This window comes from Trichosurus vulpecula, chromosome 3 (assembly GCF_011100635.1).
Source record: "Trichosurus vulpecula isolate mTriVul1 chromosome 3, mTriVul1.pri, whole genome shotgun sequence".
NCBI lineage: Eukaryota > Metazoa > Chordata > Mammalia > Diprotodontia > Phalangeridae > Trichosurus > Trichosurus vulpecula.
The window spans coordinates 445,322,610-445,394,698 of record NC_050575.1 but is presented as its reverse complement, the minus strand read 5'-3'; the positions used below and the strand labels follow the sequence as shown (position 1 = coordinate 445,394,698).

Sequence of the window (72,089 nt, the reverse complement as noted above, 5' to 3'; positions counted from 1 at the left end):
AGGAATCCTGAAAGATAGTTTCCATAGCATCGATTTTGGGGAGTTCTGGGAAGATATGAGGGAGAAAATCATGGAACCAGTCTGGAGTCAGAGAATTTGATCTTGTGCACCTTCTTCATAGAAGGATGGGCTCATTGCATAGTTTCCATTGTTTAGAAATCAGAGACAGCTGATGGTGCTGTGGAGAGAGCCCTGGGCCTGGAGTCAGGAAAGCCTGGGTTTAAATACACTCTTAGGCAGAGTACATGAAACTGCAAATCTGCTATGCACAACTTGTTTTCCTTTCAAATATACAGTAAAATTATCATGTAAAGTTCTTTTTTCTCTCTTCTCATTCCCCTTCCACCTAGGAGATGGCTACCATTAGACATAAATAGATGTTTGTGTTTGTATGTATATGTATATATTATATATGCATATATGTAAAATTATTCTATGCATACTTCATTTATCAGTTCTTAGGATGCAGATACCATCTTTCTTCATATGTCCTTCATATTTACTTTGGGTATTTGTAATAGATAAAGTAACATGTTCTCTCAAAGTAGTTCTTAGAACAATATTGCTCTTACTGTATACAATATTCTCTTGGTTCTGCTTATTTTTTGGTCTTTATTGTATCATGGAAGTCTTTCTATGTTTTTCAAAATTAGATAGCTCATCATTTCTTATAGCACAGTAGTATACCATCTCAAACACATACCACAAGTTTTTCAGCTATTCCTTAATTGATGGGCATCCCCACAATTTCCAGTTCTTTACCACCAGAAAGAGCTGTTATAAACATTTTACAACATATAGGTTCTTTTCCTTTATCTCTAATCATCTTTGGAGATGGAAGTCAAAGGGTGTAGGTAGTTTAATAAGTCTTTGAGCATAAGTTCAGATTGCTCACCACAATTGTTGGATCATTTTACAATTGCACCAATGATGGAAGTGTCCCTGTTTTTTCACATGCCCTCAACATTTTTAATTTATAGAAAAAATAAGCATTTCCATCACACATTATAATACAAAAGGTGATTGTACATGAAACACGTTACTTTCCCCTTCTATTGTTTTAGCCAATCTGGGAGGTATAAAATGCTATCTCAAGGTTGTTTTAATTGACATTTCTATAATCAATAATGATTTAGAGCATTTTTATATGACTATAATTTGTTTTGATTTCTTCATTGGAAAACTGCTTGTTTATATCCTTTGACCATTCATCAATTGGGGAATGATTCATATCCTTAAAGATTTGACAAATTTTTAAAATATATTTTAGATATGAGACGTTTATCTAATAAATTGTCTATAAAAATCCCCCCCAATTTTCTGCTTTCCTTCTCATCTTGGGTATATTTTATTTATTCTAATCTTTTTAAATTTAATATAACTGAAATTATCCACTTTTTAATCTGACTTTGCTGTCTATTCCTTGTTTATTCTTAAAGTGTTCATCTATCCATAAGTCTGGCAAGGTATATGTTCAGCTTTTTGATATGTTACTCATAGTTCAGCATCTTTTTTTAAATTATATTTTTGTAATGTTGCATGTTATGTTCTGTTGGGTCTCCTTATTTTATACTGTGTCAGTTAATTCAAAATCTTCCAGTGCTCCTTAGAATTCCTCATATTTGTCATTGTTAAGTACATAAATAATTGTGATTCATGTACCATTTTTTTCTGGTTATCCTTTACTGCTGAGAATCCAATTTGTTTCCAGTTCTCTGCTGCCCCACAGACTGCTCTTATGAATGTTTTTGTGCAAAAACTCAGTTGTGGCCTTGGCCTTGTACAGAAAGGGAATGGCAACATAGTACAGTGAGAATAGCCTTGGATTTGAAGCCAGGATGACCTGGTCTGAAAGTGCACATCCACCATTTATTCTACTTTTGATTTTAAGCAAGTCACTTTCTGTAAGCCTCACTTTTCTAATGGGTAAAATGAGAAAATTGGACTCTGAAGTCTCTTACAGCTCTAAATATATGAACTGAAAAGTAATGGTCCTTTAACACCCTTTTCAGCAGGAAAATATTATTGATACACTGTTACAGACAGGAGATTGTAGTCCCCCATGCTCTCCTTTGCTCTTATGGTTCTAGGAGCATTGAACACACTCATGTTCATTTCAGAGGAGCAAATTTTAAGAAGCACAGTGACTGGATGAAAAAAAGGAAAGTAGCTGCCTTAGTTGTGAAGCGATCAGGCTGATTGGTCAAAGGGACTGGGCTTGTTTACATTGGAAGAGAAGACTTAGGACCACAGGATAGCTATCTTCAACTATTTCATTTTCATCGTCCATTTCAGCAAATAGAAAGGGAATCAGCCATATTGCTCCTTCAGCTCAGAGGGCAGAAGTAGGAACCAGGGGTACACATTAAAAAAAGCACAAACCCCCCATATTTCAAATTGATGTCATTGGAACCATTTACAACAATAAGCATTTTTGAACACGTACAAAGTGCCAAAGGATGGCAATAATGACTCCTGCCCTCAAAGAGCTTACAATCTAATAAGAGGGGAATTCTTTTCAAAAAAATTTTATTCATTTATTAATTTATAGAATGAACAAAGCATTTCTAAACAACATAATAAAAAGATGGTTACATATGAAATTGCAAATCTGTTATGTACAACTTCCTGTTCCTTTTAAATATATAATAAAGTTATGTAAATTTCTTTTTATATGTACAAAAATATTTATAGCAGCTTTTTGTGGTGGCAGAGAATTAGAAATTGAGGGGATGCCTGTCCATCGGGGAATGACTGAACAAGTTGTGGTATGTGAATGTAATGAAATACTATTTTGCTATAAGAAATGGTAAGCAGGTGGATTTCAGAAAAACCTAGAAATACTTACAGGAACTGATGCTGCATGAAATGAGGAGAAACAGGTTCAAGGTCTGTAAACAAGAGACCCAAACCCAAGTAAAGATTTAACAATAAAATCTTAAATGACAAGTAAGTCAAAAAACAAATCATAGATACCATAATCATGTGAAAGAACATGATAACATGAAACAACATATCAGATTTTCTGGGATGCAGCTCAAGAAGTCCTCAGAGGGTGGCGGTTGGGTGGAATTGTAGCCCTACAAATATACATTGACAAAATAGAAAAAGGGAGGATTAATGTTTCAATATGCACTTAAAATTAGAAAGACACCAAATAAACCAACCTAAAATTAACCCCGAAGAGGAGATACAAAAAATTAGATGAGAAAGAAACTGGAAACAAAAAAAAAACAAATAGAAATTATAAATCTAAAAGCTGGGTCTTTGAAAAAACTAACAAAATTGAGAAACCTTTAGCTAATCTGATTAAAAAGGAGAGGGCAGAAAAATCAAATCAATAAAATAGCCAATGAGGAAGGTGAAGTCACAGCAAAACCAGAAGAAATAAAAATAATAGTAAAAAGAATATATTATGCATAATTATGTGCTAACAAAACTAAGAACACTGAATAAATAGAGGAATTGCTTCAATCACATAAAATGGGCAAACTGTCATAAGACCAGAAAGAGAACTTAAATAATCCAATCTCATAAAAAGAATCAGAGCTAACTGTAAAAGAACTACCAAGGTGGGGGAGGGGGGGCAGAGAAACAAACTCTTGGTCCTGAGAATGCTATCAAATTTTTAAGGAACAATTAGTACCCCTACTTCACAAATTATTCTCAAAAATTAAGAATTACTGTACCAAAATCTTTCATGAGACAAATAGAGTTCTGATACCTAAATAACTGAAGAACAACCACAAGCCAATATTTTTAATGAATATTGATTCAAAAATTTTAAACAAATCCCATCAAAGAAACTAGTTATTTATCCAAGAAATCATTCATTATGACTGAGTTGGATTTATACCAGGGATGCAAGGATAGTACAATATTTAAAAAAAGGATAAATATAATTAATTGTATTGAAAACAAAAACAACCAACACCATGTAAACTATCTCAACAGATGCAGAAAAAGCCTTTGACAAAATATGAGACTCATTTATACTTCAAAAAAACAACAACCTCAAAGTATAGGCAGAAGGACTTTTGTTTTAATATCATAAAATGTATCCATCTAAATCCAAAAGCAAGTATCCTATGAAGTAGGGATACACTAGAAACTTTTCCTGTAAATGTAGGAGTAAATCAAGCATGCCCACTTTCTTCTCTATTATTTGATATAGTTCTGGCAATTCTAGCAACAGAAATAAGAGAAAGAAAGTAAAAGCATAAAGCTAGATAAAACAGAGATAAAGCTATCCCTATTTGGAGATGATGTGATGGTGTACTTGGAAAATCCTAGAGAATCAACAAAGAAACTAAGACAAGAGCTTCTGCAAAATTTCAGGCTACAAAATAAACTCTCAAAACTTTGCAACATTTCTCTATAATAACAGAATCCAAGAAGTGATAATAGAAAGGGAAATCCCATTCCAAATAACGACAAAATGCATTAAGTATTTGGATTGATTTACCGAAGCACACAGAAGACTTGTATAGGTGCATTTACACAATGCTTCCTAAAGAAATTAAGAACAACTTAAATAGCTAGAAGAATATTCAGTACTAATGGCTTGGTTGTGTCAATATAATAAAAATGATAAGAAATACTTTTGATACTATATCAATCAAATTACCAAGGGGAAGCTTTCTAGAACTTGATAAAATAAGAACAAAATTCATTTGGAAAAAAAATCTAGAATATTAAGAGAAGTGATGAAAAGAAGTAGGGACAAAGGGGAATAGCACTTCCAGAGCTCAAACTGTTTTACAAAGCAACAATCATCAAAACCATCTGGTATTGGTTAAAAAGTAGAAAAATAGATCAATGGGACAAGTCTAGACTAGGGAGAAGCAGAAACAATGGAACTTAATTACTTTGATAATATAAATTACCTAGGAAAGAACTCTTTATTTGATAAAAAGCTGCTGGCAAAACTGGAGAGCAATCCGGCAGAAATTAGGCTTAGACCAACACCTTCTACCCTATTCCACATTACATTCTACATGGATATGTGATCTTTATATTAAACATCGGGTTGTAAAAAAAAATAAAAGAGAAACAGATGATACACCTCTCATAGGGATGGATAGGAGATATATTCTTAACCAAATGAGCTATAGCAGCAATTACAAAAGAAAACATAGATAAGAAAGAAAAAAAGAAAGGCTTCTGCACAGACAAAATTAATTTACCTAGGATAAGAGGGAAGCGGCTGAATGAGAAAAAAGAATCTTGATATCAAATTCTCTGACAAGGGTTTGGTATTCAAGAGAAAATTATTAATAAATATATATGCTGATATATACATAAACATATGCACACACATTCTGTTTTGTTCCAGAGGGCCAAAATAGAAGCAATGGGAAGTTGCAAAGAGAAAAACTTAGACTTGATGTAAGGAAAATGTCCCAATACTTACAGGTAAAATGAAATGAACTGCCATTGTAATGTGGTAGTGTGTTTCTAAGCAGAAACTGAATGACTACTTAATCAAACTTTTTGGAGAATTAGATTGTTTTCTGGTAAGGGTTGGATTAGATGGCCACTGAGGTCTCTTCCAACTCTGGAATTCTGTGAATACACTAACTTATTCTCGGTAAATATATGGGCAGCTAGGTGGCATGGTGGATAGAGTGCCAGGCCTACAGTCAGGAAAACTCATCTTTCTGAATTCAAATCTGGGCTCAGACACTTACTAGCTGTATGGCCTTGAACAAGTCACTTAACCATTTGCCTCAATTTCCTCATCTGTAGAAAGAGTTGGAAAACGAAACGGCAAACTATTCCAGTATCTTTGCCAAGAAAACCCCAAAAGGGGTCACAAAGAATCAGACACAATTGAAAGTGACTAAACAACAAAATTCTTGGTAAAAAGGTAATGGGTAAAGGGTGTACAATGTTGCATACCTGTATCAGTAAGGCAATAAACACAAATCAACGATAATCGTGAATATGCCTATGTAGTTCTGTATCGCAAAGTATGACTCTCCATAAAGAAGGTAGAAGAAGAATAACATTTATTCAGACACCAGAGAACCATATCCCATAACCAAATGTTCAGCTCCCACACCTAGTTAGCCCACTTTATCATAACAGCAAGGAACTTAAACACAATATCACAACACGGAGCTTCACCATCCCAAAACCTCTCCAACCCCCTGCTGGGGTCTTCCCCAAGACAAACTCTCAGTACGGCTAAGTCAGTCTGTTTAGTTCTAACTATCACGAGAGCGGCCATTAGCAGCCATTAGCAGCCATAACTGCTCTCTCTCTCTCTCTCTCTCTCTCTCTCTCTCTCTCTCTCTCTCTCTCTCTCTCTCTCTTTGCATTCCTGTGACACAACTTCCTTTTCCTGTCAGGAAGGTCCTCCCACATGTGACTTAGGCTTCCTGTGATGTAACCAGGTCACATGGCATATAATGGGTGGGAAAGGTCTTCAAATCTAAATTGCTACTACTTTTGGCCCCAAGATCTTTCTTATCCCTTTCATAGGGCAATGGGAATTCTGGGATAACTGGTGTCAACAGAATTTTACACAGCAATTTAACAGGGATAACACATGATAAGTATATAAAACAATGTCATCATTCCCCCCTTGAATGAATGGGGCTCAAAATCTTGGGGTAGGGTGCTAAGGTCTCATCCTCCAAAGCTTCTTCCTGATGAAATTGGATATAGAGTTGTCCCTGCCCCAAAAGATTAAGAGTCCTATTTGAGAGGTCAGTTGTTTAATAAGCAGGCATCTGGAACTTAGTTGACACCAGGTCCAGGGATGACACATCACAGTCATGGACAGGTCCAGAGATGACACATCACAGTCACGGACAGGTCCAGGGGTGACATCCAAACGCATCAGAGAGTGACATCTGGCTTAAGTGATCAGGCATCTGCAGATGGATGGTACTAAGCCTGAAGGAAACAAATCTCACAAATTTAATAGACAAAAATCCCAAAAGAAACAAAGAGACTATCATAGCCTCATTCACAATAGAATACATGAGTCAAGGGTACAATTTCATAATCATTTTCTCCTGGGTAGACTACTGTTACAGTATTGTCTTTCCCATGTGCTATAATTTCTGCAGCCTTTGGAGCATCATCCGGCTTCCACTTTACCCATACTTTAGCTCCCAATTTTATTCTACCAGTAGAACCAAATCCTTCCTTTCCTCTGATAGTTGTTTTGGAATGAGAGTCAGTTTTCACAAGGGGTATTGTTTCACAAGGAATAATAATCAATTGAACTATTCCATTATTTTTACACAACTATATAGGTTCTTCACCTAAATTCTGGAGTATCGCAATGATTTCTTCTTGATAACTTGAATCCATCACTCCAGCCAATTCACATATTCCCTGAGCTGCTAATTCTGGTTTAGGTAGTATCTGTCCAAAATGATTCTTAGGGATTCTCGTACATACCACAGTAGAGACTTTTCTTATCTCTCTTCTATTCAACCAAAAGTCCGCTAAACAATGTAAATCATATACTGCCAAGCCAGGTATTCCTCAGAAACTCAATATTTTGGATCTTATTTGTTTGCTGTTTTCTAATTTGCAGAATCAGGGTCATCATTCTGGCTAGAGGTATACTTCCTCCTAATGGTCTATTGTTCAAATTACATAAAGCAGTGAACAAATTATTCTTCCAACGTTGATACAAATTATTAGAACTTAACTTTCTTAACTGTTCTTTCAACAATGCATTCATTCTTACTATTAACCCAGATGCTTATGGATAATATGGAATATGATATATCGACTCTATATTGTTCAATACACAACATCTCTTCATCTCATTACCTTTGAATCTGCATTAGGATTCCATAATGTAGATTTATAATATCTAGAGTTTTACAAGTATTTTTCTGGGTTGCATTCTTATAAGAACAAGCCACTAGTACACCTGAATAGGTGTCAACAAAAGTACATATAAATTTACATCCTTTATCTTGGGGTAGTGGGTCCAATATAATCTATCTGCCAAATCTGGGCCAGGACTTTTCTTCTTGCTATTTCTCCAGTTATTACCTGAGAAACAGTTCATTGCTTTTCCAATTGACATATGACCTTCCTCTGTTACTTGCTTTAACAATGGATAAGAAATACTAATACCTCAATATTGTGCCCACTGATATGTGGCCTGGACCCCTAAATGTCGAGCTGTTTGGTGGACCCATTTTTCTAGTACTGGATCATCAGTTGATGTGAGAGTAGGGACAATACGTTCTGTTGCTAGTGGATCAGCGTGTGCATTTTACTCACGCTTTGGCGTGGTGAGGGGCACATGAGTGTCTACATGAAAAACTGACAAATTAGTAACCAAAGACATGTCCCATATATTTTTTCCATAGTTCTTTGCCCCAAACTTGTTTGCCATGAATTTCCCAATTTTGATTTTTCCACATTGGCATCCACGTAGCTAACCCATTAGCTACTGCCCACGAATCAGTGAATATATGACACTGTCTTCCTTTCTCTGTTTTAAAAGCCTGATGTATTGCCATAAGTTCAGCATATTGACTACTTCCACCTATCCCATTACTTTCCAAAGATCTCTTAGCACATGGGTGATAGACTAATGCTTTCCAATGGTTTTTAACGTCCCAAATATTTTGCTGTCCCATTAGGAATCATGTGTTTTTCTTCTGTTTTTTCAGTCAGTCCAGCATATTTGTCATTTCATTTTACCAAGGATTGTACCAGCTGTTGCCTTGGTTCAGAGGGTTTGTCTTTTCCATCAATGTCGATGCTTGCTATAGATTAATATAGAGCAGAAACTCAACTTTTGCCTGTTTTCTATCTATTCTGAATATACCATTTCCATTTAATTATGCTGGTCTAATGCACATGTCCAATTCTGTGAGATGTTGGGGTACTCATTACCCAAGTCATAATTGGGATTTCAGGCCTTAGTATCACTTCATGGCCCAGAGTCAGTTGTTCAGTTTCTACCAAAGCCCAATATGCAGCTAACAACTGCTTTTCAAAAGGTGTATATTGTAATCCAGATGAAAGTAGTTTTCTTGACCAAAATCCTAAGGGTACAGTTCAGCTTTGTTGTTTCTCCCATAAACTCCAATTCGCATAGGCATCCTGTACAGTCACTTATAATTCCACCAGTCCACTTTTCATATACCATAAATCCAGAGTCAATTGTATAGCAGCTTTAGCTTCTGCAAAAGCTTTACTCTGTTCAAGTTCCCAATCAAATTCATATTTTTTCCTGGTAACTTTATATAAGGGTTTCAAAATCTGTCCAAGATGTGGAATGTGTTGCCTCCAATATCCAAACAGTCCTATGAACTTTTGTGCCTCATTCTTATTGGTGGGGATAGGAAAATCCTGAGTCTTTTGTCAAGCTTGTGGGAGAATTTCTTGCAGTCCTTTATTCCATTGTATACTCAAAAACTTTACAGTTTGAGCTGGTCCTTGAATCTTTGCAGGATTAATTCCCCATCCTTTAATTTTCGTATGCTCAGTTAAAAGTATCAAACTCTTCTCCACTTCTTTTACATTTTCTCCCTATATCAAAATATCATCTATGTAGTGGGTAAGCTATACACCAGGTAACTTCAGTTCCTCAAAATGTTCAGCCACAATCCTATGACAAAGAGTTGGGCTATGCAGATATCCTTGTGGCAATTGGGTAAAAGCATATTGTCAGCCCTACCACGTGAAAGCAAACTGGTCCCGTTGTTTGAGTCTATTGGGATTGTAAAGAAAGCATTGGCCAAATCAATAACTGCGTACCAAGTCCCATCATATTTCTGGATCCTTTCTATTAAGGTAACAGTATCTGAAACAGCAGCATACAAGGGAGGAGTCACTTTATTCAATTGTCTACAATCTACTGTCATTCTCCACATTCCATTTGACTTTTGTACTGGCCATACAGTATTATTCCATCGAGTGGTTGTAGGGAGCAACACTCCCACTTCAACATATTCCTTTATAGTATAGGCAATTTCATCTTGCCCACCTGGCACACAATACTGCTTCAAAGTAATTACTTTAGAAGGTTCAGGTAAAGTGATTGGGTCCCTCTTTACTTTTCACGCCAAAACTGTGTTAAGTCTTATCTTCCTTACTGCAAATTGATATCTCCCCTCAGGGAAACTCAGAGTCATGCCTTTCAATATATCTATTCCAATGATGTAATCAGGAATGGGTACAATGACCATGGTATATTCTTTCTTAGACAATTGCCCAATTTTCATCATCAGTTTGACTTATTTGGCTGATATTTCAGCCTCTCCTGCTCCTGTGATGGTAATAGGAGTTCCATTCTTAAATCTGTCAGGGTTTCCATAAATCAAGCTGGCCTCTACCCCAGTGTCAATCAATGCCCCAGTTATAGTATTTGATCCATTCTTCCAACATATAATCAGATTAATATGGGTTCTGTAATCATATCTGTGTGTTTCTTTAATCTGAGCTGGGGCTCAGCCTATCCCCTAGTCTCCTTGAAGGTGTGACTCACATGGATACAAGCATTCAAGATCTGTAGGATTTGTAGGGGCAGTTCTTACTTCTCTATTCCATTTGCTATTTAGCCCCTTATCTCAGTGCATTTTATATAGCTCATCAGTTGGAATACCATCTATTCTTCTAAAATCTACCCCTGCTTTCAATAAAGCATTAAACATTTCTCTTCTTGTCATTCTATTCCAACGTTGAATGTGCTGGCTATGTACCCTTCTTTCCTGAGGAAATTTATTATTTCCCTAGTCTCCTAAGTCACTGTGGTAACAATTTGGCTAGCAGCTGTTGTGAGGTATAGGACCCAACAAGACCAGCAACAAGAGCTGCCAGCATGGGTTCTTTTGATCTACTTTACTAAGGAAAGTAACGCTAAGGGGTTAACAATCTCACTTTAATCCAACATATAAATATCATTCACTCAGTTAAGGAGAAAAAGCCAGCAACCTGAACTTCAGGGCAAATACAAACAAATTACAAACATAAACAACATAAACAGACCAAATCATAATTCATAGTTACTAGGAAAGCATCAACATCTGGGTTTACAAGCTGGGAAGCTCTTAAAACAGCTGCCCAGAGTCCCACACCACGCTTCCAATGACTGAGAGCCCCAAGGGAAAATGCCAACCTCTGGGTTTATATATCTTGTTCAGGGTCAAAGGGCATCACAATGTGCAACTCAAACCCATGTGACCTAAAAGTGTTACAAACATGCTACTCAAACACACATGGCCTAAAAGCCTCTGGTATCACAAACATGTCACTCAAACCCATGCAAATCAGGCTTTCCCTTGAGGTGGGGAGGTCATCAAAGACTCCTAATTTAATCAAAGAAACAAAGGGCAGACTCATCAAGGGCACTTGATTAAATTAGTGCTTCAAAAGAGAAAACAGTAAGAAAAAAAAAGTCCCACCTTAATTAATATTATAGTCAGCAGAGTCAGTATTATATGTTTATAAGTGGGGGGTGCTATTCAGCATTCCCTAACATAATAGCAATCTTCATTACCTCCTCCTTTAACTTTCTCAAATAGTCCCTAATTGAATACCAAGGTTTATCTGCAGTAGGCCACATAGAATCAGCAGGGTATTCTGTATTACAATCTGTTACAGCCAAAGCCAAGAAATTGGTTGTTTGGTTACCTCTTTGCAAATTACAATCCCTAAAAACTTGCTGTACAAAAGAATTCTGACTAATACGAATCTCATACAATCCACACTATCTACAGACACTCCTGCGGCCCCTTCATCACTGATTTTCACCATCCAAGATATTAACGATTCTCCTATTCTCTGGGTGAAGCTACTCAAGTTATCTGTGATTTCCTGCTATGTAAAATCTTCCAAAACCTCCCTGAACATAGTATTATGATCCTGTGTTTCTTGCCTCCTTCACTGTGTGGGGAGTACTTCTAGTTGGGAAGTCTGGTGTGATACTGTAACATTGTGGCTCAGGAACATCATACAACGTATCTTCTCATGCCTCATCTTCTGACAATGTATCCTCCTGTCTAGAGTCTCTCCCCCTGTTACCGTGGTAACCAGACCAGCTGCTAGACTCAACCTAGGCTGAACTGAGGTGCCCTCTTGACCTCCTTGGCTCCCTCTGACTTCTAGCTGAATTTACAGCAGAATTAGTAGATTCCTGTTGGTCTACAGCCTGAGATTCTGCATCTTGCTGTGATATAGGAGAAGCACTCTCACTTGAATTAGCAGACATTTCAGTAACTGTCTGAGTCTGAGTTCTCTCATAATAGTCTGTCCCTGCTTTCATCTATAATATGATATGCTGTGAGTAAAATCCAGCCTCCTCTAAAGATCACTCTTGAGATCGCCATTCCTGGCTCAACAGTAACTTCTCTCAGACATTGCTCCAAATCTCTAGGTCTCACCCCTGCAGCTTCTCTTTCCAGTTCTCGCACAAACCAGTGCCTTTAGACCATTCCCTTCCTAGGGAGCAAAAAGTTACATCCTCCCATTCTGGGATAACCATTTCTTCCTCTAAAACCCTTCTGCCTCTAAATAGACATCTTATACCTTGTGATCCCATCCTATTTGATGCCAAATAATGTTTCAGTAAGGCAATAAACACAACATCAATGAAAATTATGAATATGCCTATGTAGTTCTGTATCACAAAGTATGAGAGACTCTACATAAAGAAGGTAGAAGTATAACATTTATTCAGAAACCAGAGAACCATATCCCATAACCAAATGTTCAGCTCCAACAACCAGTTAGCCCACTTTATCATAACAGCAAGGAACTTAAAACACAATATCACAACATGGAGTCTCACTATCCCAAAACTTCTCCAACACCCTCCTGGGGCCTTCTCAAAGACAAACTCACAGTACAGTTAAGTCAGCCTGTTCAGCTCTAACTATCATAATGGAGGCCATTAGCAGCCATTAGCAGTCATAACTGCTCTCTCTCTCTCTCTCTCTCTCTCTCTCTCTCTCTTCATTTTCTGTGACATAACTTCCTTTTCCTGTCAGAAAGCTCCTCCCAACACATGTAATTTAGGTTTCCTGTGACATAAGCAGGTTACATGGCCTATTAATGGGTGGGAAAGATCTTCAAATCTAAATTGCTACTACTATACTCTAGCCACCTAAAGGTTTAATGAAGATTTCTGTTGTGATTAAGGGAAAGTTTGGGGGGCGGGGAGCAGTTTCCTTCCATGTGGGAAAAGGAATACTGGAAATGAATTTGCATAACAAGCAAAATGCATTAATAATGGTTTTTTTTTTTAAAAAATGAAAATTAGGCAAATGACATGCATGCACAATTCAGTATAATAATCAAACAAATCTTACCACAAAGTTCATGTAACCAGAATTAAGATGTATAAACAAGCTGCTGGTACAGAGTGAAAATAGTTTGAGGTTCGCCCCGGGGGTGCAGAGATGGTACAGTTTTCAGGCTGCTTCCAGGGCTACAGCTGCAGTTGCTTCTGGCCCCAGGCCAGTTGGGAGGAAGTAAGCAGAGGATTAGAGCAGGAGTGCAAAGCCTGCTTTGCCCTGCCTGAATCTGGGCCACAATCTTGGTTGGCGGTTCTTGGGGAAGAATGAGCGCTGGTGTGGCAGAGCTTGCCATGGAGAAGTAGCTCTGAAAATAGCAGCACAGCTTCTTTGGTTTTTAGGGATTTGGGCAGTTTTCACTTATGGTTTTCTTCTACATCTTCTTGTAGTTCTTGTGGAAAATCCACTTTTTCATGGAAATCCACATTTTTCTTTGTCTCTCTACCTGCAGGAATTGTTCAGCTTGATTTGCAATGAGTGTGTGTATGCGTGTGTGTGTGTGTGTGTGTGTGTGTGTGTGTGTGTGTGTGTGTGTGTGTTTCTTTAATCTACTACCCTCTCCAGTTTTAGTTCCAGAATTGGAGCTTTGTTCCAAGGCCAGTTTCTTGCTCCTATGCTGTGCTTTTGTGTGGGGTGGTCAGCCCTACTTGCTGTTGCCCTAGGTCCCCTGAATCCTTGTGCTGCCCCTCCAGAGCTTCAATGCTTCTTAACTTTGAGGTTCAGAGCACAAGTTTTTTGGGGTCTTCTGTAGCATCTCAGGATAGAGTTAAGTACTCTGAGCCCATCCTCTCTGCCTAATTACCTTGTATTTAACTACTTTGTATTTATTTGCATGTATGTTCTTTCTATTTATATAAGTACTTTTCTTCTAAGCTCCTTGCCAGTACGAATTATTTCATTTATTATACTGGTATTCCCAAATAGGAGGAGCTTAATAAATGCTTACTGCTTGAATGAGTTTGTCATTTATCTCAGAGGCAATAGAGAACCCTCAAAGCTTCTTGGAGTGTCATGGACATACACAGCTAGTGAGCAGGAAAGCCAGAATTTAAACCCAAACACTGGCTACAAATCCCATCCTCTCTCCACTAAGATAGGCATGCAATAAAAGTGGCAAGAAAAAGCAGTTCTGTAGGAAGGAAAGAGAAGGCAGGTGAGGGGAAATGAGTGAATCTTGCTCTCATCAGATTTGACCTGAGGAGGGAATACCATACGCACTCAATTGGGTATCTTACCCCACAGGAAAGAAGGAGGAAGAAGATAAAAAAGGGGGGATGATAGAAGGGAGGGCAGATGGGGGAGGAGGTAATTAAAAACAAACACTTTCGAAAAGGGATAGGGTCAAGGGAGAAAATTCAATAAAGGGGGATAGGTTAGGAAGGAGCAAAACATAGCTAGTCTTTCATAACATGAGTATTGTGGAAGGGTTTTACATAATGATACACATGTGACCTGTGTTGAATTGCTTGACTTCTTAGGGAGGGTGGGTGGGAAGGGAAGAGGGCAGAGAATTTGGAACTCAAAGTTTTAAAAACAGATGTTCAAAAACAACCAAAAAAAGTTTTTGCATGCAACTAGAAAATAAGATACACAGGCAATGGAGCATAGAAATTTATCTTGCCCTAGAAGAAAGGAAAGGAAAAGGAGATGGGAGGGGAGTGGGGTGACAGAAGGGAGGGCTGACTGGGGAACAGGGCAACCAGAATATATGCCATCTTGGAGTGGGGGAGGGGGTAGAAATGGGGAGAAAATTAGTAATTCAAACTCTTGTGAAAATCAATGCTGAAAACTAAATATATTAAATAAATTAAATTAAAAGATAAAAAAAAGAAAAATACAGCTTCCAGGAATACACTGATGATAGTCCTGGTATACTCTGCTCTCAGATGACACGGATGCAATAGTTTAGGGAAGACATTAATAAAGTAGGGAATGTCCATAGGAAGGTAGTTAGGATGGTGAGTCTATGCCATATGAATATCAGCTGAAATAACTGGAGACATTAAATAAGGAGAAGACTGAGAAGGGGCATAATAAATGTTTTCAAGTAGTTGGAACAAAAAAAGAGATAGGCATTAAAGGGGAAAGAAGGGACAAACTGTTGGGAGGCAGCCAATATTATCAAGGAGGGGGTGAGATGGACTGGAAAAATGGAGGAACAAAGCAACAGAAAAGAAAGTTGCCCTGCCCCCTCCACCCCCCCAGGCTTTAACCAAAACACAAATCCCTCACCTGGCAATGGGCTCATGGGGAGTCAGAAATCGGAATAGGTATTCTCACATTTCCTAAGTAAGGAGAGACTATGGGACACTTGAGAAAGGGAACAGAGGAAAGCTCTTCTCCCAAACTCAGCTGACTTGCTTTAAGATGAGGCATCATGGGGGGTATAGAACTAGTGGCTTTTACCTGGTAAACAGCAGGCTTTCTCAGGCAAGAAGAGCTCATAGGTATTAAATATTCCTGCATTGGAGATCACAATGGGAGAAAAGGTGTTTACCAGCCTGCAGTCCTTCTTCACCCTGATATTTACAAAACAGAGAAGACTAGATCTGGAGAGTGTAGATGCCTTTGGAGAAGGGAGAGGAAGGCTTCAGGACTTTCCAGGAGCTCTTTGGTTCTAGAGCAGAAGAGTCTAACCCACACTGTTTCTCCTAGGCCTTCTTTCTTTCCCATAGCAAAGGGCCCACCCTGTTCTCTTTTAGGCAGGTTGGATCTCTGACAAACTTGTGGAGTAGGTAAAGTTTCTGAGTTCCAGCTTACATGTTCAGCAGCTACCTTAACTTTCCTCTAGGGATCTAAGTGCTAAGGTGCCTCCTTAATTTCCAATTCTTCATTCCCATTAGTATAAGAAGTAAAAATGACTAGCTTACAGCTTTTAGTATTAGCCTTTCCCTAGGGACCAATTTGCACATTAATAGGTCTCAAAACTTTAAAGGAAGACCTAAAGCTCCAGCAGCAGCACTTTAAGCAAACTGGAAGATTTGGGAAGATTGGGGGAAATGAGGACTTCCCAGTATGGAACCCCTAGCTTGTGTGCTGGTATTGATAGTGTTGTGTGACTACCAAGTCTACAGACTCAGGAGACCTGCCCTAGTCTTAACCAGCAGTGGCCAACCACAAGTCCTACCACTGAGTCTGGAATCATGCCGTTTGCTCTTCCTACGAGGGCTGGCCTATGCCTGGGCAGGGCAGCCAGCTAGCTCCAACTTGGCACATCTGAAAGGTGCCCCCAGGATGTCACCCTGCCCCATAATCTCCCCAACAGCCCCATCAACCATGCCACATATGCACCACTGGAAGTAAATTCTTTGCCTTTAAAGTCGACAAGGACATTTGAGGGGGAGCATTAAGAGTTCATTTAATTAACTATTAAAACATTGGTGTGAGGTACCTTGAATCTTTCCCAAAGAACAGTTGAAGAGTTTTTGCTTTGAGGGATATATAAGGAAGAGAGAAAGACATGCTGAATACAGGACACTTTTTTTTGTATGTCCAGCATTTGGCAGGAAGCCTGGCACCTAGTAAGTGCTAAATCAAATGCTTTTTAACTACTGACTGTCCACACACCCAGAAAGGTAGGCCTAGAACAGGGGGCACCTACATAAGGCATGGCACAATTAGAGACACTTTGTCCAGCTGGGTATTAAAAGGACAGCTATCAGATAGGAGTGCAGGAAGGTATACTTTTTCACAATTTTACTTGAAGCTAATCCTGTTCCATTCTGATTAAGACCTTGCTTAGAAACTTACTGCCTTCCCATAGACACTGAAGAAGATGACGTGTTAGGGAGCCACACCCACCCATCCCCACCCACTGCCCCCACCCCTTCCAGTCTGGTTCACACTCCCCCCACCCCTTCAGTGGCCATATCCTAGTTTGTAAAGGATTTCCAGGTCTTTTGTCCTCATCCTTGATTCTTCCAACACTGCCAGAGCTGCCTCCCTGACACACCCCTCCCTTGCTGCACTCTGCTGACACTCTTCTCCCTCCATAGCCTTTCCCCTCTGGCACTGCCTCCCTTTCCTCCTCCCACTCCTAACTATGGACAAGTTCCCAGGGTTCCAGCCTCACCCTCTATCTTTTTCCCTCCTTGGTGAAGTCATCTACTTCTAATGTTTCAACCATCATTTCCAGGAAAATTACTTCTTAATCAGTATGTCTAGCCCCCATCCCTCTTGAGCTCAAGATCTTGTTTACTTGTTAGAAATGCAGCTGATGTTTATATAGCATTTTGCACCCAACATCCATTATCATGGATGATTTTCACAGTAATCCCACAAAGTATAAAAAGTACTAATGGCCCTGTTTACAAATGAGGGAACAGAGGGTCAGAGAAGTTAGAAAACTTTCCTAGAGTCATGTAAAGAAATGGGGGTAGTAGTTTTGTTTCCACAGACTTAAAAGTATTCCTCTTCCTCCCCCTACACAGCTTTAGCACAAATCAGGCCTCTGGACAGTCAGATGAAAGGTTAGATGCATGCTTAAACGAGCCATTTGAGGAGGGCATGACTTAGGCACTCAGGGGTTTGTATCTGGCCAATGAAAAGATTCGATGTGGGGGTCAATAAAAAGACTGACATCCATCTGAGCCCTTTGTACTTTCTCCTTTACTCTGTTCAGGGGATGTACCCATTTATTCAAGAAGAATAAATGTAAACTATAATTAAAACATTCCTGACTTCCTAACAAGTATTGTTTATTCCTAGACAATGTAAGTATGTTTCTAACAGTTGGTAGCTCATCCAGGATCAATATAGCATCAGAAGAAAGAGATATTTCATGCAGAGAATGGGTGGCACCCCCATTGTTTTGCAGTAGGCCCTAGTATCTGCAGGTGAAAAGTTTTTTCTTCAGACTGCTAATTTACCAGGAGTATTTTTCTGGAATCCTTGGGAACCCAGGAATGTGAGTGTTTCCACAATCTGGCTAGCAGCTTCTGTGGGGGTGTAAGATCCACCCACAGTCAGCACCCAGAAAGCTGCCAACAGCACAGGTTCTTTTGATCTGCTTAACTAAGGAAAGCAAGGTGAAGGGGTTGACAAGTTTACTTTAATCCAGCACACAAACGGCACTCACTTAGTTCAGGGGAAAAAGCCAGAACCCTGAACTTCAGAACAAAATACAAACAAATTACAAACATCAACAGACAGACCCGATACAAAATACAATTCATAGTTACCAACATCTAGGTTCAGCCTGGGAGCTCAGAACAAGGACTGGCCCAGAGTCACAAGCGCCACCGCTGCTGCAGCAAAGAGCTCCAAGGAACAGACAGCCAGCCCCTGGTTTTTATATCTTTTTCAGCGTCAGGGGTGAGTCACACATGCGACTCACCCATGTGACCTAAAATCATCACAAAGAGGTGACTTGAACCCACGTGGTCTAAGAGCCTCTGCTGTCCTAGACATGTAAACTAGGCCCTCCCTGGAGTTAGCCCCACCTTAGTTGCCAATCCATACCCACTAAGGTTTTGCACCTAATAGGGGTTTGGGCCTGGGGCTTAGCACCTAGTAGGGATTACTCAAAGAAAACAAAGGCCATTTTGCTTACCAACACAGTGAGTAAAGGTGCAAAAGTGAAGGAAAATGGCCATAGACAGCACAAGTCAGATGACTGAGCAAGGTGGGGGAGTCCTGCTTTGTCATGTCTGAATTCGCTCCAAGTTGAGAAATAAGATTTGCTTGGAATGGGGAAAAGAGGTCTTAAAATATTTGACCTAGGTCAGGAGAATGGATTTCTCCTAGTGCTTTGAAGAAAAGCACTGGTGGGTTGACCCAGGGAAAAGGATTTGGAAGTTTGGTAGGTGGTTAAAAAAAAAATCTCTCTTGGGTAGAGGTAGATTGATTTGCATTTCAAAACCTTTCACTGCTTCACAGAAAGGAGGTTTGGGGGAGCGGGGCGGGCAATACACAGCCTAGAGAGGAGATGTGAAGCATGAAATGTGTTATTTTTAATTTAATGCTTGGGATGGGTCTGAATTTGAATTCTAAATTGTGTGCAAAGTATTGTCTAATGTCTTGTCTGTGTATTTAAGAAAAGTTTTGTTTTGTATTCATGTGGAAGTTTTTAACTCTAGGAATTGAGATGTTAAAAAGGTGTTAATTAGCAAAAGAAAGGCCCCTGGAAGGCTGTGGAGATAGAAAACAGGTTGGGAGACTGAAATGGGCTCCTTTAGTATGCAAATTCAGTCATTATACTTTAAGTTTTCAGCTGGAAAAGAAGCTGGGTGAGTATAATATGTATTTTTTATTTACTTGAAATGTTTGAGGTAGTTTGGGTCAAGATTAGGAAAGAGGTTGGAGTGAGAATACAGAGGGTAAAATGTTTCAGTAAAGACTGGGAAAGAAAGAGAGATAGAAACTGGAGGTAAGGAGTGACTGTGAAACTACAGCTAAGTCCACGTGGTTTTGGGTCCATGTGCTCTTAGCCACCACCTCCCCCACCCTCCACATTGGAAGACTGTGGGGGGGTCAATCAGGAGCTGGGGCTGAAAGAAGCCTGTAGCCTGACTGGAAAATAAGGCTGATTAGTTAAGTAATAAAAGGCCTTATTGAATCTGAGTATTGACCATAGTAAAGATATTGATTTGTGTAATTCTTAGACTCTAGAAATTGAGAAAAATCCTTTCTCGAATTATCTGAGGCAGACAAAGGGAAAGGAAACTAAAATACTTTAGCTTGGTATAAAGAATTGGTGTGTATGAAGATGAGAGGAGTGGGGGAAAGCACCAAACCCATGTGCTCTTAAGAGCTACTCCCTCCTCATCTTTCTTTGGAGGACTAGAGGACTTCTTAAAGAGTCCAAAGCTTTTTATTTTTCTTGGAAGGGAAGTGACTACACCTCCCTCAGATTCCTTAGGCATTTTATTTTGGCTAAGCTAATCTAATTCAAATCATTTTATAAATTCTCTGAAGAATATGAGTAAGGAATTGGAATGCTTCAGGTGAGGTTTGGTGAAAGCTGACCAGTGAGGGTCAGGGCAGGAATTTAAAAAATCTTTTTTTCTCTAAATTCACTCATGGCTAGGCAAATATACCTAATATCTGGGCCAGAGGCAACAGTTAGCAAAGAAGAGCTGTACAGCGCTAAATAAATAAAAGGTATTTAAGGTATTGATGTATTAATATATATGTTATTATGTTAATGTATTAATATGTTATATATGTATATATATATTAGTGTATTACTATATAAATACAAGAAGTAATAGGATCAATAATTTCTGTATGTGGTAATCTGAAAATGTAATTGAAGTCATCTTATTTCTAAATTGTATTTTTAGAGTTTTCTTAGGCTGTGAAATTTGAGAGACCCTTGTGAGGTCTAAATTTTGTTTTATATATATATATATATATATATATATATATATATATAAAATCATATGTATATATATAATATAGGTATATATGTGAACTGATTTTTTAAAGGGTGTGATAAAAGTGTGATAGTTTGAAACTGTTGTATTTGGTTATGAACAAGTAATATTACTTTTAATCTCCACATGTTGGTAATGAGATGAGTGACTTCCTGTGTCAGGAGACTTAAAAATGCATTCACCTAATTTGGTGAGTAGCTTTAAGCTTTAAACACATAAAAATGTTCAAGACATTATTACATTTGTATGGTTTAAATGTTGTTAAGAATTGTACTATCAAAAAATGATGGATGGGTTAAAAAGCTGTTATTCAGTTCAAATCATTTTGCTATCACTTCATAGTATTTGTGAGATTGTGAACTAAGACTGTGAGATCTCCTCTTGTAATTTTTATGCACAAGAGGTTTTGTGAATAGAAAGTTTGGGAACTTTGTGATATCTAGAAATTCTGTAATAACAAGGAATTTAGTTGTTGTAATACTTTGGGAATTTATGAAAAAGCAATTTTTCTTATAATATACATGTTAGGCTAAGAACTGTGCAAAAAATACACATGTATAATGAAGAGTGAATAAATTAGGATAGACTTCCAAACTCTGTCTCTGTGCAAAAGGTTTAGGTGTGGTAGAATTCCTATTGAGCAAAATGACAATCCTTGGGAAAATATAGGGGTGTGATTTTCAAGCCTGTATCATCTAAAGATATATTTATATATGTTGTGGACTAATTTGTGATGGCACTGTGAGAATTTGTGAATGAATCCCAATGTTTAAAGGGTTATTTTTGCTTTAAGGGGGAGAGAGACATGCATCATTTTAGAGCTGTCCAACTGAATTTCTTCATGAAAATTTAGTGACTATTCCTCTTAATATCAGAATATAATTTATTATTAAATTAATGTACTGAGTTGTAAAGCACTAGAGACCTTTGCTGTCTTGATCTGAATTTGGAGCTATTCCATGGCCTCTAAGCAAGGGTTAAAACTAGTGTTTGAACTTATATGTAAAAGAGTTGATTGCTGAAGTATCTCTCTCTCCCAGACAGAGTACAACTAGAAAGGGGTAAATAAGCTTGATAAACAAAGATGTGTATCTATTCAGTAGTGAGATCAAAGTCAGGAACCTCTTTTGTTTAAGGCAGATAAGGAGGTTTGGGGACAAATCGGGGTTATGCAAGTCCCTCCTGTCCCAACATAGTTGTTATGTTGAGAGAGAGTGAGGAAGTATTTTTTTTGAAGACAGAAAAATTATGTAACTCGATTTGGTAATTAATAGCTTAACTGGATTTATTTGCTATTTAAGACTTTATGGGACTGCAATTTATATATGATATTGTCCCTCTTTTTCTTTTATAGCAAATTTATATTATCAAGAAGTTCTGTAAGCATGATGCTAAATCTATTAGGTAATAGATGGATATTGGAACATCTCTGAGTTACTATAATGGGATGCAAGAATGAAAAGCTCATGTTTTGGTAAATAGATATTAAATTTTGATTTTTGCACAAAATTGTATAAGATAGGGGTAAAAGTAAAATTATTTCTCCTTTATTAAGGTACCTCTCTGATAATTTTAAAAGGTAGATGAGCTCATTTTCTGTTAACAAAATCAAGGATTCTTGGCATAAATTCTTAGCAACTCCGTGTGAAGTCTCAAATTTTATAGGTCTCTGGATGGGAGCATGGACAGAAGATAAGGCAGGAGACAGGAAATTCTCAGGTTGAAAAAAGTTGGGACTGCTTTGAAAAGCCAGTCTCTTCCCCCACTTCCCCTCCTCTCCTTTGGTCTAGATAAGAAGAGAGAGCTCTATCTATCCCCATTGGTAGAAGGGAAGGAAGGGGGAGGGGCAGCATTTACTAGAATTTAAGTTTTACTGAAAGAGGGAGAACAGAAGGGGTCAGAAGCCAGTGGACCTCCAAACCTGGCTTTTTAAAGTCAGCAGAAAGTGATGAGGTTTTAGGATAAGATTAGATTTTGAGGTGTGGATCCTGGTAGTGAAACTTGCCATCTGATATAAAAGAACCAGCCCTCTGGGGGAGATGATATGATGCTGCTGTTTTTATGGCATGTCTCTGTGATCAAAAATAAGTAGTTAGTGATAAAAGGAAAGGTATCTGTCAAAATCTGTTACTATTGTTAAGTGAGGTTGTGGTACCTAAAGACCTAGAAGGTTTTATGGGGAGAAATGGAAAATTGGATTAATGCAAATATGTGAAATCTTGCTGTTTTTAATTAAATGATTGGGTAAATTGGTACTCTTGTATAGTCATATGAAGGATAATATTCTTTCTAAATATTAATGGAAATAATTAGACAAGGGGAAAATTAAGCTTGTGAAATAAAGATACAAATGTAAGGCTGAATCATAATCCCATAGATTAAGGCTGGGATTTAAAGTTACTTTGCATCTATGTGGAATAAGGTCCTTAAACGTTTTAAGGTGATGTAAGAGCAATTGGGTATTAAGACAAATGGTATAATCACTGGAATTAAATCAGAGACATTTCCAGCTTGGGGAAAAGAATTCCAGTATAAGTCTCCTAAAGAGAGTTAAGTTGTAGAATATTTTTGCCTTGATGGGATAAGTTAAATGTGGCTATTTGGATTTGAACTCATTCCATTGTCTAAAATGTGAAGATAGAGTTAGTATTTGAACCTATCATATTTATATGGTTCAATTCTTAAAGAATTCTTAAAGAATTCTTTCAGATCAGGCATAGTTAGAGGAGAATAGAAAAGCCTGGGAAACTGATGCAAATGTGTTAGAGCAATAACTTATGATCTTAATGGGAAGATTTTATGAACAAGGGAGGAAATGCATGCAAACTATTTAGGGCTCACTTAAGTGATGTGAGATTATAGTCATATCTTATACTGATTATTGGAACTTGCTATTTAAAGACTTAACGGGGCTGTTAACTGACTGTTTTTCTGAGTCTTACTCCAGGTGTGAATATCAAGGAAGGCTACCTGAGCCACTGATCCATGATGCCAGCAGCCCTGTAAAGGGAAGTATGAATTGCAGGTATGATTTCATGGGAGGGTTGTGAGAGCAACTTCTGCATATGCTGAGGTGAGACTCTCTTGACTGATTTTTTTTAAGTATATTCTTTTTTTTTTTTTTTGCTTTTTGGCAGGGCAATTGGGGTTAAGTGACTTGCCCAAGGTCACACAGCTAGTACATGTGTCAAGTGTCTGAGGCCGGATTTGAACTCGGGTCCTCCTGACTCCAGGGTCGGTGCTCTACTCACTGTACCACCTAGCTGCCCCTCTTGACTGATTTTTTAACTGAAACCTGGCAGATTTAAAGCCTGTCTCAATGCAGCTTGCAGTTTGACATAACTTCTGCCTGGAGTTGACAGGAAGCTGGGGAAATATCATCCCCTTACTATAAGTCCCTAATCTCTTGGTGGCAAATTTCTATAATCAGAAGGTTGTGTAAGTACTGTAACAAATCTATTAAAATAATTGATTATGGAACATCTTAGGTTACTATAGGACTGGGACTAGTGCTCCTGTGTGTGGTCCTGTATAAGTTAGGGTAGTTTATAAGGGCCCTGTATAGGGTCATATATAAGTTAGCCTTTTAATTCTTGGTAATGGTATGGAGACAATTAGGTCAAGGGCTTGTGAGAATATTATTTGGTACTTGGTTAATATCATGCTTGTCTAAAGCTTTGTTACAATTAGTAATGTTAAAAGAAGAATGGCTTGTGGTTTATTTTGTAAATGCTATCAAAGAAACATGGCATGACTAAAAGGTTAAGATTTTATATGTACTGTGTTAAAAATTGATTATTTAATGTATTTATATATGTACTGGAGCCTGTTGTTAATTCCTTAGTGAAATCTCATCATCCTGGTGAGGAAATTAATAATGGATTAATGTAAAATGTAAGAAACTGGGTTCTGATGTGAATTTCTTAAATATGACAATTGGCCAAGGTTCCAATTTTGAATTTGTAAAAATGATCAGGATATAAGGATTAGAAATGGTAACTTAAAATTGTGCTAAGGTAACTTTTGTAGGTGAATGGAAAGAAAGCTAGTTCCTACAAGAAGACAAGAAGAAGGTGCTGAGATGCTGTGCTGGAGATGGCTGTAACAAATACCAAGGACAAGAGGACTTCATTGATGATGTTCCCTGCCAGACAGCTGTATGGGAAGACACTTTTGAATCTTAAAGGGACAATTGCATTATTGTTTTCTTTTGGGTCTCTGTGTTTTTATTTATAAAGGGGACTGCCCCCTTTGATTTGTCAATGCATTGATCAACCTTTACCCCTTCCCATATTTACTTAAAGGAGTGATGGTTAAGGGGGAAAATTCAGATGAGAAAGAGTAAGGGAGTATTAAAGATGTGGAAACAAAAATTTGAATAAAAGAAGAGGAGAAAATTGTAAGAAAGAGGGGAGCAGTTTTGTTTCCACAGAGTTAAAAGTATTCCTCTTCCTCCCTCCCCTCTGCCCCAGATTTAGCAGAAACCAGGCCTCTGGTCAGTCAGGTGAAAGGTTAGACCCATACTTAAACGAGCCATTTGAGGAGGGTATGACTTAGGCAGTCAGGGGTTTGTATCTGGCCAATGAAGAGCCTGGTGGGAGATTCGATGTGGGGGGTTGATAAAAGGAATGACATCCATCTGAGTCCTTTGTACTTTCTCCTGTACTCTGTTCAGGGGATGTACTCATTTATTCAGGACGAATAAATGTAAATTATAATTAAAATGTTCCTGGCTTCCCAACAAGTATTGTTTATTCCTAGACAATGTAAGTATGTTTCTAACAAATCACATCAAGAGTGTCAGGCAGGATTCAAACCATGTTTTCTTAACACCCAAGTTCAATGTTCTTTCCGCTACACCAAAACATGCATTATAGGACTTGGAGCTGAAAGCCACCTTTGTACTTGGAGTCCACAGACTTGTATTCCTTTCTGTTTTGGTAACTAGATTTCATTGTGTTTCCTTTGTAGGCCTTTGTTTTTACTAATTTTAATAATTTAACTAAAAAAAAACTTTGTTTTTACTAATCTAAAACATCACTTTGAGGGGAGGATTCTGGGAAGATAGCAGAGTAGGTCAGAAAATTCCAAGCTCTCAAGATTTTTCCCCACAAAAGAGATAAAATAGCACCTCAGGGTGAACAAAGTGCTGGTCAAAATAAATAAGAATAGGAGCACAACAGGGATCTTCCTGGGACAACTAGAGAAGGTCAGAAGAAAAGTCGCAGGACAAGGTTTGGTCCCAGTGAAGAGTAGATAGCTCTAGGCGAGGGTCTGCTTTAACATCAAGAGGCAAGCTGCTTAAACAACAAGCCACAAGCCCTGCCTGGGGTTATTGGGTTTGAGAGGCTGCCTCTGCCCCAGCCACAGGAATTTTTGCCCCCAGGATAGTGAGGAGAGTTGAGTGTCTGAGCCCAGGAAGGTCGAGGAAACCTCTGCTGACAAGGAACTCCAGACCCAGTTGTGCTAAAAAGAGCAGCAGGACTGATAAGGAACCAGCACATGCCTAGTGAGTGCAGAAGCAGTGGAGCAGAAAGCCACTGGCTCTGGGCATTTACAGGTGGTTAGAGGTTTGGCTTTGGTTCAAGGCTAGAGGGGAGAACTGAATATCTGAGGGAAGACGCACCATTCCCCCATACCCAGGGCTAGAGGTGATTACAAAAATTAAACTATTGCCACTAAAAATGAACAGGCAAAGGAGAAAGAATCCAACCACAGAAAACTATTATGGGAATAGAGAAGACTGGGGTTCATATTCAAAGGAGGATACTGAATAATATAAAGAAGACCCCAGACTCAATTCTGAAATTGGCATCTCAAGCATTTTATTCAAGAGGCTGAAGGGTTTCCCCTTTTGGTTCTCGAGAAGTGGGCACAGATCCTCAGAAAGGAAAAGTGCATCTTACAGAAGCAGAAATGGAGCTTTTATGGGATTAGCACCCCCCTAGCAAACTCCCTCCCCTCTTGGTCAGGATTGGTCCCCGGTTACATCATTCCCTGTACGCCAGGTTAGTTATTATATTGCTGACCAAGGTTTGTGAGTCTCCCCCTTTCTGTATATTGCTGAGTGGACGGAGTTAATATTAGTTATTAAACAGTTGCTAAATTGTTGTTGACCAAGGTTTCTGAGCTCCCCTTTCCATAAATTGCTGAGGGGCCAGATTCTTTTTAAGGTCTGTTTCTGATCTCAGCAACCCTTGGGCTGTCACAAGGTCAAGGCCCTCTATATAGAAACTTGTTTCACAAGAGGGTCCCTATGGTTCCATCTGTGCAGAAACTTATTTCACAAGACTGTCACAGACCCTATGTCAGCAACCTTTAGGTTGTCAGAGAATATTTCACAAGAGGGGCCCTATGGCTTCATTTGTGTGGAAACTAAACTTTATATTTTATAATATATATTACATTGAAGTAAAGAAATCCCCAAAGAATAACATCAAATGGTCACCTGCCCAAAAAGAATTCATAGAAGATCTTAGAAAAGACATTAAAAATCAAATGAGAGAGATGGAGGAAAAACTTTTTTAAAAAATGAGAATAATCCAAGAAAAACAAGAAGATTATGAAAGGAAAGCCAACCAGTTAGAAAAGGAGATATAGAATCTTAAGGAAGAAAACGACACCTTGAAAATTAGAATTGGGCAAGATGAAGCCAGCAAAATTATAAGAGATCAAGAAATAATTAAACAAAGTATGAATAATGAAAAAATAGAAGAGAAAGTAAAACGTCTTATAAGAAAAACAACAGATCTGGAGAACAAGTCAAGAAGAGAAAACATAAAAATAATCAGACCAATTGAAAGTTATGATAAAAAAAAGAATCTTGATACAATGATACAAGAAATAAAGAAAATTTTCCTGAAGCATTAGAACAAGGGGGGAAAGTGGAAATAGAAAAAATTCATTGATCATCACTTAAGAGATCCTATGAGGAAAACTCATAGGAATATCATAGCCAAATTCCAAAACCCCCAGCTCAAGGATAAAATATTAAAAGCAACAAGAATAAAACAATTTAAATATGATGGTGCTACAATTAAAATCACAGAACACCTAGCAGCAGAGACATTAAAGGACTACAGGTCTTGGAACACTGTATATCAAAGAGCAGAATAACTGGGACTCTGGCTGAAAACATTATACCCAGCAAAGTTAAGCATAATCCTGAATGAAAAAAAAATGAACATTTGATCCACTTTCTATTTTCAAAACTTTATTTTAAAAATAAACCTGAGCTTAATAGAAGATTTGACATACAAGAGCCAAGAGAAATAGAAGTTACATACCAAAAACTGATTATAAGGGATTCAATAAGGACAGATCATTTACTATATGTGTATATATATATATACACACACACACACACACACACACACACGCACACACATATATATGTATGTATACATATATATACATATATAAATGTAAAACATATGTCTAAGATTCTTGTTTTTTGCAGGGGGGAAGGCAAGGCAATTGGGGTTAAGTGACTTGCCCAAGGTCACAAAGCTAGTAAGTGTATCAAGTGTCTGAGGCTGGATTTGAACTCAGGTCCTCCTGACTCCAGGGCCAGTGCTCTACTCTGCACCCACCATCTAGCTGCCCCTAAGATTCTTATTAATAATTGGGCAGCTCATAACAAAGATCAGGAAAAACCTGAGTATGATAGGAATTTTAAAAGTAAAACCATTTAGGAACAATTAAAAAGAGTAATTATTTCATACAAACGAGGTACAAGAAGAAGAATTGATGGAGGGGAATTAGATGGGGGAGGAGGGCTAGTAGGTCTGGTAACCTACTTCCATTGGGAATGGGTTTAAGAGGAAGCAATACATATATATTTAGAAGAGTATAAGTCTTCTAAATTCAGAAGAAATAAAATGGTAGGGCATAGGGACAGGGGAGAGGACAAGGGAGGGATGTTTAAAAGGGAGGGTGAGGGAATAGGTAAAAGGGGGGTATAGAAGGGTGTTTATATTTACAGGAATGGGAGGATAGGGGAGGGATCCTTGGAGGGGGATAGGCAAGTAATAGGACGTCAAGGTAGTAAGCAGAAGCAAAGTAGTGGAGGCAGGAGGAACAGGAAACAAGAGATATGCACAAACATAAAAACAAAGATCGGGAGTAAAATTTGTTTGGGAAAGTATACGTCTATATATGTATGTATATATTTATATGTGTATGTATATATCTATAGCTATAGATAAACATATCCAAACTTAATTGTAGCCTTGGGGGGTGGGACAGGGAAAAAAAGAACAAAGTAAAAAAGTGCACAGCAGAGAACAAAAGAAAACTTACAAGGAAGCAAAGAAAAGATGGCGAGTTCTCAACACAAAGTGTATTATTTATCATACTGGCTTTTTTGAAATTAAAATGTTACATATTTTGAATCCTCTCTTACACTTTGCTGTGCACATGACATGCTTTTTTTCTTTCTTTGTATTTAAGTTCCAATATTTAAGCTTATGACATTTTTGTTTCTTTTTTCTATTCTCTATTTTGTTTCTTTTCTCTATTTGTGTTCTGGGGTACGAGTAAAATAAAATTTAAAAAAAGAAAATAATTTCTCAGCTACAAAAAGAAACCAAAGCAAAAAAAAACACATCACTTTGAGAAAAGGACCCAGGACATAAAAAAGCTTCAAAGCTAGGTCTTCTAATTCCAAATCCAGTATATTTCCATTAGTCCCATCTGTAACAACACTCTGGCTAGCAGCAGCTGTTGAGATAAGACCCAATAAGACCAGCAACAAGAGCTGCCAGCACAGGTTGTTTGATCTACTTTTCTAAGGAAAGTAACTTTAAGGGGTTTACAATCTCACTTTAATCAAACATACATATATAACTCACTTAGTTCTGGAGGAAAAGCCAGCACCCTGAACTTCAAAGCAAATACACATAGAAATTACAAACATCAACAGACAGACCTTGTCTGATTCAAATCATTTCATAGTTACCAGGGAAGCATCAACATCTGGTTTTACAAGTCAGGGTGGGGGGGGGGGTGGCTCTTAACAAAGGCTGCTCAGAGTCTCTTCAAGTCGTATGACACTCTTCTAGTGCGTGAGAGCCCCCAAACAAAACATCTGGGTTTGTTCAAAGCTGGGGGGGCTCTTAACAATGGTTACCCAGAGTCTCCACACCAACACTCTTCCAGTGAGCAAGAGCCCCAGACCAAATGTTAACCTCTGAGTTTGTGTACTCTTTTTAGGGCCTGAAGGGTTCATACCTAATCAGCAAAAGGGCATGAGTCTGGGGCTTTACACCTAATAAGGCTTAATCAAAGGCACTTGATTAGCATTCTCAAAGAGAAAACAGTAAAAAAAAAAAAAGTCCCACCAATACACCATCAAACTGGAAAGCACCTTGGAAATCTCCTACTCCAGCCCTGTCTGAGGTGAAACCTCGTATAAATGCAGCTAAATTTCTCCAAGAATTAATAGGTCTCTCCTTCATGGCTGGGTCAAACCAGTTCCAAATTCAAAGTCTAGAGCTTGAGACCAGAAGATAAACCAGGAATGGGTATGTAAGGAGGATTTTGTTATTCTTTTTTAGGATGTAGTTCAAGGAACCATGGCCATGGCAGTCTCTAGTTTCCAGGTCTTAGATAATAACTCCCAGAATAACCCCAAGGATCCTGAGTAGTAATTCCTAGAATCGTAGTAATAGACAATCCTAGTGCAACTGTGAGGCAAGGGGTGACATGTGATACTATGCTTGCACTGAACAAACATACTGCTGAAGTGAACCTATGAAGCTATTGCTGGCAAGATGCCTTTTGTCTGTTGCCCTATAAAGCAAGTGGGCACTGGTCAGTGAGTGGGGAACCAAGAGGAGAAGATGAGAATATGTAATACTGTGTGTGCCTTGATTGGCCCCCATCAAGGCTTGGGGGGAATCTGTGTTTGCCTCAGCTGGCCCCCAGGGAGGCTTTGGGGATTCTGTAGGAGTTGTAGCTCCCATTATGAGCAAACCCTCTTGAGAAGACTAGACTAGAATAAAGTAAGTAAGATTATTAACCCTTCAGAAGCTGTCTTCCTGTCCTTCCTGTCTGACCAGATAAAGAGTGGACCTGTTAGAGTCTGAGTTAGCTCTAAACTCTTCCAACGCAGTTCCCTGTGCTGCTGATTATTTAATTTGATTCCAAATGCCTCAGTGGCATAGGTGGGTTCTTGAAGGCCAGAAGAGGAGCCCAAGACCTTGGCCATTCCTGCCATGCTGGGATACAAGTCTGGTGACAAACTCCAGATCTATCATCCAATAACTACAAAGCCAAGTCCAGAGAGGTTTATCAGAAGATATGGTGGTGAAGATTCTGGCCAGAACAACTCTCAAAGGCCATTTACTAGGGGAGCTGGAAAGTGTGTGGGTAGAGGGAGTGCCCATAGAAAATCAATCCATCAATAAATATTTAAGCACCTATTATGCACCAGGCACTATGCCAAGCACTAGGGATACAAAAAGAGGCAAAAGATGTCCCTGCCTTCAAGGATCTTGCTATCTAATGGTGGAGATAGCATGCAACCAAATATACACAAAGCAAGCTGTATACAAGATGAATAGGTAAGAATTAACAGAGGAAAGGCATTGGAATTAAGAGTGGTTGGGGAAGGCTTCCTGCAGATGGTGGGATTTTAGTTGGGAATTAAAGGAAGCCAGGGAGGTTGGTAGTTGGAGCAGAGAAGAGAGAGTGATCCAAACCTAGGGACAGCCAGAGAGAAAGCCAGGAGCTGAGAGATGCAGCATCTTGTTAGTGGAGCAGCCAGGAGGCCAGTGTCACTGGATCAAAGAGTACAGGCCAGGGAGTGAAGTGTAAGAAGGATGGAAAGTTTATGAAGGGCTTTGGATGCCAAAAAGAGGATTTTGTGTTAGATACTGGAGGCTATAGGGAGTCATCAGAGCTTAAGAGGTGTAAAGGGGTGACATGGTCAGACCTGTGCTTTAGGAAATGACTTCGGTGGCTGAATGCAGGATGGATGGAGGCAGGGAGACCCACCAGCAGCTCATGTAATCATCAAAGTGATGATGTGATGAGGGCCTGCACCTGGGTGGGGACAGTGTCAGAGAAGAGTAAGGGGGTGTATTGGAGAGCTTTTGCAGAAGTGAAATTGACAGGCCTTGCTAATGGCTTGGACGTGGGGGAGGTGAGAGGGAGGAAGGAGTTGAGCATGTCTGCTAGGCTTTGAGCTTGAGTGACTGAGAGGGTGGTGTTGCCCTCTACAGTAATCAGAAAGGTGGTGGGGGGAGGGAGGCAAATTTAGGGGGAAAGATAATGAGTTTGGTTTAGAGTTTACTGGACATCCAGATCAAGATGTCTGAAAAGCAATTGGAGGTACAAGATTGAAGCCCAGCAGAGAGACCGGGACAGGATACAGAGATTTGAGGGTCTTCAGCAGAGAGGTAGTAACTAAATCCATGGGAGTAGTTGAGATCCCCAAGTGAAGGAGGGAGAAGAGAGGAGGGCTCAGGACAGAACCCTGTGGGACACCTACATTTAGAGGCATGATCTGGATGAGGAAACAGCACAGGAGACAGAAAAGGAGCAGTCAGAGAAGGAGAGGAGAGAGAAGGAGAGAAACTGGGGTGAAGGGGAGGAAGGGAGTCCTAAAAACCTAGAGAAAAGAGGCAAGCAAGGAGAAGGTGATCTACAGTGCCAAAAAATGCAGAGAGATCAAGGAGAATGAGGACTGAGGAAAGGCTGTTGCTGTCTCTGAAATATTACTCTTATTAATGGTGATGCCCAGGTGATAAAGGTCAGTATTAATCAGCTGTGGGAAATTTGTATGCTACTGACCTATGCCCTTTCTCTGTTGCTTCCTTCTTAGTCCTAGGGTGCACATCCAGAAGAATTATGGACTCTCCCAGCAGGAAGGGAAACCAAAGGCCAACTACTCCAGTTCCTGACTGAACAATAATCCCCTGTATTGCATCAGTCAGTGCTTTGGAGACTTTCAATGAAGGCGAGGCCATGGCTTCGTCAGGAAGGCAATCCTACTTAGGAAGGGCTTGAGTTGTAAGGGAGCCAACCTAGAAGTTGCCTCTCTTCAACCTCTTATCCATCACTCCTAGGTCTAACCTCTGATGCCAAGCATGGCAAGGCAAACCCCTCTTTCACAAAGCCTTTCACATACTTGAAACCAGTGATCATCTGTAACAATTCCAAAGGATTTAGGATGAACATCCCGGAGAGAAAACTGATAGACTCTGCAGAGCAAAGTACATGGTTTTTCTTTATTTTCTTTGCAACATGGCTAACTTGGAAATGTTTTGCATGACTTCACATGTATAACAGGTATCATATTGTTTGGCTTCTCAACAAGTGGGGAAAGGGTTGGAGGGAGAGAATTTGGAACCCAAAAACATTTAAAATGAATCTTTAAAATAAATAAAAATTTCAAAGTCAGAACACCTGGGTTCAAATCTCAGTTCTGTAGCTTACAAAAAAAAAAAAACCAAACCAAAATCATGTTCTCCCTGAGTCTTCTCTTCTCCTTCTGCTGCTTCTTGAATGCCCTGGTTCCAGTCCTACCCCTACTGTTTGTGCTCTTCCAAACCAACCCCAGTATGTTAGCATCCTTCTTAAAATGGAGGCCCTCTTCCTCCTCCATCGAACTGAACAGGATACTCTAGATATAGATAGAGGACAGAGGAAAGAAGGATAGAGAAGTGTAGAGGAAGAGAAGGAGGAGGAAGGAGGAGGAAAAAGAGAGAGACAGAGAGACAGAGACAGAGACAGAGAAGAGTATCAAAGATAAGAGGGTGATTGACAGTGACAAAAGGCTGTGTAGAGGTCAAGAATTAAAATTGGGAAAAGGCCATTGTATTTGGCAATTAAGAGATAAATAGGTAACTGTGAAGAGGCCAGTTTCAGTGGCATAAGGTTAGAAACCAGATTGTAAGGGGTTAAAAAGAGAATGAGAGGAGAGAAAATGGAGGCACCTATTGTAGATGCCTTCTGGAGGAGTTTAGCTACAAAGGGCAGAAGAAATATAGCATGATAATTAGTAGGGATAAAGGGTCAAACAAGGATTTTTTGGTTCCCCACCCTCACTTATTGGTATTTTATTTTTTCCAATTACTTGTAGAGTTTTCAACATTCACTTTTATAAGATTTTGAGTTCCGAATTTTTTTCTCCCTCCTTCCCTCCCCTGCCCCCTCCCTAAGACAGCAAGCAATCTGATATAGGCTATACATGTACAATCATATTAAAGCCAGGCTGGGACAGGTGAGTGCCATGTGCTGCTGCCCTGAAATCAGGCATGGGGTCCAGTTCCTTCTCCTGTGCCATAGCCCGGGAAAGTGTGGGCGTGGGGAATCAAGTATTTAGAGCTAAATGAGACTTTAGACACCAGTTTATCTTTGCAAGAAACACATAAACACAGGCTGGGGGGAAAGTACAAGAAAGAAAATACAAAAAAAGTGAAAATAGTAGACTTTGATCTGCATTCAGCTTCCATAGTTTTTTCTGTCTATGGATAGGATTTTCCATCATGAGTCTTTTGGCATTGTCTTAGATCCTTATATTGCTGAGAAAAGCTAAGTCTATCAAAGTTGGTCATCACACAATGTGGGTGTTAGTTTGTACAATGTTCTTTTGGTTCTGCTCACTTCACTCAGCATCAGTTCATGTAAGTCTTTCCAGGATTTGCTGAAACCCACCTGCTCAACATTTCTTATAGAACAATAGTATTCCATTATATTCACATACCACAACTTGTTCAGCCATTCCCCAATGGATGAGCATCCCCTCAATTTCCAATTCTTTGTCACCACAAAAAGAGCTGCTGTAAATATTTTTGTACATGTGGGTCCTTTTCCCATTTTTATGATCTCTTTGGGATGCAAACCAAGAATTGGTATTGCTGGGTCAAAGGGTATGGACAGTTGTATAGTCCTTTGAGCACAGTTCCAAATTGCTCTCCAGACTGGTTGGATCAGTTCACAGCTCCACCAACAATGCACTAGGATTCCAATTTTCCCACATCTTCTCCAACACTTACCATTTTCCTTTTCTGTCATATTAGCCAATCTGATAGGTGTGCGGTGGTACCTCAGAGTTGCTAATTTGCATTTCTCTAATCAATAGTGATTTAAGGCATTTTTTTAATATGGCTATAGAAAACTTTGCTTTCTTCATCTGAAAGCTTCCTTTCCTTATCCTTCAAACATTTATCAATTGGGGAATGACTTGTATTCTTATATATTTTTCTCTTGTCAGTTTTATTGGCATATTTTTGTACAAAGTAGTTCCTGGTGAATTTTTGTGTAGGTGCCATGTACAGCTGAAAAAAAGACGGTATATTCCTTTCTGTTCCATTCAATTTTTTTCCAGAGGTAATTTTCTGTTTCAGGTATGTTTTTTGTAAACCATATAATATTAGATTCTGGTTTCTAATTGATTGTGTTTTCCACTTCTGTTTTATACATGAATTCATTCTATTCCCACGCATAGTTATGATAACTAATTGTATTTCCTTCCACCCTATTTTCTTCTGTTTATCCTTCTTTCTCTTTTTACCCTGTCTCTCCTCAAGTCTTTTTTTTTTTTTGCTTTTGACTATTGCATTCCTTAGTCATCCCTCCCTCTTATCGCCCCAACCCTTTTCTTTTGTTTCCAGTTCTTAGAAGTTACATTATCATCTTCCTCTGTTAATGTAAACAATTTAACTTATTAAGTCTCTTAGCGTTTCAGTTTTACGTTTACCTTTTCATGATTCTCTCAAGTCTTACATTGTAATGTCAGATTTCTATTCATCTCTATAGTGTTTTCATCAGGAATGCTTGAAAGTCCCCTCATTAAATATCCATTTTTTCACATTAAGGAGTATACTCAGTTTTGCTGGGTAGGTTAGTCTTCATTATAATCCTAGCTTCTTTGCCTTCTGGAATATCATACTCCAATTCTGCTACTTCTTTAGCATGTTGTAACAACAACTTGGCTAGCAGGTTCTGTTGAGGTGTACTACCCAATAATACCAGCAACAAGAGCTGCCAGCACAAGTTCTTTGATCTGCTTTACTAAGGAAAGAAACTTTAAAGGGTTAACAATCTCACTTTAATCAAACATACATATAAAAACTCACTTAGTTCAGGAGAAAAAGCCAGCACCCTGAACTCCAGAGGAGGTACAAATAGAAATTACAAACATCAACAGATCTTGTTTGATTCAAATCACCATTCATGGTTACCAGGGAAGCATCAACATCTGGGTTTACTGGGGGGGGGGGGTCCCCGAAGGTGGCCAGCACCCTCCTGGTGCCCTGGGCACACTGGTGTCCTGCTCCTCCTGCTTGGAAGGCCCAGGAAGCTGAAGGAAGCCTCCAGAACTCCTGCTGGTGGTTTCCTTCCTCCCAGCCCAGCTTCCCTTCCTGAGGTGTCACTTCCGCCGGAAACATTTCTTCAGAACTGCTGCCTGTTGGACTGGCTGCCAGAGCAGGAGAGATGGTGGGGTGGTCTAGACCAGAAGGATCTCCAGGGCCCCTCCAGGTCTGGGACCCCACTCCTGGTGATTGCCTGTGGGCTCCAGGGCTGTAAAGACCCCACAAGAGTTAAGAGAAGGAGGAATGGGACCCCTGGCAGGAAAGGGGCAGGGGCAGGCAATGGGGCGGGACCGCATTCTAGGCCACGCTGCGGCCGAACCCAGCCATGCGCAGAAGGCGCCTCTGCCCCCAGACTACGACTCCCAGAAGGGTGTGCACGCCTTCGCGTCATTTTCCAAGCCAAAGGGCTAGAGGATTGGACCTCCCCCTTAATTTGTCAGTTCAGTGCTTGCTGGTGGGGGCTTCCGCTCCTGGGGCCTGAACTCAGGTGTGTCGGGGTGAGGGGCAGCGGAGAGCCGGACCAGGCCCACGCGGAGGCAGGCTGTGGGGGTGCCGCGAGGTCGGCCCCGGGGGCTGGTTGGGGAGCTCAGGTAGAAGGGGCTGTGCGGCCGCCGGAGGAGGAAGGAAGCCCGCGAGCGCTTCTGGGGTCTGGGGGTGGCCCGTGGTGGGAGGGGGCTGGAGGAGGAGCAGGCGGAGGCGAGGTGGAGGATGGGGGCGGTTCTAATCCTCCTTCTGTCAGGGCCGAGTCACGTGACCCCGGTCGGGTCCTTCCCCTGTGGGTGCTCCCCAGTGTCTGTCTGTCTGGTCCTTCCTTGTGGCCTCATCTCCTCTTGGATGTCCTCCGGGAAGCCTTCCCCGATGCTGCTGGGGAAGGGGGGTAACGTGTCTGTTCTCCGGTTTTGTTTCTAAGAAAGATTTCACTCCCCCCCCCGCAATGATCTTCCCCCCCCCCCACTCCCCTCCCAGAAATCACTGTTTCCTTTTACCCCCTAGGAGAGAAATTCCTCCCCTCTCAAATGACTGTTTCCTTCTGCCCAGCCCCCTCCCACCCCGGGAGAAAAATGAATGTTTCCTAATGGTCCTCTCCCCCACCCCCCTGGGACAGAACCGGGACCACCCCCAGCGTCCCCTCCTCCTCATGGTCTCCTTTCCTCCACAGCTCTGCCACCTGTCGCCTCTGCCCCACCCCCGCATGTAGGAGCCTGGAGGGAGAGGGAATGGCTCCTGTGCTGACAGCCAGGCTGGGACAGGTGAGTGCCACGTGCTGCTGCCCTGAAATCAAGCATGGGATCCGGTTCCTTATCCTGTGCCATAACCCGAGAAAATGCAGGTGGCGGGAATCGAGTATTTAGAGCTAAATGAGACCTTAGACACCGGTTTGTCTTTGCAAGAAACACATAAAAAAAACTCCTTACATCTACTTTGCGGGGTTTTTTTGGTTTGATTTTGAGTTCTAAATACTTCCCCTCCTTCTAGTCCTTCCCCCACCCATTGAGAAGGCCAACAATAGGATTCCCATGTTGCTTGTGAAATGATGCAGACCATTCTTATATTGGCCTTCTTCCCAAAAAAAGTTCAAGAAAAATGAAAGTGAAAAGCATTATGTTTCAATCTGCATTCAAATTTCATCAGTTCTCCCACCAAATTTTATTATTAATCCTTTGGAATTTTCATGGTTCATTTTAATATTACATAAGCTGTTTCAACATAGAGAGAAAGAAAATCTCCCACCAAATTCCTTCTACAAAGATGATGATGTTACCTAAAGCAGACAGACATTCCAGCCCCATTTCATCAAGGTTATGCATTATGAGATTGAACTTATATTAGGCATTCATATTTGGTACAAAATTAAGAAAGCTATTGATATAATACACTACTTTAATAACATGAAAAATAAGGTGAATATGGTTCTATCAGTAGACTCAGACAAGGCTTTTAACAAGATAGAACATCGATTCCTCTTAAAAATATGAAGGGTAGGAATAAAGGGAAATCAAGGTTCCTTGAAGTTCCCCCCATGCCCGTCAGATTGGCAGAATTGTGAAAAAAGCAAAGTGAAAAATTCTACACGGCCTATGGGAAAACAAGTTCCTTACTATGGTGTTGATGGTTGTTGTTGTGGGTCCTCCTGGAGAACCAGGACATCAGGAAGATGATGCCATGACTTGTAAATGACTTGGGTTTAAGTGGGGGAGAGCTGTACAAGGTCACCAGCCTCACTTTTTCCTCAGGAGCCATTTGAGTCCACTGGTAAAGATAGACAACAGGAAGACTGGAGATGGCCCCCGCTCTTTATGGAGCTACAACTTGGAGCAGTGCTTCTTGAAAGCAATTTGGAATAATGCTGAGAAAATTACTAAACTATGCATATACCCTTTGGCTCAGCAATACTACTACTAGATGCAGAGAGATAAAAGAAAGAGGAAATGATCCATATGTAGAAAACCATTGCTAGCAGCTCTTTTTGTGGTGGCAAAAAACTGAAACTGAGGAGATTCGCATCATTTGTGGAATGACTGAACATGTTATAGTATACAAAGGTGATAGAAAAATACTGTAATGTAATAAATCATACAAGGATCTTTTTCATAGAACCTGAGGAAGACTTGTATGAATCACTGCAGAATGAAGTAAGCACAGCAGGAGAAAAATTTATCCAATGACAATATTGTAAAGACAAACAATTTTGAAAGATTCAAAAACTCTGATCAGCGCAGAGACCAACCATTTTTTTTCAAGAGGATTCATGATGATATATTCTGCCTAACTTCTGATGTTTATGTGATTGATTTTTATACTTGGTGTTCCGGTGAATAATCTGAATTAATTTCTTTAAGTATTGACAGATTTGGCCTCTTTGCTTTCCAAGGGACTCTGAAAAATATTCTCTGACATCACAATTCAAAAGCATCTATTCTGTGGCACTCAGCTTTCCTCATATTGTGGATGTGGTCACTGTGGGAATTTGTTTTGCTTGTCTCTGAATTGTTATTACAAGCATTTTGCCTATCTCTTTCCACCCCAATGTGGAGGAGGATGTGGGAGTGGTAGGGAATAGATTTTTGTTAAGAGTGGCCCTCCTGTTGACTGGAGGAGGAAGGATGAGAAGAATCCCTTTTGGTATGGGCTTTCCTCCCTCCTGGTACCTTGATATTTCATAGTTTTTTTCTCTAGTGTAAGGCTAGGTTGTGTGTCAGAAGGCTTGCATTTCAGATTTAGGTGTAATTTTTAATAGCCAATTGACTTGAAGCATAACTAATCCAGAAAATACAAATGTTTTTAATTACCATTAATTGAAGATGAGTAAGAAACAGCAGTATATTAAAAAAAAAAAAAAAAAAAAAGAGTACTGGGAAAACAATAAAGCCTGAAAAAAACTATTCTGTTGATAAATGTTACAAAAAGATTTTAAAAACCTAGCTAGGAGGCAAGATCAGAATAGTGAGGATCATGTTTCAGGATTGATGGGATGATGGTGATAACAAGGAATAACCATGTGAAAGCTATACAAGTTAAATCTTCCTTAGGTTTTGTTTTCTCATTGAAGAATGATGAACTTGGACCTAGGAATGAGAGCCCAAAAAATTTCCAGCAGGAAGTGGATACCGGAAGTAAGAGGAGACAGACAGGATCCAGCTATTGTGATAAGAGTGTATAATGTGCTTCATTGCTTAGCCACTATCATGTGTTCCTGAAAGATCTTGGAGAAGGGGGTCACGTGCCTCAGGACTGGAAAAGGGGACGTATCAAATTTCAAAAAAGAGAGACTAGCTCTAAACCCTAGGCTAGTGACTTTGAAATTCTGGCATATTCTTAGAATACAGTAGTAGTTGGTTGTTGTCCTTCATTCCCAAAGAGACCAAAAGAACATGACTGTGTTAGAGTCAAGTTACAGTGTGTCTGAACAAGTCTGGCAGAAATAGTCCACATGAACATTTGGAGTAGATTCTCAAAATTTGCACATCTTGCCTTTCTTTTGAGCTACTTACTTCCATTCTGCTTTGCTCATAGAGTGCAGCACTTTCCTTGATGAGGGCGCACCATGTTGATGGTCTTGTGCCAGTGCCTCCCATGACACATAATCAGTTCCAAAGTTCTTTAGAGAGATTTAGAATGTGTCCTTGTATTGCTTCCTCTGACTTAGGAGGTTAGGGCTTGCCTTGCATGAGTTTTCCATGAAATAGTCTTTTAGACAAGTGTGTGTTTGGCCGTCAAACGATGTGGCCAGACCGTGGTAGTTGCGCTCTCTATAGTAGAGTTTGAATGCTTGGCAATTTAGTTCAAGAAAGGCCTCAGTGTCTGGTACTTTGTCCTGCTTCATGATCTTCAGAAACTTCCTAAGACAATTCAAATGGAAGTGTTTGGATTTCCTGGCATGGTGTAGTTGTACTGCCCAGGTTTCACAGGCATACATCAATGAAGTCAGCACAACAGCTCTGTAGACCTTCAGTTTGGTAGACAGTCTTCTCTTCTCTCCCACACTTTCCTTCGGAGCCTCTGAAACACTGAGCCAGTTCTGGCAATGCATGTGGCAACCTCATTATCGCTGTGTACGTCCCTAGGAAGTCTGCTGCCAAGGTGAGTGAATTTAGCCACAGCGTTCAGAACGTCTCCATTTGCTGTAACTGGTGGTTCCAAGTATGAATGTTTTGGTACTGGCTGTATTTTCTTGGTGTTAATTGTTAGGCCACACTTAGTACAAGCCCCAGAGAATTAGTCTATATTTTGTTGCATCTCAGCTTCAGAGGCTGCATTGAGTGCACAATCATCTACAAACAAAAAGTCATGCACCAACACTCCTTCCACTTTGGCTTGGCTTGTTGCCTTTTCAAGTTGAAGAATTTACCATCAGCGTAGCAGACCTTGATGCCATGTTCTTCCTCATTGAAAGCATTTGTCAACATGGCTGAAAACATCAAGCTAAAAAGCATGGGAGCAAGCTCACAGCTTGGTTTCACTCCATTGGTGACAGGGAAAGTGGGAGAGCATCATCCATTGTCCAGAATGTGGGCAAGCATGCCCTCATGAAATTGATGTACAATACTGATGAACTGCTCTGGGCAACAATGTTTGGACATAATTTTCCATAAGCCCTCATGACTGAGACTATCAGAGGTCTTGTTCTGATCTACAAATGTTGTGTATAGACCTATATTCTGCTCTTGGCATTTCTCCTGTAGTTGTCAGGCATCTATCTGGTATTTATCTCTCAGGGAGATGGACATCTTCCATTTGAGGGAGCTGCCATTAAGGAGCACTCTGGCAAGAATCTTACCAGCAGTGACTAAGAGAGAGACCCCCCCTGTGATTGTCACAGGACCATCTTATTTTCCTTGATCTTTGTAGAAATGGACAATGGAGGCATCCTGGGGAATAACCTCCTCTTGCCCCACAGTCCAAAAAATTTCAGCCAACATTTGCATGAGAAACAGACTCCTCACCTTATAAATCTCAGCTGGAATAGAACTAGCACCACATGTTTTACCACATGAAAGGAGCCTAATGACATTCAAAACTTCAGCTAAGGAGAAATTGACTTCAACCTGAGGTAAACTGTGAATGGCTTCAACACTGATTGATGATGGTCTGTAGAGAACACTATGGAAGTTTTCAGCCCATCTCTCTAGGATCATGTCCTTATTACCAGTTGATGTGCCTCCTTCAGGACCAAGTAGTTAGGATGTACCATAGGTCTTTGGACCATAAATAGCATTCAGGGCATCAGAAAAGCACTTTGGATTGTTACTATCAGCATAAAACTGAATTTTATCTGCCTTCCTACTGAGCCAAGAATCTTGCATCTCTCTAAGCTTTACTTGTAATGCTGCCTTTTTAGAAATGATGTTCACTTAGAAATTAGATATTATCTTGTTGGTAAACCTAGTGGAGTTCTCATTTTTCATTTAGTAGCTTCTGACTTTCCCCATTTTTGTCAAACCAGTCTTGATGTTTTCAAGTGTTTTGACCCAATTGAGTAAGTGCAGTGCTGTGCACCAGATCTCTGAAGGCTGCCCACTTCGCTGTTGCCAACTGTGTTGACTCAGCTTTCCTTCCAAGTTAGCAACAAACTGTTTCCACTCAGAGCAGTGCTCTAATCAGTTGACATTGATTCTTCTGGTAGTCATTTTGCTTTGGGGCCACAGATTTTCTAGAATGTGAATATTTAATCTGGAGAAGATAAGTCTGTGATCAGTCCAGCAATCTGCAGCACACATTGCCTTCATCACTCTCACATCTTGTCTGTCTCTTCCCCTTACAATCACATGGTCTGTTAAATGCCATTGTTTGCTGTGAGCGTGCTTCTGTGAAGTTTTATTGAGTTTATGTAAATGGGAGACAGTGTTGGTGATGAGAACTTCATGACATGCATGAATCTTCAGTAGTAAGTGACCACTGCTGTTGCTGCTTCCATCCCTTTTCCTCCCAAGGACTTCCTGCCATGTCTCGTAGCCTGAGCCTACTCTAGCATTAAAGTCACCCAGAAGTAGAAGCTTGTCCTGTTTTGGCACATTGATGACAAGAGTCTCCAGGTCTTCATAAAATTTTTCTTTGACCTCATCATGGTTCGTCATGGTGAGAGCATAGGCACTGATGATGGTGACATGGCATTGTCCTGCAAGTGGCAATTGCATTGTCATGAGCCTGTCATTCACTCCTTTTGGTAGGCATGCAAGCTTGTTGACCAGCTTCAGGGCATTCTGCTTCACTGTGGCTACTCCAGTAAAATGAGTGTGCTGCCCTGACTTCAGTAAGCTGGCCTCCATTTGCCATCCTTGTTTCACACAGAGCTACTCTTTGGATGTGATACCTGCTGAGTTCATTTACAACAAGAGCTTTTCATCTTTCAGGTCTACTGGGTTTTTTGTTATCTGTAAGTGTGTATACATTTCATGTACTAATTGTGAGTGGAATTGACTTTGTAGAACTTTTTTTACATTTTGTTTTTGTGTTTTGACCACACAGTGTGATTCCCCAGGCCAGGGTTAGAAAGCAAACAATTTTGGGGCACCTTTTCTAGCCCCTTAAAAGGCTGCTCAGACACCCAGGGGCTTGCCAGATCCCACTGCTGCTTTCATTAAGAAGATGATTCTATGGCCTGGGTTGCCTTTGTGCAGGGTTTTGACTACAGCTTTCAGTGTATTCGTACCTGCTGCTTCATCACTTGCCTTCCACCACAGGACTTTGAGATAGGTAAAAATGGCAAAATGACATGGGTGTGACATCTTTAGATTTGTGCATAAATTGGATTTATGTGAGGCAGAGTTGCACAAAGTTGTCAGCCTCATTCTCTCTTCCAGAGTCATCACAGTCCAGTGGCAGGACAAAGTCAAGATGACTGATGATGGCTGGAGATGCAGTGGATCACCTTGATGTCTTATGTCTAACCCAGTTCTGAGGCCTTCACAGTGTGTGCTTCAGCTGCCTTCATGGCCGCTGGAAAAAATTGTTCTCATCCACCCATTCCACCAGGGGCAGTCTCCACACGCTTAGGGAAGACACCCCCTTGAATCAGCAACAGATATGAGACTCCTTCATTATTCTCAGCCTGGTTTAGTCCTTCTGCCCAAATGTTTTACTGGGGTGTGGTCACTGCATATGGTAGACCTTGGAGGGACAGGTGAGAGTTAGGTGGACTGGGTAGACACCAAAGGTAGAAATCAGCCCTGGAAAGAGCTCATCAGCCCTCACACCTCTTTGAACCCACCTTGCCCTTACACAAAGGGTTTAAACATGGACTCTGTCATCATCATCTGGATCATCATCATCATGGATCAGATCTTGACCCATTTCACATTTGTTTTCGTTCCTCTCCAACTGTGTTCTAAGCTCTCTAAACTTCTTTTTCGCACCCCACAACCCCAATGACTTTTTGCTATTTTGTTACAATCTTCCTTTGTTTTGAAAATGAGCTTGTACTGTAAACTATTGTTACGTTTCTCCACTTGCTAGATGAAGCCCTGGAAACAAACTTGAAATATATTAATCTAGGCATACTTAGGTAAGCACATACAGATTTAGAAACCTACATGTGTACACATAGGTTTGTTATTCAGTCGTTTTCAGTCACATCTGATTCTTCTTGACCCCATTAGGGATTTTCTCGGCAAAGATATTGGAGTGGTTTGCCATTTCTTTCTCTAGGTCATTTTACAGATGAGGAAACTGAGGCAAACAGGGTGAAGTGACTTGCCTAGGGTCACACAGCTGAGGCCAGATTTGAACTCAGGAAGATCAATCTTCCTAACTCCAGGCACAGCACTCTATACACTGAGCTGTCTAGCTGCCTTTGTATAGATTAACGTGTATTCACACACACACACACACACACACACACACACACACACACACACACACACATATATACATACACATACATACACACATACATACAGTCAAATATTTACACAAAGGAAATCCTATTTAATTATCTTCTCTTAAAAAAAGCAGTATGGAATGGTAGACACTGCCTATTTTGTATTCAAAGGATCTGAGTTTGAGTCCTGGCTCTGACACTTAATCCTGATGTTAATTTGGGGAAATTGTTCACCCTCCCTGACCTCAGTTCTTCATCTGCAAAATTAGGAGGTTGTAATAGGTGACTTCTAAGATCCCAGATAGTTCTGAATCTAAGATCAATGGGCTTTAGCTTCAATATGAGAGATTTCAGTGTTTTAGAATCCTCTTTTGGAAGGAATAGTTAAGACAATTCTCCAGATGCTTTACAAATCATCTAGAAAGTTTTTGCAGGGTTGCTCTATTTTAAAGCATCCTAAAGGAGCAGTTATCCTGCTTATTTTTTGCTCTTTATTATTTCACGGGAACCACTATGTTTTTTTCTAAAATGATATAGCTCCTCATTTCTTATGGCACAGTAGTATTCCATCACAATTATATGCTACGATTTGTTGAGCTATTCCTCAATTGATGGGCATCCCCACAATTTCCAGTTCTTTATCACCACAAAGAGAGCTACTATAAACATTTTACAACATATAGGTTCTTTTCCTTTATCCCTAATCATCTTTGGGGTTAGCCCAAATAGTGGTATTGCTGGATCAAAGGGTATAAGTAGTTTAATAATTCTTTGGGCATAATTTCAGATTGCTCACCAAAGTGGTTGGATTATTTTGTGATTGTACCAACAATGAAATAGTATCTCAATTTTTCTACATATTCTCCAATGTTTGTCACTTTCCCCTTCTGTTATTTTGGCCAATCTGGGAGGTGTAAAATGACATCTCAAGGTTGCTTTAATTGATGTTTCCCTAGTCAATAATGATTTAGAGCAGGGCTGTCCAAAACATAGACCGTGAACCCCCATGCGGCCCACCATAAGTGCAGAAGTCACTATAAGTGCTTTAGTTAAAGCATTTGTGTCAGTTTCCACGAATCCCCCCAACCCCCCGCCACCTCAGTAGTAAACACAGGTGGACCACATAAAATCGTACTGTGGGCTGCACTTCGGACAACCCTGATTTAGACCGTTTTTATATAACTATAAATTATTTTGATTTCTTCATTGTAAAACTGCCTGTTCATATCCTTTGACCATTTATCAATCACGGGAATGATTCATATTCTTAGAGATTTGCCAAATTTCTTTATATATTTCAGATATGAGACCTTTATCTAATAAACTGTCTATAAAAATTTTCCCCCAATTTTCTGCTTTCCTTCTCACATCTTGGGGTATATTTCTTTTATTCATACTGAACCTTTTTAATTTGATGTGATGAAATTACACATTTTTATACCTGACTTTGCTTTCTATCTCTTGTTTATTCTTAAAGTGATCACCTATCCATAAGTCTGGTAAGTTATATATTCAACTTTTTGATATTAGTTACTTGTAGTTCAGCATCTTTTTGATTTTTTAAAAAATTATATTTTGGTAATTTTTTGTGTTATGTTCTCTTGGGTCTGCTTATTTTACTCTGTCAGTCAATGCATATCTTCCAGTGCTTCTCAGAAGTCCTCATATTTGTCTTTTTTACCTATATAAATGACAGTGTGATTCCTATGCCATTTATTTCTAGCTGTCCTTTAGTGCTGAGAATCCAGTTTGTTTCCAGTCCCTGTTGCTCCAAAGAGTACTCTTATTTATGTTTTTGTGCAAAAACTCAATTGTGGCCTTGGTCTAGTTGTACAGAAAGGGAATGGCAACATGGTACAGTGAGAATAGCCCTGGATTTGAAACCAGGAGGCCCTGGTCTCAAAGTACACAATCGCCAATTACTCCCCTTTTGACCTAAAGCAAGTCACTTTCTCTGGGCCTCACTTTTCTAATGGGTAAAATGAGAAAATTGGATTCTGAAGTCTCTTCCAGCTCTAAATATATGAATTGGAAAGTAATTCTCCTTTAACACCCTTTTCAGCAGGAAAATATTATTCACATGCTGTTACAGACCGGAGATTGTAGTCGCCCATGCTTACCTTTGCTCTTATGGTTCTAGAAGCATTGAACACACTCATGTTCATTTCAGAGCAGCACATTTTAAGAAGCACAGTGATTGGATGAAAAAAGGAAAGTAGCTGCCTTAGTTGTGAAGAGATTAGGCTGATTGGTCAAAAGGGACTGGGCTTGTTTACATTGGAAGAGAAGACTTAGGACCACAGGATAGCTATCTTCAACTATTTCATTTTCATCGTCCATTTCAGCAAGTAGAAAGGGAATTAGCCATATCACTGCTTCAGCTCAGAGGGCAGAAGTAGGAGCCATGGCTGCACATTGTGAAAAAAAAACTCACACAAAGAAACCTCACACATTTAAAATTAGTGTCATTGGAATTGTTTATAACAATAAGCATTTATTAGGCACCTTCAAAGTGTCAGGCATTGTGCTAAGTGTGGAGGCTACAAAGGATGGCAGTAATGACTCCTGCCCTCAAGATTACAAACAAATCAGGGGGAATACTTTTCTAAAAATTGTTATTCATTTAATTTTTAATTTATGGAATAAAGCAAGTATTTCAAAAACAGGATAAAAAAGGTATTTGCACATGAAGCTACAAATCTATTATATACAACTTGTTATTCCTTTTAAATATATAATAGTTTCATGTAAATTCCTTTTTTTCCCCTTCTCTCCCCCCACAACCCTACATATGTCTACCTTTAGGTGTGTGTGTGTGTGTGTGTGTGTGTGTGTGTGTGTGTAAAATCATTCTATACATACTTCTATTTATCAGTCCTTTCTATCTGAGGAATTCTTAAATGCTGGTATATACCAGACACTGTACTGGGATGCAGATAAATAAATGAAACAATCCCTTGTGGCAAGTGAAAGATGAAATGACTGAGGAAACAAAGGTTCAATCTTTTGGGCATATCAATTTTATATTAAGCAAGGCATGACAATTGCAGAACAAACTGGGACCAGGCCCCTTCCTCAACTTAGGGCTGGACCCAGAATATAGGAGGAGATGTACTTTTATACATTGAAAATAATTTTAAAAGTCCAATTAATTAAAAGCAAAAAATACAATATTAGGTAATCTGACTTCTAATTGGAGTAAAGATTAGGGACTTTCCATGTTAAGGGATGGAGGCAACAGGTTCATTTCCCTGAATTCAGAAAAGAGGTGCCTCACTCCCCCAGGTGTCTATATAATCAAAGGAACATGGAAACAATAACTAATTATCCATTATGGTGCCAGTTTTTAGAGAAGACATATGGGTTGCTTGAGATGCAGAATTGTAAGAACTCCTTGCATCAATCTTTTTGGATCTGTCTAGGTTTCTGGTCAGCATAATCTTGGTCCTCAGTTAATGGTCTCTAAACAGCAGGTAGAGGTGTTCTGGTTTCCCAGCCATGCAGGGCTACTTTCAAACAGTGCAATAAGGTTTTCTCCCAATTCCCACAACTGAATAATTTTTACTCACTAAACAGAAGTTGGACTAGACCTACATTTGAACAGAAAAAAAACTGAGCTACCTCCAGAATTGAGTCAGAAAATGGAGTCAATGTGGTTGACTGAATGGCCTCAATGCCTTGTACTAATTGCTGTCCTAAAACCCTCAATTTCTTCCACCTACTGGCAAACAGTTTACAAATGTAACTTCATAACACTTGGAGCTATAGCTGGGTAAGCACAAATGTTTTTGGTATTTCAGGAATCACTAGCATTTAAGGATGTGGCTGTGGAATTCACTACGGAGGAGTGGATACAATTGAACCCATCTCAGAAAAAGTTGTACAGGGATGTGATGCTGGAGAACTACACGAATATGGTGTTTTTGGGTAGGAACAGCTACCCCTTTGGAGTACTCATATATATCAGCTTTCAAGATTTTAACAGTTATTCTTTGGCATACAAGAGTAAACTATTTCTAATGCTTTTGTAGCCAAGAGACAGATTACTTGTGATACAAGCTTCCAGTAAAAATAGTCTTTCCTTAGTAAACCTTGAAATTGATTTCTTGTAATCCTTGAGAAAGTATCTTGCCCTCTCTTGCTTCAAATCCAAGATTTTCTTTTTCAGCCCAACGTAGGTCGCATCAGACACAGTGTCCCCACTGTCTAATCAGTGACTGAGTCAATTGAACTCTTTTTTCCCAAGTCCTACTCAGTAATCTATTCTACCATAATATAGAATGTCCTTTGGTGGTCCTTTGTACTATGCTTGAGGTCTTCCTAGCTTTCCTACTTTTTTTCCAAAAGAGGGATTAAACTAGTTTTGAATTCTTTTATTAAGTTTTGTGGATGCTTTTAAAAAAACATGTAATTTCTCCTCTCCCTGACACCTAAAAAAAAACCCTACTTCTCCATCCACCCAGCCCATTGAGCCTCATGTTTGAAAAACAAAAATCTCAGACGAAATCAGCTAACATAGTGCCCTTGGTGTTATAATATATATTCAGTCCCCTTATTCCCCCACCTTTCTATTAAGAGTTGGAAGGAATATTTCATTTATCTGTTCTATGATGGAACTCTGAGGTGATTACTTAGCACATTTTCATTTTCATTGAACAGGATTTGCAGTTTCCAAACCAGATGTGATCTACCAGTTGGAAAGAAAGGAAGCATCTTGGGTGGCAGAGGCAGATATTCCCAGAAGCAGCTGTCCAGGTGATTACATAAAAACCAAGCAGACGGGTCATTGCAAAATAGTGATCTGTTCATCATTTTGGATTAAATGTAAAATGGTGAACAAAGTGGCCTATCAAAGCTTCTCAGGCCTGCTGAGAGCTGAGACTTTCAAACTTCATTCTTTATCTCAAGAAGTCACATTTTTTATGTATCTTTTTAGTGAAATGTACCTCCAGTCTCAAAGAAAGTTGTTGCCTTAGAACAGGATGGTTAATTCTCTTCTGTTCCTTGAATATTATCTTCTCTTAAGGAGGCATTCTCCTGCTTTTCTGAATAGTCTTATTCCATTCAAATGTCATCCAGTTAAAGAAGAGTAAGTGTTCATCCCTCCAGGTAAATTCATCCTCAGTCAAATGATTTACCTATGTTACCTTTGAGTAATCATACTTTCAAATAAGATAAATTGATTCCCAGTGAAAGACTAGTGAGACTAACCTTCTTAAATCAGAAATCAAGAGAATATCTCTAAAACCTTTGAACAACTAAGAACCTTAGGAAAGGGTAAAAAAGGCATGGTTAATCAGTGCTTTATTCTTCCTTTCAGAGAGCCAAGAATTTAGTGAAGATAAGCCTCCTGAATATAATGAATGTGGGAAGGCCTTTGGTAGTAAGAAACAACTTACAGTTCATCACAGAGTTCATACTGGAGAGAAACCTTATGAATGTAGTGAATGTGGAAAGGCCTTCGGGACGAAGACACGCTTTACGCTGCATCAGAGAATTCATACTGGAGAGAAACCTTATGAATGTAGTGAATGTGGAAAGGCCTTCAGGTGGAAGACACTCTTGCCAGTGCATCAGAGAATTCATACCGGAGAGAAACCCTATGAATGTAGTGAATGTGGAAAGGCCTTCAGAGATAAGAGAGATCTTAGAGTACATCACAGAACTCATACTGGAGAGAAACCTTATAAATGTAGTGAATGTGGAAAGGCCTTCAAGAGAAAGACAGAACTTAAACTGCATCACAGAATTCATACTGGAGAGAAACCTTATGAATGTAGTCAATGTGGAAAGGCCTTTAGGAGAAAGTCACATCTTACGGTTCATCAGAGAATTCATACTCGAGATGTGTGTTATGAATATAAGGAGTGTGGGAAGGATTTCCTTTACAACTCAGATCTCACTCTACATCAAAAAATTGATACTGGAGAGAAACCTTATGAATATAGTGAATGTGGAAAGGCCTTCAGGAGGAAGACACAACTTATAGTGCATCAGAGAATTCATACTGGAGAGAAACCTTATGAATGTAGTGAATGTGGAAAGGCCTTCAGGTGGAAAACACCCCTGACAGTACATCAGAGAATTCATACTGGAGAGAAACCTTATGGATGTAGTGAATGTGGAAGGGCCTTCAGACATAAGATACACCTGACAGTGCATCATAGAATTCATACGGGAGAGAAACCTTATGAATGTAGTGAATGTAGGAAGGACTTCAGGTATAAGGTACAACTTACAGTGCATCGCAGAATTCATACTGGAGAGAAACCTTATGAATGTAGTGAATGTGGAAAGGCCTTTAGAGATAAGTCACATCTTACTGTGCATCAAAGAACTCATAGTGAAGAGAAACCTTATGAGTGTAGTGAATGTGGAAAGGCCTACAGGCGTAAGTCAAATCTCACTGTGCATCAGAGAATTCATACTGGAGAGAAACCTTACGAATGTAGTGAATGTATGGAGGTGTTCATTTCTAAGACACACCTGAGAGTGCATCAGAGAATTCATACTGGAGAGAAACCTTATAAATGTGCTGAATGTGGAAAGACCTACAGGGATAAGACACAACTTAAAATGCATCAGAGAATTCATACTGGAGAGAAACTTTATGAATGTAATAAATGCGGGAAGCCCTGCAGGGATAAGATAGACCTTACAGTTCATCACAGAATTCATACCGGAGAGAGACCTTATGAATGTGGTGAATGCGGTAAGGGCTTCCGTGCTAAAAACCAACTTAGAGTTCATGAGAGAATTCATACTGGAGAGAAACCTTATGAATGTAGTGAATGTGGGAAAGCCTTCACTAGTAAGGCACAACATACAAATCATCGGAGAATCCATACTGGAGAGAAACCTTATAAATGTAGTGAATGTATGGAGGCCTTCAGGACCAAGAAGTTCCTTGCTCTGCATCAGAGAATTCATACTGGAGAGAAACCTTATGAGTGTAGTGAATGTGGGAAAGCCTGCAGGGATAAGACACGACTTACAGAGCATCAGAGAATTCATACTGGAGAGAAACCTTATGAGTGTAGGAAATGTGGAAAAGCCTTTAGGAGCAAGGACATGCTTACTAGTCATCAGAGAATTCATACTGGAGAGAAAACTTATAAATGTAAATGAATGTGTGAAGACCTTCAGAGTGAGGATACAACTTACTCAACACCAAAAAATTCATTCAGGAAAGAAATGTTAAGCGTGTAGTGCATGTAGGATGACCTTTAGATGGCAGACACTATGTTATGTCCATCAGAGAATTCATCCTGGTAAGTTTCCTCGTGAACATAAGCAGTGTGGGAAGGCCTTCCATTGCAATTCAGATTTTATTAGACATCAAAAATTCATGTTGGAGAAAAACCTTATGTATGTAGTGAGCCTGGGAAGGCCTTCAGGAAGAAGCCACATCTTACTGTGTATCAAAGGATTCATACTGGAGAAATTCTTATGAATGTGAGTAGTATGGGAAGGCCTTCTATACCAAGTCAGATCTTTCTCAATTTCAAATCTTCTGAATGTAATGTACAAGGGAAGGCCTTCCACCCAAATGTGTCTTTTACTCAACATCAGAGCATTCATACTGGAGAAAGACCTTTTGAATGCAATGAATATGGGAAGACCTTCAGCCTGAAGACACAACTTGCTCAACATCAAAGAATGAATTCTGGAGAGAAACCTTTGAGTTTGGGAAGGCCCTTAAACTAAGGGTGCTATTTTATGTCCATCAAAGAATTCTTACTAGAGTGATTTTTCACAACTCTAAGGAGTGTCTACTAGACTAGACCCCAGTCTACTAGACTGATTTTGAGTCCTTCAATGCAATTCAGTGATTCCTCATTTAGGCACCATGGGAGAAGGAATTATCCCTCCCCTCTGTAGAGGCCTGTAAAAGGGCAAAAATTTAGTGTTATCCTGCATGGACATTCAGGGAGGGAGAGGTTATGTTGGCTGAGCCAGAGGTTACTGAGTGGATGGTGGTATTGGGAGAGCTTTAGTATTAACTTTGATCCCTAGGCACATGGTATGCAAGACTCTTGGGGATGGCTTCTCTACCATGAGATGAGCTTCAGCCTAATGTGTGATGAATAATTGTTGATGGTGCTTGAGTAGTATTTCATAATCTGAGCTGTGTATCTGATGTTGCTTTCGTTGCTCCTGCTCCTATTCATTTGGGTAGCCACTGCAGACCACAAAGATTTCTAATCACCTTAATTGAAACAAAGCATCACAAGGACCTGTGGCGGATATTGATGCAATGTGATTTCTGCCCAGTGCTTTGAATTGAAGTGCAGGTAAACAGTGACCTTATGGTAGCAAAATGCCTTGTCATCTAATTGGTGACACACATGCAATGATGAAGGAACATAAACAGGGAGTTTTCAATGAAGACATCAAAGTGATCAATAATAATGAAAAAATCCACTAAATCACTTGTTTATAGAGAAATGAAAACAGCTGTGAAGTGACATGTCACACTACCTCAGATTGGCCATTGCGACAGAAAAGGAAAATGACATTCTAGAGGTGATGTGGAAAAATAGGGACACTATGCACAATTCAGAACTGGTCCAACCATTGTAGAGAACAATTTGGAACTGGGATCTCACTGGTATAAAACTGTGCATACCCTTTTATAGAGGAATACCACTACTAGGTCTGTATCCTAAACAGATTTTTAAAAAGACCTGTATGTACAAAACTATAACAAGTTCTTTTGTGGTGGCAGACAATTGGAAGTTGAGGGGCTGTCCATCCACTGGGGAATGGCTGAAGAAGCTGTGGTATATGAATGTAATGGAATACTATTGTGCTATAAGAAATGATGAGCAGGTGGATTTCAGGAAAACCTAGAAATACTTACATGAACTGATGCTGAATGAAGTGAGCAGAACCAGGAGGAGAACATTGTACACACTAACAGCAACATTTTGCGATGACTGATAGATTTAGTTCTTCTCAGCAATACAATGATCTAAGACAGCTCCAAAAGACTCATGATAGAAAATGCTATCCACATCCAGAGAAAGAACTATGGAGTCTGAATGCAGATCAAAGTCTACTATTTTCACTTTTTTTTTTGTATTTTCTTTCTCATACTTTCCCCCCTCTGTTCTGATTCCTCTTTCATAACATGACAAATATGGAAATATGCTTAATATGATTGGACATGTATAGCCTATATCAGATTGCTTACCAACTTAGAGAGGGGTGAAAAAAAAAGAATTTGTAACTCAAAATCTTAAAACAGCAAATGTTGAAAGCTATCTTTACAGGTAATTGAAAAAAATAATATGATGTGAGGGGGTGGGAAAGCTGTTATAGCCTGTTGTTATGAAGAATCCTATCTTCCTGTTCTTCAGCTTTGCAGAGATTTTTGTCCCTAGAAATCTGGAGGACATTGCCCTTTGGCCCAGAGCCTTCTCCTTTTCCCTTCCACTTCCACACCTGAAGTCCCTGAGCCTTCATGTAAGTGATTCCTGAGCCTGCTTGACTGCCTCCTTTGTGTCCTCTCAAAAGAGAAGAGCTAATTAGAAATGGCATTCTCACCCACTGCTCTATGGAACCTTGGGCAAGTTACTTTACCTATCTGAGCTCTTCATCTGTAAAACAACAGACCTTTGTTAGATGAAGCTGGGACACTGAAGGAGCCCAGGAGAGTTGAGTTAAACTCCCTCACTTCCACAATGGCAACAAGGGCTGTTGTCAGCAAAGGAGGTATTTCAGAGCAGACCCAGAGCAGTTTGAGTTAAGTTTCCTCCTAGGTGAATTGATTTGTGGCCCACTTAGGGACTCTTTGGGGCATGGAGAATTAAAAAAAAACAAAATACCAGCATTGGCAGAGGAACTCCTGACATCCCAGGGAACCTCCTTTTTGATTGTTTAAAATTCCCTTACCTGCTGACTGTACCTGGTTTTCCTGTTCTGGACTGCATTTTGCCAAACATGAAATGTCACCTAACTCTCTGTTTCTTTAAAAATCTGCAAAATGGGGATAATAACAGCACCAACCTTCCAAGGCTGCTGTGAGGATAAAATGAGATGACTACACCACTATAGAGATGCTAGCTGTATTTTTATAAACAATCAGTGTTTAAATCAAAACATCCAAGGGTTTCCAGGTAATGGGCCCTGAGGTTGGCAGCATTGCCTTTATGTTCTGTGGTTTGGGCTCTAATCCAGTCTCTTGCTACACAAGTATTTGAGGGGCTGTCATGTGGAGGAAAAAAAAAAAAGGATTAGTCTTGCCTTGTTTGATGAAGAAGGGAGAACTGTGGGCAACGAGGACTATGTTTTCATACCTTGCTTTGTATCCCCAGCACTTAGCAAAGTGCCCGGCACATAGTAGGTTCTTTAAAAATGACAGTTGATTGACAGATTAATGAATTTGAAGTGCAACAAAAAACTATCAAATTATAAAATGCTAATTAAATACCACAACAGAATTGCTGAAATTAAGTTAGACACTAACAAAATTAAAAGTGAAAAATGAATACACATAAAACTATGAACATTTCAGGTGGAAAAACAAATAAGCTACTGGCCAATTTGATTTAAAAGAAGAAAGGGGAAGTTACATTACTATTAACAAAAAATGAAAAAGAATTTATGTTAAAGAAATAATGGATTTTATTAGAAATTATTCAAGCCATCTTGGGGAGTGGAAGAGGGAGAAAATTTAGAATTTAGAATCTTATAGAATTAAAAGAAAAAGGGAAAAATAATTTTGCCCAACTATATGTCAAATACAACAATCAACAGGAAATATTTATAAAAATATAAAATACTCAAATTAACAATAAGAAACAGAAAATTTGAACAACCCAGTCTCAGAGGAAGAAATTGAAGAAGGCATAAGTAACTCTTAATGGGATCAGTGTAGGGAGGTGAGGATGGGGACTGCAGGACTGGAGGAATCAAAAGTGAATTCCATCAAACATTAAAAATTAGTTCCAAAATTACATAAGTTGTTTGCAGAAATAGCAAAGAAAGTGTCTTACAAAACTGACATAAATACGGACTTAACACATTGGAGTCAGTAGAAAAAATGTCAACACAATATCCCCAATGAACATTGATGCAAAAATTTTTAAATAAAATCTTAGCAAGAATGGCCCCCAAATATACAAGGATGATTTTTATGAGCAGCATGGATTCATTCCATGATTGCTGTATTAGTTTAATATTAAGAAAACAATAAGGCATCTTGATAACAAAAAAAGAATGTATTACCTATAGATGTAGAATTTTTCTTAATAGACACCAATTATTTCAATTAAAAACTCTAGAAAACATATGAATAAATGTACCTTTCCTTAATATGATTAATATACTTTATGGATACATACATATCCAGAAGGTACACCATTAATCATAATCCACATATCCAAAGACAAGATTGGGTATTTTATGTAATGGGTATGAATTAAATTCCTCTTCAGCAAAATCAGGGGTGAATATTCATTGTTAGCACATCTATTTTACATATTGCTAGAATTAGTAGCTATAGAAATAAGACAAGAAAAAGAAATAGAATGAATAAAGGTAAAAAAGGAAACAAAATGATCACTTTTTGTAGCTGATAGGATGGTGCATTTAAAGACCCTGGAGAAACAACTAAAATTAACTGAAATAATGATTAATTTTAGCAATATCACACATTCACACAGAGCATGAGAATTTCTATGTCACAACAATAAAAACCAGCAAGAAGAGATAGAAAAACAAATTACTTTTGCAAAAACTGCAGAATGTATAAAAATCTTGATACTTACCAAGATACACATAAGAACTTTATAAATAAAACTATAAATCATTGTTTAAAGAGATAAAGGCAAACCTAAATATCTGCAAAACTATTTTTGGTCATGCACAGGATGAGCTTTTCTTAACAAAATGATAACACCATTTAAATTAATTTTCTTTTTCGGTGCCACACCATTCAAACTACCGAAGAGTTATTTTATAAAATGAGAGAAAATAAAATTCTAATGGAGAAAGAAAAGTCAAGAATCTCAGGGGAAATAAAAGGGGGAGAAGGACACAAAGGAGGCTCAGTAGTGCCAAATCTCAAAGCATCCTACAAAGCGGTATTTTTCAAAATACTTTGGTCCTACACTCTATATCTGATAAACATTTGTTTTAACAATCCGGCTAGCAGCTTCTGTGGGGGTGTAAGATCCACCCACAGCCAGCACCCAGGAGGCTGCTGGCACGCTGGGAAAACACAGGTTCTTTTTATCTGTTTAAACAAGGAAAGCACAGTGAAGGGGTTGACCAGCTTACTTTAATCCAGCATACAGACTACATTCAGTTAGTTCAGGGGAAAAAACAGCCTGCACCCTGAACTTTAGAACATTCATTTAGTTTGGGGGAAAAAAACCAGCACTGTGAACTTCAGAACAAAATACAAACAAATTACAAATATCAACAGACAGACCCAATACAATTCATAGTTACCAACATCTAGGTTCAGCCCGAGAGCTCGGGCTGGCCCAGAGTCACACTCGCCACCGCTGCCGTGCCAGCTGGAAAGGGATCTTCAAGCTGTCCTCTCCCTTCTTATAGAGTTTTTGACATCATCAAGCACCACCTGAATGACCAGGGCCGATTAGTTCTTGAGTTGGCCCCTTCCCCTAGGACCCTGGGAGGTTCACATCCACGAAGACCAGGTCAACACCCAACAGAGGCAGACCCAAACCCACATGGTCCAAAAGCCTCTGCTGTCCCAGACATGTAAACCAGGCCCTCCCTGGAGTTAGCCCTAACAGGGGCCCAGCACCTAGCAAGGCTCAATGAGATAAACTGAGTCACTCAAAGAAAACAAAGGCCATTCTACTCATAACATTGCTAGCAAAATAGTAGACCAATAAGAAAGAAATGAGCTTTAGACCAAAACCTCCTGCCTTACACAAAGATAAGCTGCAAATGGGTGTGGATCTAGATATAAAAGATCACATCATAAACACATTAGAGCAACATGGAAGAATTACCTATAAAATACACAAATAAGAGTTAAAACTCATGACCAAACAAAGAATAGAAAGAAACACAAGACAAAGTGGATCATTTTGATTAAAATTTAAAAGTTTTATAAAACATTTAATAAAGGTTAGATTAAAAGGGAACCTGGGAGAGGTCACATATCTTTGCAGTTAGTTTCTCTTACTAAACTTTAACTTCCAACATAAATAAGGAACTGATTTATAAGGATAAGAACCATTACCCAACTTAAGGATATGAACTTAAGTCTTAAAGATATGAACATTGGTTTCCCAAGGGAAAACCCCACAGCATATATAGCTATGTGAAGCAATGCTCCAAATTATTACTATTTGAAGGATGCAAAATTAAAGCAGTTTTAAGGCTCCATCTCACAACCATCAGGTTAACAATGATGACAAAAAAACAAAGAACATAAAAAAATTGGAAGCATTATAGGAAAAAGGCATATGCATGAACTGCTGGAGAAGCTATGAATGGGTCCAACCACTGTAAGAAGAAAGTTCAAAAATTTTGAATGGAGTGACTTGCCCAGAATCACACAGCTACTAAGTTTCTGAGGTAAGATTTGAAAATAGGCCTTCCTTATTCCAAATCTAGTACTGTATGAATTATACTATGCTGACTCTCAGAAGCAATAAAAAATATTCCCAGCTTATCTCCTATCCATGTATTATCTAAGCCTTGTTTAGCTTCTGAAGTGATGTGAGGTCAGACACTTTCAAGCAGGTATAGCCACGTGTTCAGGACACATTCAGAGTGATGGGAATACAGATGAAAAACATCCACAAGAAAGTAATTTGAATCTAGGATCACAGAGCACAGTGGATTAGCAACCATCACCTTAGCCTCTCTTCCATCTTGTCCCGGTCTTCCTTGTCATCTAGAACAGGTAAGATGGCATACTTCACTTCTCCAAGTATTCCCCTCACTCAAGATCAGGGGATTTAGAATGGCCCACAGTGATGATGACCTCCAAGCCATTCATTTTTATAAATTAGGAAGCTGAAGCTAGAGATGTGTATTGACAAGGCTGAGATCACATACTCAATCCCTCTTTCTCATAGTTTATAGCTTTCTGTTTATATTTAGAAGAAGGCCCTTTCCCCATGTATGCTCCCTGTGATCAAATAGGGAGGGGGGGGAAGTGTAGGCCAGGATTCTATGACCCAGATCTTGCCCAGCTGGAGTTAATTCCACCACTATCCACCACATTACCTGGAACTCAGAGAGGGAGGTGTAGGGGGTTGTGGTCCTTGGGGAAAAGTGGCCATATCTACTAAGCATGTTGGCACAGTGAATAGAGCACCACATCTGAAACCAGGAAGACCTGAGTTCAAATCCAGCCGTAGACACTTGCACTAGCTGTGTGACCGTGGGCAAGTCACTCAATCTCTGCCCCAGCTTCCCCAACTATAAAACGGAAATGATAATAGCACCTATCTCCCAGGGTTGGTGTGAGGGTAAAATGAGGTATTAATTGTAGAACACTTAGGACAATGCCTGGTACACAATAGGTGCCACATCCATGTTAGCTATTGTTACTTTTATTTATTTGTTAGCTTGTTGTCTATTCAGACCAAACAAAACATACCTATGAACACTTGAACATTTCTTCTGCCTGGTGAGGAAGGCATTTTGATAATAAAAAGAAAAGGTCTTTCTAATGGCACAATAATTTGTGGGTGGACCTGCGATTTCATGATCTGTCTGCTTTTTAATCTACAAAATGGGCATAACAAAAGCACACTCCACTCAGGTCCTTTGTGAGGGTCAAATGTGATCATATATTTAAAGCTCTTAGCCGTTTTGGGCACATAATAAGAGCTATATAAATGCTTATTTCCTCCCTCCCGCATAGAGTTTCCCAGAAATATTGGATTAATCCAAGGCTCTTGCAACAGAGGATTAGTGTACCTGTCTTCCCACAGCTCATTCAACCCTGAGATTTTTACAGCTTTTAGCATCTTTGTTAATTGTAGAGATGCTAGTTTCCTATCACAGTTTCCAAGGACAAGTTTGGCAGGGGAACTTGAGGAGTAGATGAGATCCAAGACAAGAAAGATCTAGATGAAAAGGCCCAGGGTGGCTCTTTTTCCTTTCTACTGGAACACATGTCTTTGACATCTTTTGAAACTGAGAGAAGAACATGATTGGAAAAGGGAATGATTCCTTCTCTCCACTCCTCTCCTCTCCTCTCCTCTTCTCTCTTTTCCTCTCCTCTCCTGTCCTGTCCTGTCTTCCCCTCCCTTCCCCTGTCCTGTCCTCCCCTGTCCTGTCTTGTCCTCCTCTCCTGTCCTCCTCTCCCCTTACCTAAGGGTTCTCTGCCTCTGTACCAAGGAAAGGTACATTTTGATGGAGCTGAAAGCTACCTCTTTGACTTTCAGTTTACTGGCTAGATTCTTTCTTAAAGACCAAGCCTTAAACCCAGTTCACTCTGGAGCTCATAGATTGGACAAAAATAGGTCCCTGGCCTCCTAACACAGAGTGAATATAAATAATAGTAAACAGTAAAGTAAAGCGAATAGTAACTGTTTCTCTTTTGGCCAGGAACCCTGGTCTTCCCCTCTCAGTTGGATTTTTTTATTATTAAAGGGGTCATCCCTTGAATAACTACTTAAAGAGGCCTATTCACTGAATGGGTGTAACTTCACTCAAAGTGGGAACCTGAAAAGACCTTACCCTCTCCCTGGTTTTGTGGTCCTCTTGGAGAACAAAGGACAAACACAACAACAACCTCCTTGGTCTTAACTCCTGAAATGCGCTTAACTAATGACAATCTATTGCTATTCCATGACTTTCTTTCTCTACCTTGCGATCTAAAACCTGTTCTTCATCCTTACCATGAGCTACAAGTATTCCACCACTTGTTTCTTTCCTAGTCTATGTCCCATGCTATGGCCTCACTCTTCCTCATCTTGAGGTCTTGGTGAATTAATTCAGTCTACAACATTCTCTTCTCTTGAATCCCTTAACTTAACCCCTTATCGTATCAATGATCTTGCCTTACCAAGCCACAGCCCTGGATTGCTCTCATCTTTCTTCCTACGCAAATGCTATAGAACAAAGCTAGACTGGATCATGAGTATTACAAAGTCTCTCCCACAATCACCACAGAGACTTTTTCCAGAACTTTTCATTCCTCCTCAAACTTCTAAGATATCTCCCCTTTCTTGCAACAATCCAGCTAGCAGCTACTGTGGGAGTGAAAAACCAGCACAAGCCCGACAACAAGAATGCTACAAGCACAAGTTCTTTTGATCTGCTTTACTAAGGAAAGTAATATTATTTCAGTTCAACACACAAATATCATTCACTTAGTTCAGGGAGAAAATCCAGCGCCCTGAACTTCAGAATAAATGCAAACAAATTACAAACATCAACAGACAGACCTTGTCTGATTCAAATCTCAATGAATACTTACCAGGATTTAACAAAGTCCTAACATCCGGGTTTACAAGCTGGAGGGCTCTTAACTACAGCTGCCCAGCGTCTCCACATCAATATACCTCCAAGAGTGAGAGCCCCAAGTAAATACCTCTGTTTTCTCTTTTTATATACTCTTTAGTCATCATCAAACATCATCTGAGTGACCAGAACTCAGGCTCCTATTATTGACTCTGGTCTTAGCAACTCCCCTTAAGACCCCGAGGGCTTCATGCCCACATAGGCTCAGCACCTAGTAGGTAGGGGTTTGGACTTGAGGCTTTGCACCTAGTAAGGCTCAATCAAAGACTCTTAATGAATCTATCATTCTAAAACAGTAAAAAATAAAAATAAAAAAATAAAAAAAAACTCCCAACTTAATTGACATTACACTCCACCCCTTCCAGGTTCCATGGCATAACAAAAATATAAATTACATGACCATGAATCCTGGAACAAATAGAAGCATTCTACATTGTGATCCAATCAAGCAGGAAACTAAAGCATATCATTCACAACAAAACAAAACATATCATTCAGTGTCATTCCCAGATACTTGTTTACAATACAAACACAATCCACCCCTAGGCCCCAGCAAGTTAATCTCTTCAATCAATCATTCCCAAAATACTTGTTTACAATTCAAATGTCCACCCCTAGCTCAAAGCAAGTTAATCCCTTTAGGTAATACAGAGTGTCCTTCTCCCCACTCTGCTCTTGCAGGTTTCCTCTTGGAACCCAAAGTCCCAACTCAAAGAAAAAATCCAAACAAAGTCCTGTTGGGGGAGGGTCTGTCCTCTCCATGCTGTTCCACTCCCTACTTCCAAGTCCTAAGGGGTGGCTGGGCCATAAAGCCAACGGGTCCCTGGGGGTCCAAAGCACTACCCCCACACCATCATAAACAAATCCTTCCCTCCCTCCTGGGTCCCAAATAGGCCCAGGGGAGGCAGCAAAGAGACACACATAGCTCCTTGCTGCAAATTTTCCATCTTGCCCCAGGGCTGAATTTCAAGCTCCTGGGTCACCTAGCTCTGGATGGTCTCTCCTGACTTCTGCCAGAATCCTGATTGTGATGTAGGTGATTGTCCATCATTTTACTCACCTCACCAAAATCAGCTCCAAGGCAGCTCAGTGCTTTCAGCTTTCCAAAGTTCCCATGCAAGCAGTCCTCCACTCCATCTGGGTCAGTATGTCAGCAGCCACAGTCAGCTTTTTCTCTCTCCTTACCAGATGCTCCTGACAAATCTGCATAAAGGCCATTCTCTGCTTTTTCTCTGAAGTCTGCATGAAGGCATTTCTCTGCTCCTGTTCCAAAACTCTTCATACAATATACTCTCAAAACATTCACCCTTTCAGCACAGTCCTCCAGAGCCAGGTTTATCAGCTCAAGCCCTGGAAGGAGGGATTATCTCCCAGGGACTCTGCTCTGGGCCCCCAGGAATCCACAGCCGCCACTTTCATGGGCCTATTTTCCTTCAGGCCTTTGTTGCTCCTGGGCCTCCATAGAACCATAGCCACCCCAAGTACAAAGAACAATCCAAAAACTTGGAAATACTCAACCACCCCAGTACCCCAAAACACCATATTTTCCTTTTAATCTGAAGATCCTTCGGACTATGCCATTTGTTGGAACAATCCGGCTAGCAGCTGCTGTTCAGGTGAAAAACCAACACAAGCTCAACAACAAGAATGCTACAAGCACAAGTTCTTTTCATCTGCTTTACTAAGGAAAGTAGAGGTAAGGGGTTAACAATCTTATTTCAGTTCAACATACAAATATCATTCACTTAGTTCAGGGGGAAAAGCCAGCACCCTGAACTTCAGAATAAATACAAACAAATTACAAACATCAACAGACAGACCTTGTCTGATTCAAATCTCAATGCATAGTTACCAGGATTTAACAAAGTCCCAACATCTGGGTTTACAAGCTGGAGGGCTCTTAACTACAGCTGCCCAGAGTCTCCACATCAACATACCTCCAAGAGTGAGAGCCCCAAGTAAGTACCGCTGTTTTCTCTTTTTATATACTCTTTAGTCATCATCAAACATCATCTGAGAGACCAGAACTCAGGCTCCTACTATTGATTCTGGTCTTAGCAACTCCCCTTAGGACCCTGAGGGCTTCATGCTCACATAAGCTTAACACCTAGTAGGTAGGAGTTTGGGCTTGGGGCTTTGCACCTAGTAAGGCTCAATCAGAGACTCTTTTTTGGATGTAGCTCTTGATATTTGATTATTTGTTTAATATTTTTGGTTTTCAGCATTGACTTCCACAAGATTTTGAATTACAAAATTTCTCCCCATTTCTACCCTCCCCCCCAACTCCAAGATGGCATATACTCTGATTGCCCCATTCCCCAGTCAGCCCTCCCTTCTGTCACCCCACCTCCCCCAATCCCCTTTTCCCTTACTTTCGTGTAGGGCAAGATAGATTTCTATGCCCCATTGCCTGTATAACTGATTTCCCAGTTGCATGCAAAAACAACTTTTTTTTTGAATATCTGCTTTTAAAACTTTGAGTTCCAAATTCTCTCCCCTCTTCCCTCCCCACCCACCCTCCCTAAGAGGGCAAGCAATTCAACACAGGTCACATGTGTATCATTATGCAAAACTCTTCCAGAAGAATCACCTACCCAGCAAAACTGAGTATCATGCTCCAAGGCAAAATATGGATTTCAATAAAATGGAGGACTTTCAAGCTTTCTCAGTGAAAAGACCAATTCATATATTTAGAGCCAGAAGACCCTTTAGAGTGCAACTTTATCATTTTACACATCAGAAAAGTGAGGCCGAGAGGGAGAAAGTGTAGGGTGTTGCATCTTCCCTTACTCCCGCCTCATCATTGTGTACTGAGATAGGGATACTTGCTGGTCAAGGACCCCTAACATCTGGTGCCCACGTGGGGTTCAGGGGAAAACGCGCCAGGGAAAAGGGCCCCACGTTCCGTGAGACCCCTTAACCGCACCAAGGGAAGGTCTCCTCAGCAGCCGCGGAGCCGAGTCACTCACAGAGAACACACTTAACTCAGCTCGCCCAGGAGTAAACGACGAGTCTCCAGTTCGCAACCTGGAGGAGGTAAGAGCTGAGGCCTTACCAATGGGGCTATCTGCATCCTTCACAGAATGTCAGGACTTAGAGACATTCTGTAGAATAATTTATAAGCTTAGCATGAAACAAGGATGCATGATCCACATTAGAAAAATTAGGGATTTCATAAACATTCTTAAGGCAGTCTTTCCTTGGATAGAGCAGCGCCCCCCTGTCACCATGGAGGAGGATGAGGGCCGGCAGTTCTCTCTGTCCGCTCAAACCACCCCCTTGACCTGAATGCAAAACCCTCTCAAAACATACCGGCAAAAACAAAAAGGGGGAATTAGGGGCACCACACCACAACAGGGTTAGACTCCAAGGACAAGATACCAGAAAAAAGCAATTTAGAATATGATCTGGAGGAAAGAATGAAGTTTCCTTCGGCCCCTCCCCCAATTCCTCAATATCAATCTATTAAAGCATGGTACCTGGCCTCTGTTATATCAGAGGGCCAAGCATTTTGTATATAGGATTCTAAAAATCCCGTTTGTTGTCTGTGTCTGTGTTCTGTGTCTGTGTTTCTGTGTGAGTGTGTAATCTGACACCCTGTAACGTTCGCTATCTCTTTCTCCCTCCCTGGCTCCAGAGTCTCTGCAGAAGAGCAGGAGGGCGGGTGAGAGAGAAAGAAAGACAAAAATGTCTTCTTGTTTATACGGTTTAAAATTGCTAGAAATAATGCTCTTTCTTTCCCTCTTCAGTACAAATGTGGCCAGTTTGGATGTGATGAGAGATAAGAAAGAAAGCGGGAACTTTTCACTGAAATTTATAGTAAATGTGTTACTCCTGATTTGATGCTTAAGATAAAGTCATAATTTCTTATACCATTTGGCACTAAGGCAAATTCGGAATATGCATGGATCTCAAATAAAGAGACACTCTGAGTCTCCCAGTACAAAGAGAAGGGATAAGGCGCCACTGGATTTTTTTTCAGAGTCCCACTCACCTTTGACTGGCAAAATGAAAGTTCTCACTTCCAAAAAAAAGGTTTTTAAGGAGTAAACACAAAAGTAAAATTTATTCAAGTTAAAGTAGAACCATTAAGATCTTTTCACCTGTCTCAGACTGAGCCAGGGCTGCAATAAATGACAGAGCAGCAAAACATTCTTTAGCAGATTCTGTTAACCACAGATAATCTATGAAGCATAGGAAACCTTTCTCAAAATGACAATACACGTATGAATATGAAGAAAAATCAGTTTATATGACAAAAGATATTCTGTATCCCCCTCCAATCCATAGACTCCTTGCGAGGGTTAGAATTCCAGCTCAATGTCAGAAGTATATACAAAGATGTTTTAATTCATGTGTGGTTAATGAGAATCGCCACGGGACTAGTAAAAATAAAAAATTGGAAAATATTCAATAACATGAACTATTATTAACATGAAGGTATTAAATAGATCTGTAGAGGTAATAAGTACTTTTCTATATACAAATACAGAGCTCCTTGTGTGCACTTTAGTAACCCTCATTCCTACTTTTTGAAACAAGTGATTTAAAGCTTCTAAAACAGAGAAATAAAAGCCGACCATGAGAGCCAATCTGAACATATTTTACCCAAAAGACTGTTACTGTATTCCTGAGAAACAAAAATACTTCTTCAGATAGGAATTATCTCCATAGATATAACCAGGACAGCTCGGGTGAAAACATTTCTAGCTTGCTGTGATTTTCCTACATTTGCTACTTGGAAAGTTTAAAAAGTGATTCGGCTGCAAATATACATTAGAGAGTTGGCTCCTTTTCAAAATAATTGCCCTGTGTACTAGCTGCTTTTTCTTATTTAGGCCCTTTATTCTGAGGTGTCTTTCACCTAAAAGTTTTAATATAAATTAAATCTTAATAACGTAGAAACTGCAGAAAATAAAATACATGTCGCAACAAAGCCTCTATTCCCTGTTCTCGACTTTGCTACTTTGTTGCCTTTTCACATCCCACTGACAACAACCCTGCACCTCTGGGCACCCTGAAGCCCACACTTCTAGGCAATAGGTTATCAGGGGAACCTCTCCTCCCAAGACCCCAAGTCCTTGCTCCCATACTACCGGAACCTGGAATCTTTGCTCCTAGTCTCCCAAACCCAGCAACCTCTATTAGAAAGTAAAGGTCCCTCAGGGACCCTCCTCAATGACCCCCTAGACCTTTAATTCAGGTGCTGGACTCTGCAGCTTCTCAGCACCCCGCAGTCCACAACCAGGCTCTGCAACTGTGAGGAGAAAAGAAAAGCCTCTACGCTTGGTAAGCCCAATAGATGTAATGATTTGGGAATGCAATTAATGTCATCTGAAATTTTTCTGTTTGTACTATTACTGTACTTCTGAATTGTAATAAAATTCTCCTACATTGTAAAATTTAAGTGACTAGAAATGAGATTAGACAAAGCAATCTTTAATCTGAATTTTGGTGAAACTACAAAATGAATACAATTGTGTAAAACTGGTTAAGTTACTTTCTCAGCCTTGCTAACCCTACCTTGTTAAGGTCACAGCTAAAACAATTCTGCCAGCACTTATGAAACTTGTAAGACTGTTAGCTAGGTTTTTTGGGATTACTGTTTTAATGTTAAAAACCAATAAAGTTCTGAAGAGATAAAAGAAATTATGTCCACCCACCTTTTGAGCTAGATTTGTGGGTGGGTTCTATTAAATTTTATAAAGATATTGATTAGGATAAATATATTGATTATCGTGAGTTATTATCATTGCTGTTCAATTAACTATCAACCCCCTCTGCCTGGAAGGGTAACTGGCTATACCTTGTTAGCTATGAATCAAATTCCTTAGGCTTCCTTTTTTACCTGGTGTAGCCAGAATGGACTTTGTTTTCTTTGAATGACTCAGCTTGCCTCGTTGAGCTTCCCTGGACGCTGGGGCTTGCTCTTCTGGGGCAGGACCAGAGCTTCCTGTGTGATGAGTCATGGGGCTGGCTGAGGGGAAGTGTGTTAATGTGGTCTACGCTAGGGGGAAGGGCCAAGTCAAGAACCAATCGGCCCTGGTCGTTCAGGCGGCGCTTGATGATGTCAAAAACTCTATAAGAGGGGAGAGGACAGCTTGAAGATCCTCCTTTCCTTTTCAGGTTGGAGCCAGAGACACCTACAGCCGAAGCTGAGCTGCTGGTAGCAGAGCTGACTAGAGGCTAGTGGGTAATCTTCTTACCGTAGAGGGGAAGCATGTATACGATTTTGCCTTATACCATCTCGCTTCTCTGTGGCCTCCTGGTTACCCTTGTAAGGCCGACTTATTGGGCCTGGAAGCTTTTGATGAAAATATCAAAATGGGGACGCTGGTTTGTGGGCTTGTTATTGTGGAGTGTAAATACATGCTTTAGTTCTCCTGCCTTCTGCCTAGAGAATTCCTTATATCCTGCGGTTCCGGACCTTTTAGGCACATATGAGATTCTCTTTGAAATCATAAATTCTGCCTTCCTAATATATTTGGCGACGAGGTGGATGGGATCGCTAGATATAAGATCTCTGTTCAGAAGCAGAAGAACTTCAGAGGAAGAGATGAATATCCCAGGGTGGGAGGATCCATTTTATTCCTCCTTAGCAAAGGAATTGGCTAAAAAAGCCGGACCCTGTGAAAACTGGGAACCAAGGCTACAGAGAGGAGATCCTAAGGATTTGGAAAGGTCTTTACAAGACGTTGGGATTCAGTCAGGGGCATCACTATCTAGGCAAAGCTGGATAGTGTTATCAGCCTACCGGCTAGTATATGAAAGATTGAGATTAAGTGAAAGAGATGGGGGCACTCCTACCCCACAGCAAGAAGGGGAATCTCAGATAGCAGGAGAACAAATTGCTGCTCAAGAACCCACTGACTCAGATGAGAACTTTTCTATTAATGTGACTAGGAGCAACAGGAGGCCAAATTAGCCAAGAGTGCATCCCAACTCAGGCCAGACCAAGCCTGACTGCCTGCTTTGTCCCTTGCCATGGTGGCAAGGGAAGTGAGTGGGGGGAAAATGAGACAGTGTTAGGGGCTGAGACAGAAAACGCTACTAGGGTTCAGGACATCCCTCGCACAGAGAATGGGAGATGGTTAAATACTCAGACAAGCGTTCGTCCCGTAGACAGGAGGAGGACAGAAACCAGAGGTGGCAATTTAGTTACGAGGGAATTTCAGGAAGATTTCTCACCACAAGAGGTCACAGATATTTTGAGTAGATTCAGCCAAAGAGTAGGAGAACCATTAATATCTTGGATGGTAAGGCTCAGTGATCAAGGGGCCGGTGGAATATTAGTAGATAAGAGGGACTGTATGAGATTCATAGGTATCAGCCACGATCCTCTAGTTCAGCAAGCTTTTAGGGAACATCATCAGCGAGGAGATGATGCTAGCAGGACTACTCTGTTGGCATTAGCTGCTGCGGGATGCAATAAGAGATATACTAATGATTCTATGTGGCCCACTGAGCACAGACCCTGGTATTCACTTAAAGATTGTATCATGAGACTAAAAGAGGAGGTAATGAAGACTGCTATTATGACAGGAACTGCAGACAAATATTACAATGATCCCATAGGAATCCCTCATAGGAATTTAATAATTAGGACAGCTCCCCCTGCTTATAAACAACTAATTTTGAATCTGTTACTTGGGGAAGTAGGGAGTCATCTTACAGAGGTGATAAATAAGATTTTACAGTTACATGACTTAGGAGACTGGGGAGGGGATGGATCTCCTCAAAAGAGAAGGGTGAATAGCCAGCAAACTTGGCGCCAAAATGGAGCGACAAGAAAAGAAATGTTCACTGCTCTATTGAGAGCAGGGGTAGGTTTTGAAATGATAGATGGCATTCCAACCAATGAATTGTACAGGATGTACCGAGATAAAGGACTCAATAACAGGAGAGATAGGGAAATAAGAACTGCTCCTGCAAATGCTACAGATGTTGAACCTTCATACTCAAGTGAATCACATGCTAGGGAATACTAGGAAACAGGCCAGGCCCCAGCCCAAATTAAGGGAATACGTAAGCTGGATTGCAGACCTCACATTAACTTGACCATATATTGGAAAAATGGGTCAAGTACAGTAACTAGGGCATTAATAGACACTGGGGCCGAAGCCACCCTTTTCTATGGGAATCCAGACAAATTCAGCCATGGAACTCCTATTACCATCACAGGACTAGGAGGGACTGAAATATCAGCCAGACAAGTTAAACTGATGATGAAAATTGGACAGTTGCCCAAGAAAGAATATAGTGTGGTTATTGTGCCTATTCCTGAATACATCATTGGAATAGACATTTTGAAGGGTATGACCTTAAATTTACCTGAAGGGAAATACCAATTTGCTGTGAGGAAAATAGGCATTAATGCAGTCTTAGTGGGGAAAATCAAGATGGATCCAATCACTTTGCCTGAACCTTCTGAAGTAATTACTTTGAGGCAATATTGTGTGCCAGGTGGGCAAGATGAAATTGCCAACACTATAAGAGAATGTGTTGAGGCAGGAGTATTAGTCCCTACAACTACTCAATGGAACAACCTTGTCTGGCCAGTCCGAAAGTCAGATGGGACATGGAGGATGACAGTAGATTATAGACAGCTGAACAAAGTGACTCCTCCCTTGTATGCTGCTGTTCCAGACACAGTTACTTTAATAGAGAGAATACAAAAACATGAAGGGACTTGGTATGCAGTTATTGATTTGGCCAATGCCTTCTATACGATCCCAATAGACCCCAAGCAATGGAACCAGTTTGCTTTTACTTGGCAAGGCCAACAGTATACATTTACATGCCTGCCACAAGGATATATTCATAGCCCAACTATTTGCCACAGGATTGTAGCTGAGCATTTGGATGAATTAAAGCTACCTGGTGTACAGCTTACACATTACATAGATGACATCATGATACAGGGAAAGAATATAAAAAAAGTGGAGGAGAGTTTAGCATTATTAACTGACCATATGAAAAGCAAAGGATGGGAAATCAACCCCGCAAAGGTTCAGGGGCCAGCTCAAACTGTAAAATTCTTGGGGATACAGTGGAATAGAGGACTGCGAGAAATTCTCCCACAAGCTCGACAAAAAATTCAGGATTTTCCCACCCCTACTAATAAGAAAGAGGCCCAAAAGTTCATAGGGCTATTTGGTTATTGGAGATACCACATCCCACATTTGGGACAGATTTTAAAACCCTTGTATAAAGTCACCAGAAAGAAATATGAATTCGATTGGGGCCTTGAACAAAGTAGAGTTTTTGAGGAAGCAAAGGCTGCTATACAATTAGCTCTGGACTTATGGCCTATGCAAAATGGGCCAGTGGAGTTACAAGTGACTGTACAAGATGACTATGCAAATTGGAGTCTGTGGCAAAAACAACAGAGCCGAAGTGTACCTTTAGGCTTTTGGTCAAGGAAACTGCCCTCATCTGGAGTGCAGTATACACCTTTTGAGAAGCAGCTGTTAGCTGCATATTGGGCTTTAGTAGAAACTGAGCAACTAACCCTGGGTCATGAAGTGATATTAAGGCCTGGAATTCCAATTATGACTTGGGTAATGAGTACCCCAGCTTCTCACAGAATTGGACATGCACAAGAGGCGAGCATAATCAAATGGAAGTGGTATATTCAGAATAGGTCCAGAGCAGGCAAAAGTGGAGTTTCTGCTTTACATGAATCGGTGGTGAACATTGGCACTGAGAGAAATGAAAAACCCATTGAATCTAAGCAACAGATGGTGCCATCCTTAGTGAAATGGAATAATGGGTATGATGGACTAAGTGTAGAACAGAAGAAACACGCTTGGTTTACTGACGGGACAGCAAAATATTTAGGACGGAAGAGACATTGGAAAGCAGTAGCCTATAACCCCTGTACTAGGCGAACTCTGGAAAGTTCTGGGATAGGGGGAAGTAGCCAACATGCTGAACTGATGGCAGTACATCAGGCCATCAGAATGGAGAAGGGAGGACAGTGTCATATATTTACTGATTCATGGGCGGTAGCTAATGGATTAGCTACTTGGATGCCTATATGGAGGAATCAGAATTGGGAGATTCATGGCAAACAAGTTTGGGGTAAAGAGTTATGGGAAAATATATGGGACATGTCTTTGGTTACGGATTTGTCAGTTTTTCATGTTGATGCTCACGCGACCCTGACCACACCAGAGCGTGAGTACAATGCACACGCGGATCAACTAGCAAAGATTGCCACTGAATATATTGTCCCTACTCCAACTCCAACTGATGACTCAGCCTTAGCAAGATGGGTCCACCAGACCGCCGGCCATTTAGGGGTCCAGGCCACCCACCGATGGGCACAGGATCAGGGTATCAGTATCTCTCATGCGTTGTTAAAACAAATAACAGAGGGGTGTTGTATATGTCAATTAGAAAAAGAACGAACTCTTCCTAGGATAGTAACTGGAGAAATAGCAAGGGAAAAAGTTCCAGCCCAGATTTGGCAGATAGATTATATTGGCCCACTACCCCAGGATAAAGGATGTAAATATGTATGTACGTGTGTTGACACCTATTCAGGTGTACTAGTGGCTTGTCCTTATAAGGACGCAACTCAGAAAAACACCTGTAAAACCCTAGATGTTGTAAGTTTATACTATGGAACCCCCATGCAGATTCAAAGTGACAATGGGTCACATTTCAAGGGCAAAGAAGTGAAAAGATATTGTGTGTTGAACAATATAGAATGGATATATCATATTCCATATTACCCACAAGCATCTGGGCTGATTGAAAGAATGAATGGATTGTTGAAAGAACAGCTGAGAAAATTAAGCTCTAATAATTCATATCGACATTGGAAGGATAATTTGTCTATTGCCTTACGTAATTTGAATAATAGGCCCTTAGGGGGGAGTACACCTCTAGCCAGAATGATGACCCCAAATTTGCAGATTAGAGAGCAGCAAACACGTGAGATCCAAAATACTGAATTTTGGACTGTGAGGGAAGATGTCCCCCTACCATGTCCAGGAACACCTGGTTCGGCAGGATATGATTTACATTGTATAGAGAATTTTAGGTTGAATAGGAAAGAGATAAGAAAAACCCCTACTGGAGTATGTATGAGAATCCCCAAGAATCATTTTGGACAGATATTACCTAAACCAGGATTAGCAGCTCAAGGAGTACATGTATTGGCTGGAGTGATGGATTCTAATTATCAAAAAGAAATTGTTGTGACACTCCAGAATTTGGGTGAAAAACCTGTACAATTTGGTAGGAATGATAGGATAGTTCAAGTGATTATTATCCCCTGTGAAAAAATACCCTTTGTAAAAACTGACCCTCC

General features: G+C 40.0%; 1 protein-coding gene across 1 annotated transcript; it reads left to right on the top strand.

The window, feature by feature from the left end:
• Positions 1-36,360: 36,360 nt before the first annotated feature.
• LOC118844696 (zinc finger protein 585B-like) lies at positions 36,361-54,260 on the top strand. The gene is made up of 5 exons (XM_036752644.1): positions 36,361-36,572; positions 37,142-37,232; positions 48,100-48,226; positions 48,959-49,054; positions 49,620-54,260. Exons 2-5 carry the CDS (start codon positions 37,200-37,202, stop codon positions 51,425-51,427), a joined length of 2,064 nt encoding a protein of 687 aa, XP_036608539.1. The 5' UTR covers positions 36,361-36,572; positions 37,142-37,199; the 3' UTR covers positions 51,428-54,260.
• Positions 54,261-72,089: the final 17,829 nt, after the last annotated feature.

What these genes read in the sequence shown, in the direction of transcription:
- LOC118844696 (XM_036752644.1), top strand. Translation starts at nt 37,200, where the DNA reads ATGGCTCCTGTGCTGACAGCCAGGCTGGGACAG. An exon ending in TGACAGCCAGGCTGGGACAG is followed by an intron (nt 37,233 to 48,099) that starts GTGAGTGCCACG and finishes TTGGTATTTCAG; the next exon opens with GAATCACTAGCATTTAAGGA. An exon ending in CACGAATATGGTGTTTTTGG is followed by an intron (nt 48,227 to 48,958) that starts GTAGGAACAGCT and finishes TTCATTGAACAG; the next exon opens with GATTTGCAGTTTCCAAACCA.